Source organism: Amblyomma mixtum, chromosome 10 (assembly GCF_055824585.1).
Source record: "Amblyomma mixtum isolate Tamu chromosome 10, ASM5582458v1, whole genome shotgun sequence".
NCBI classification, from domain to species: domain Eukaryota; kingdom Metazoa; phylum Arthropoda; class Arachnida; order Ixodida; family Ixodidae; genus Amblyomma; species Amblyomma mixtum.
The window spans coordinates 81,144,967-81,217,055 of record NC_143021.1 but is presented as its reverse complement, the minus strand read 5'-3'; the positions used below and the strand labels follow the sequence as shown (position 1 = coordinate 81,217,055).

Genomic DNA, 72,089 nt, shown 5'->3' with positions numbered 1-72,089 from the left:
GAATGGCCTCCGAGTTTTGCGTGTTGTTCTGTATTAACATACCCAGAACGCGGATGGTTCAAGCTTTTTAAGGGAAGCCGGTGTTCTTCAAAACCTGTAATGTTCTGACCCTGTGCTTCTCTACTTAGAACGATACACCTCAGCCACTTTCTCAGTCCTGAGAAGGAGGCTGAGGTTTTTATGAGTAGTTGGGGGCTTCGAGATCCTTGGCAAGCCAAGGATGTCCACGGAGGTTAACCAACATTTAAAAGCTTCTGCAAACAGCCATTTCTAAAAAGTTTGTATTTAATCAGCCAGGTAATAAAAATAACTTTCAGGCCCTTTACACCACCGTTTTTATCAACTTGTTTTCACACTCTGCTCAAGCCAATTTTTCCATACCTTGTTCTTGGCGCATGATAGCCTTAGCTGCTTATGCGCCAATAAACCCAACACAACACAACACAAGAACTTGGGCTGAAAGTAGTTAAAAGTAGCCATTCCATTCAATCTCGAAGCCACATTTGTACCCAATAGAATAGAAGCGATATTATGAATATTAATATTATCAAAGAACAACAAGTGTTAGCATTTTTAATCAACGCACGAAACCGAATAAAGAGCACAAAATATTATAGTAATTTTTCTTGGTCTCAAAGGCACAGGTACCAAATAGGGTTTGTGGGGAGTTTAAAGGGCAACTGCAGCACTTCTTTGAGAATTTCGTGACTTTCAAGGATTCAAATCTATATAGGCTGTAGGTAAAGCGTGCCAAGTGTTTTTGCACTAGCATTTAAGATAGTGACGTAATCGACAATTGAATTTTGCGCTTCTTCTTAATGCACAGAAGAAATGCGGGGAACTCAACGTGACGTTATGGGAGGTATGATTTCAAATTACCGCTGTCGTCAACCACCCTGCCCTGACTCCTTAGAAGCTGCCAAACAACTCTCAGCAGGGTTCGCCTTCGTTGGCGTTGGTTTTTTTCCTTCAAAGCAGGCGTTTGTGCGTTGGAAATGTACCGATACCCTCGATGACGTCATCATGCGCCCCCCCCCCCCCCCCCACTTAACTTTGTGCGCTGCGGAGAAGCTTGAAGGGCGTCCGGATTTTAATCGGCGGTTACTTCACTATTTCAAGTGCTAGCCGAAAAAGACTTCGCATGCTTTGCTGTAAGTTTCACACATTCGACCCTCTTAAGCTCGTCGATTTCTAAAACCTATGCAGTACCCCTTAACGTACCAAAGCGACTCAGGCTATAAGAGACGCCGTAGTGAAGGGCTACAGAAATTTCGACCACCTGGGGTTCTTTAACCTGCGCCGAAATCGCACAATACATGGGCTTCTAGAATTTCGCCTCCATCGAAATTCGACCGCCGCGGCCGGGATCGAACCCGCGCCTTTCGGGTCAGCAGCCGAACGCCATAACCACTGAGCCACCGCGGCTGCCAGATGCGTTGCAAATAGATGAATTGTCAAATGCTCTGTGCGTGTATGTAGTACACGCGATCTTGAAGGAGTAATTTTGTCACGTTCTAGCCAATAACCCAGTAAGACATTGAAGCTGTTTTAGCCTTGAAGCCGTAGATCGAGCTTCATTCGTGTAATCACCAGAAAGCAGTCGAGTTTCATTTTACACGACAGCGTATAGAGCTCGTTCGATCGAAAATGAAAGGTTCAAGGCGTTAGGTAAAGCCAGGGTCACCGTGTCTGAAGTTTTCACCTTCATTTGACCTAGAGATAAAGCAAAGGAAAGGAAGGGTGCATATAACTGGCCCCCTGGAACAGTTCGCAAGTCGTCTGGTGGTTTACATAAGCGCTACTCCACCACCGCGCATGTTTGGTCGGTTTTGCACTTGCTGTTCATATCCGCTCAAAAAAGTGTACAAGTAGTGTGATGAAAGCATGTTTCTGAAAACATAATAAACTGAAATGAAAACCGAAACTCGCCGAGAAATGCGGAAATCAAATCATGCTTGTTGGACAAAGAGCGGGCGTTGATATGGATTACCGAAACAGGGTTATGCGGATTACACGGTATAATGATGTCAGAAGGCAAAGTGCACTCTTGATACATGATTTCGAACAGAAGAGGTCAGTAGAAATCATCAGCCGCGCAATCTGCTCCACATCCTGTCGCATCTGGTGAACTTATTCGTCCATCAGATTCTTTCGCGTTTTTTATTTTTCAAATCGCCAAACCGCTTCTTTTGATTAGATTTGCTTAGTAGGCACCTAAATGCTCATTTGAATTTTCTCTGCGCACCGACTGGACACATTCGTGAGGGGCTTTTAAGGGGATTCCTTAAGGAAGGTGCTGACACCTTCAATTTCCTCACTGTGCGCTTTTCTTTGGATTACCTGTATAGCCTCTCCAGACGGCAGATGACTCAGGTAGTTGCGGTGTATTTGTTTACTGTACCGTTGCATCGGCAACCTTTTTGTGGGGTTCCTTGACACCAGTGTTTTAAAACGTGTTAAGCGAATGTGCATTTCTTCTGCGGCAACAAACGTTCTTCTTTAAACTCCACACATCGACGCTGCGTGTGAAGGCATGGCTTCATGCTAAGGAGATGCTTGTGTCATGGACGGTGAATTGCCGCCTGTGCAGTACACAAGAGACAACTGACCATTGCTTTGTTCTGTGCACTGATGTTGTGTTCTTCTGGGAGGTATTACAACGAACAATTAAGAAAGAGATTGACATCACACCCTACAGTACCCGTTTCTTGCCCGCGGAGCAAAACTGTATTGTGCCATATGATCTATTTATGTTGGTGGGACTATTTAGTCTCTGGAACAGCCGTGTGATGGACCGCCACGCCCAACCGTCGCGGTCATCGAAATCTTTCTTCCGTGAGCAGTGCGCTTTGGAGCGCGGAGTATACGGTGCCCCGGAAGAGCTGCCTAATTGGCTCCCCTATCTGGTTGCATGTGTGTGCCAACCAAGCTTTTGATGTTTGGGAAGGACGGGACACGCAAGGTTATGATTGGCTCGTGTTACACATCGTGGTGTCCTATGGCATAAGCATACTCAGATTTACTTTTCGGCACCATTTCCGTGCAATAAAAAAAAAGCAAAAAAGAGCGTTTTTGGTTTATGGGTAGCGTTCCCATCACGCAATCCGAAAGTCCTTGGTTGGATTTCACCTAATTCACCCCAATTTACTTTTGCCCGAATTAATTTATTTTGCATGTACAAACGTCCTTAGGACGTTTTCAAAGAATGAGAGCACGCTAGTACTAATTTGCCTTTTTCACCGTGTCGGATCAGCGCGTTTACCGAGCAGCATACGAGTATACCGGACGTACCAGCTAATTTTAGCGAGGTTATTAAAATATGCCGCGGCACTCTACGCTGATGCGACCAAATGCACGTTGCTGGCTATTGTATGGAGCAAGTTACACAATTTTTGCATTGTGCTTAATTGCGTAATTATTTGAGATTAAATATCCAACATCGCAAGCAATGAAAATAGGCGAAAAATAACAACAAGAAAGTTGCAGAACGGTCTGCAAAACGTACAATTGAACAGTTTCAAACCTTCCATGTATTACGCATTAGCTCTTTTTTTCGTTCACGGTAGAGGACCGCGAAGTACAAAAAAAAAAAGAAATACAACTTGCAATGTCCGCTTGCACGCCTCTATTGCAGTGCTCTCAAACGCTCCGCGTAGGAATGAACGGGTCATTTAGCCCGGTGCGCTGCCGCTTAAAGGGCAACTGCAGCACTTTTTTGAGAATTTCGCGGCATTCAATGATTCAAATTTATATAGGGTGTAGGTAGAGCATGCCAAGTATTTTTGTACTAGCATTTTAAATAATGACGTAAATGACGATTGAATTTTGGGCTTCTCCTCGGTGCACCGTAGGAGTGCAAAGAAATTCAGCGTGAGGTATGAATTCAAATTACAGTTGAGCCCACTTATAACGAACTTGATCGTCACGTGGCATTTGTTCGTTGTATCCAAAGTTCGTAGTAAGTGGACCACCTATAATACGGGCAAAAAGAGCAAGCGAGACGAAAGTTAACTTTATTTTTGAAAAAAGTCCGTGATGCATGTCTGCTTCTTGAAAGTTGATCGCATCACTGCCGTTTCTAATTTTTCCAGCGCGGTAATATGTTCATCGCCAAGGCCTCTGCTGCACACGAGATCCTTAAGCGACGCGATGTAACCGATCGCGGTTGAAGCGTTCACAGCAACCGGCGGTAGAGCAACATCCTCGTCATCGTCCTCGTCGGTCTCTGGGCAGTCAGGAAGGGTTCGCACTTCACGCACAATAACTTCGTCAGTGCATGGCTCCGCAATGTCGGCCTCGTCATCAGCAGAAACGAAATCGTCCCAGGCAACGTCAGGTCCGGCCAGCGGCGTGTCAACGACGCGTTGCCACAAGTCCTCGTGCGACCGGCCTTCCGGTAGGTGATCTATGGCGTCCTCGGTGCCTGGGCCCATAAAACCCGCCTTGCGGAAGCAATTTGCTATGCACTCCGCGGTGAGTTCCATCCACGCCGCTTTCAACATCTCCACGGCGACAAGCGAGCTGATGCGAACTGGCGTGGCAGCATCAATCGCGATCAACAAGCTTTGGATGACGCGCCGCCGGTAGCACACCTTGAACGCATGAATGATGCCCATATCCAGCGGCTGAATTCTGCAGGTTGCATTGGGAAGCAAGAAGAGCACTGTCACCGCACTCAAGGAAGGCTGCACATGGTGCGCCGCACAGTTATCCAGCACGATCAGGACCTTCCTGTTTTTTCGTGGCATCTCGCGGTCGAACTCGACAAGCCACCCGCAAAGGAGCGCCGGGGGACGCTTTGTGCGCTCTGTGTTCGCGTCGTGTCAGGGGAACACAAAGTGCGCGAAATTCACCTGCCGCGGGTTCACAGTCGAGCGAAGCCGCGCCAAACACCGCCGGCTCGGTCAACTACGGGGGCCCGACAGTTTCGCGTTCGGTCTAACCGAGTGTTGGGGCCACAGCAGTTCGTTCTATGTGAGACACTGTGCCATTGCCCCAATATATATTTTGACGGTAGCACCGCCCTCGTTCGTACTAAGCGAGCGTTCGTTATATCTGCGGCTGTTATAAGTGGGCTCGACTGTACCGCAGTCGTCTGCCACACCCAGACCTGACTCAGACGCTGCCAAACAACTCTCGGCAGGGTTTGCCTTCGGTGGCGTTGGTTTTTTTCCTTCAAAGTAGGCGTTTGTGCATTGGAAACGTACCCATACCTTCGATGACGTCATCATGTCCCCCCCTCCCCCCCCCCACACACATTGGCATTGTGCGCTGCGGAGAAGCTTCAAGGGCTTCCAGATTTTAACCGGCGATTACTTAACTATTTCAAGTGCTAGCCCAAAAAGACTTGGCATGCTTTACGTGCAAGTTTCACACATTCGACCGTCTTAAGCTCGTTGATTTCTAAAACATATGCAATTTCCCTCTAAAGGCGACAGGGCAGCGACGCAGGGGCATGGTTCCCTCGCGCCGGTTTATGACATCGATAAGCGGAAGCAGCCGTTGTCGTATGCGCTGGGGTAAATCGCAGAGCCAGTGCCTGGATCTCAGCCCTGTCACCTTATCAGCGGCAGCACACTCGGCCAATTGAGCTGTTCCTTCTGCATGGTGTTTGACAATTGCTTTTAATGGCCGGGACTAGGTTTATGCAGTAATTTAAGTAACTGATCAAGCTTTAATTTTCTAACGCAGTCGTGATATTTCTGGCAGTACACTAGAGTGAACATTATGGCTCGTTTTTCTATTATGGTCAGAGTAGCCGACGCAGTTGGTGATGCAGGAAATTTAACGAGGCTAGTTAGCGAATCTACTTACTACTGCCTTCACCACAATACTGTTGAAATAAGTGGAGAAGCCAACTTTACAATAACCTTACGGCTGTTTTGCGTTTCAGCGTGCGCATACGGGCAAAGTAGAGGGTGGGTCTCAACATGTAATGAATCCGGCCCATGCCCCTGAGAAAAATAAGCCACTGAAACAGTTGAGTCGAGTAAAGATTTGAAAGGAGGGGAAATTAGCACAAGGGTGGGTAGCACGAAACTTGTAGTAGTTGTGGCACGGTGATGCAGCCACTGAAGCGGGGTGGACTGCGGGCATTATGAGCATTCCACGCGAAAGGAGACACGGCAGTTGTTATACTTCTTAGATTTTGCCGAAAAAATTCATATCAGTTCAAACAAGTCCAAACAGAAGTGCATACGCCCACTTTTCCAGAAAAAAAAATTTCTCAAAATGTCATGCTCCAACCAAAGTATAAGAAATCAGCTTAATCTGGGTGTTATTAGAAAATTAGTGTTCTGGAAGTGTTCCGTGCCAAAAAAAAATTACCTCGGGGCAAATAACGGTATTTCATGCCCTGTCGTACCAAAAACGACAAACCGCGCCAACAAGAAAAAAATTTTTTTCCACTTTTTTATATGAGAAACTAATTAAACGAGTTCACGGTTTTGCTCTTTTCTTTTTGTCCTATGCCGTTAATCACAACGCACTTTTTGGCCTTCAGAGAAGTCATTTTCGCAGAAATCGAGATATTGTAATCAAATTAAAAAAAAAGCCGATCTTGAGTGTTCGATCTCGACATAGGTTGAGCGCTGAGAAATGATACCAGGACGCACCTTCAAATGCTGATTCCACAAACGATGAATCCACAATGGTCGGCGTGAAACACTCGGACAATGCGTTTGAATACCACACACTAGAATAGAAGAATGGAACCGACAGCCACCTCACCTAACAAATAGCATCGACTTGAAAGACCTAATTGAGTCTTGACGAACTGCTTAATGCTTTTGCCGCTTCGAGCAGTAATTGCGGGTTTTCGCAATTAAAAATTTACCCTTTTCTGGATTTCTGTTATGACTGATGCATTCCATTTACTCTTTAGCAATGTTCGTTCATTATCGCTACCCTTGACTCTTTCATTATTATGTTCTGTATACTATTTTTGTCACTCTTGCTCCTATTGCCAGGGCCCGCCTGGAGGCCTGCAATATTCTGTAAATAAATAAATAAATAAATAAATAAATACATAAATAAACAAATACCTGTCGCGAGCTAGCCTCCATCCTACGAGAAGTTTGCTATATGTAAGGAGAACTCGTATGACACACTCGAAACGATGTACGTTGAACGATTGCGTCACAATTTTATACGAAGATTGGTTTTAAGGAGAATTTAAGGCGATGGCGCATGTGGATGTAATTTGGGAGGACCATGAAAGATTTGAAGAAAGGTAAACCGTATTTGTAATAAGACACATGAAACAGTAAGTCATCATGGATATGGTATGTGCAGTTAGAAATATTGCACTTGCGGCTGAATAAGAGGACTTAACACTCCGATACGTTAAGGGTCATTAACCTTGTGCTGCACTAGTCGTTAATAAGCTGAAGATTTGATTGGAGCGCCATGTGGTCATCAGTAATGTTAACAGGGTGATAGTTAATGCAGTCATCCGCGAAAATGCGCATGCATAAAGATATATTATTTAGTGAAACATTTATATCAATAAGGAGCAATAAAGGGCCGAACACGCTCCCCTGCGGTAAACTAGATGTGACCGAGGAAAGAGTAGAAGAAAGACTGTTAACAGATATTAACTGTTGGCGAAGCGAAAAGGAGTTAATAAGCCGAGATAAGGTCCATGAGTCCAGGTGAAGGGATGATAATTTTGAAATCATGCGCCAGTGTGCTACGTGGTCGAAAGCTTTGGCGAAGACAGTGATCATACAGTCAGTTTGCAGGTTATTGTTCACATTAAAATACTGATTACTGCAGATTATTCTTCATACAGACGCAGAATATTAAAGACTGTTAACAGATATGAACTGTTGGCGAAGCGAAAGGAAGTTAGTAAGCCGTGATAAGGACAACGAGTCTAGTTGAAGGGAAATAATGCGGCAGTGCGCTACGTGGTCGAAACATTTTTGAAGTCAATGAATATACAGCCACTTTACAGGTTATTCGTCATGTTAAAATGCAGAATATTGCAGATTATTGTTCGAATAAAAATGCAGAGCGCAGCGCAGACGCGCAGCGCACTGTCGCACTCGGTCACCTTCCGAACAAATGTTCCCTGAATATTTGAGGCCCATATAATGAAGCTGGTTAACCATCGGCGGCAGTACCATTGGTCCGAAAGCACACTTTCCCTTCACATAGCATTTTCGCACAACACCACGCTCCGGCAGCCACAACTCGGCGTGTCACAGTGCTGCACTGAACTTCTTGCACAGATAAGCGCATGAAACCCAGCACCTAAGCCTCTACCTTTAGCCCAAACTGGAAGACATAAACTTTGGCACATTTACAAAGGAACTCCCACTTTCAGCTCGATCAGGTCACAAAAGCTAAGTATGTAAAAGAACGGTCCATGCTCTCCTGTGAAGGTACTACTCGGCACTCGTGGCCTCTCCTCGCTTCTCTTTATCATTTCCGTTCTGAAGCCGCCGCGGTGGCTCGACTGCTGACCCGAAAGATCCCTGCCGCAGCGGCTGAATTTCGATGGAGGCGAAATTCTGGAGGCCCGTGTACTGTGCGATGTCAGTGCACGTTAAAAAACCCCAGGTGGTCGAAATTTCTGGAAACCTTCATTACGGCCTCTCTCATAGCCTGAGTCGCTTTGGAACGTTAAACCCTATAAACCAAACCATCATTTTGTTTTGTTTGTTCATTATATTAACTACTGAATTAGTGTAATAATGTAATCTTTTAATCAAAATTGATTTATTTACTCTGATTATACCTTCTTTTATCTCAATCAACCATTTTGGTTTTTAAATACGGCGCCCTGGCTACTTTCCCTTCCACTTACTATATCCCCGTCGCGCCTATTCAACGGCTGGACTGGGATTGATTATCTAATAAACCAATCAATTAGTTAATTATTCTACTTCTAATACAACTTTTCATTCCAATTAATTCTCACTCATCAAATATATTTCAATTAATTTCAAACATTATTTTCACGCCTTTGCCTACTTTTCACTATTTTGCAGTCCACGGCTGTTTTCACGTCCATCCACAATATAGACGTCCGAGCTGTTTCGACGTTTTTTCGACATTTTTAGCTCTAATTAATTTAGAAATCATGCTATTGACATAATTGTTTTTACGCAGCATCCTCGCATCGTCCTCTATCGATCACAACCAATCGTTTGATGCTACCTCTTCTGAGAACGTCACAACTGCTGTGAACATGTTGTGCTGACACGTTTTGTAGGCAGGTTTTGGTGACACGAACCCGACGACAAAGCCTAGAAATGATTTCGTATTAATAATGACCCAGTGTTTCGCCTGATACACCTCAATCACTTTCTCATTTCTGAGAGAAAGTCTGAGGTTTTTATTTGATTGGTTGGGAGCCTCGACATCCTTGACCAGCCAAGGATGGACGCTGAAGCTAAGTGGCCTTCTTTAAAGCTTTACCATTAGCCACTTCTAAATTTCTTTCCTTCTCTTATTACTAGTAGTACAAATTTTATAGGCCCTCTACACCACCGATCGCTTTCACATTCTTATAAAACTTCGCAGAAAACTTTTCCTATACCTTGTTCTTGGCGCATGATGGCCTTCTGCCTCTGTGCCATTAAACACAGCACAACACTCAGGTCTTGCAGCGTCAACCAGGAGCGAGGGTTTCATCCCGCGGCTAACGGACGCACCCTGCCCACAGCTGGTCGGCAAGCGCCCGTTCCGCGGTGATTTTGGCCATACTCTGCGCGGTTGACAGCAACGACTAATCGGGCGGGAACCATTTGGAGTAGGAAAGGGTATAAAACAGATTTAAATGTCTTGTAAAATTCCCCTGAAGCGCTGTCAGGTCCCGTGGTTTTCGAAAGTGACAATCTATCAAATGCATTTTCCAATTCACGCAAGGGTGAAGGAACCGGCGTAATCATTGACACCCAGTGTGCTACATCGATATCATCAGCACGGCTTGTTATGGCAGCTGAAAGAGACGTTTATTGATTTGTAAACTCGGCAACTAATGCATGTGTACTTGTGACAAGGCCATCACCGTAGTAGAGCGCAGAAACTCGCTTGGCAGCCAAATGGCCACGCTGATCAAGCAAGACCTGTCTAGTTGGCTCCTCAGAGTGCGAAATACGATTGCTGCGGGATCGTGAAAGCGTTCCACATAAAACTTTTGGAAGTGTCAGTTTACAGTGCAACTTTCCTCTGTGCACAAGCCTGTAGGCTCGCATTCAAATTGGTACAAATTATAGGGGCTCTGAAGCAATCATTTCTCCTCGCCATGCTTAATAAGACCTCGTGGAGCAAGTCTCAAACGCTAAGCCAAGCATTTCTTGCTTACACATATCCAAAGGTGCAAAGAATGAGACTCTCTTGTTCAAGCAAGACTCCATAGCTGTCCTCATTTGCTGCTTAAAGTCATCCTCGTTTAACAACGAAGAACTGAGCCTCCATAGTGCCCACTCGGGCTGAAACTTGGGGCTGGCGCATTCTCCAACCCACGCAATGACCATGGCATGATCGGAGAGAGCAACAGGTATGACATCGCACGAAATGCGCTTTTAAGGAGATCTGCAGGAATGTAAATCCGATCCAGACATGAATGTGAGGGTCATCTAATTTATATAAGAGTGGAGGAAAATCCGGTATCAATTAGGCCTGCGCTTTCTGAGGTAGCTAATAAAATACCACGGTTCTTATTGGCGTTTTCGCTAAGGCCTGTACGGTCGCGTTGGTCACAAACGTAGTTAAGTCACCCATACCGATCACAATCTAGAAGATTTGTAATATCCCGAAGAAGACTGCAAACACCCCTCCTAACGCACAACTTAACACCGCCACTTCTTTTAAGATTACTTTAAATCTGTGTTCACTCTTGATGATGGCACCATTCCTCTGCGAGAATCCCCGGTTAGCGACAACGGCAATACCCTCGAATGAAAGAGGACGCGCGAACTTGCACGAGGGCGCCACGAATCAGTGCGTCAGCGAAGCAGGAGCCCGCATGCTAACCCATTCCCCTCTGTATCAGTCACATTGATCACCCGACATTTTTGCTAGCGAGAATGGTGAAGTATGGTCAGGATTCTGGCTCATGCGCCCCTAGTTCACAAAGATACCACCACGCGCCCCATGAAGTTTAGCTCCTGTTCCTCCTCTTAAAATTACTCCTCCCTCTTTTGGGAGAGAGACACCAATAACATCCGCCAATTGTAGACGTTGTGCGTCTTCCCCTCACGCCCAGATATTCGGGGTACCGTCTGTTATTCTCTGTGCTTCTTTTTTATGCGAAGCATATTAACGTAGGTTTTGGGCCTTGGCGCAACGCCCGGCGGTGGCCACCATTGACCTTCAAGTGACCTTCAAGTAGGTAACGTGACATGATGTCACGTGATGACGTCACACCGGCTGCAGATGGGGCCTCATATCGCGCCGTCGGTCGCCTCCCGGCGCTGGCCACCATTCACCTTGAAGTGAGATCACATGATGTGACGTCACGTGATGACGTGACACCGGCTGCAGATGGGGCCTCATATCGCGCCGTCGGACGTCGCCCGGCAGAGGCCTCCACGCTTCGGCTCGCGCCGTCGCGCGCGACGCGGCGGCGGCGCCACCATCGCTGCATCACGTGATATGTGACGTCACGCCAGGGATGAGGCGGCGCGCGCCCGCCGTCGCGTCAGTCTCTGTGCCCGCAACCGCGCCAGCGTCTTTGCGCCGGGCGTGTATGCGGTCAAGATGCCTCCAAACGCTAAGGACATGCTTCGCATCCACTGGGCTTAACCTTGATAAGCCTCCATTTTTTTTTTAATTTCTCACCCAGCGTTTTCAAGGCGCGCTAACTGTGCTACCCCTATTAGCCCCATTCTTTGCTGGCGAACCCGGACTGCATCGAACGCGGCGTACGCGCGCCGTTTTCTTGCGACTTTAAGCGCTGCTTTGTTAAACGTTCTGCAAGTCTGCATACCACACAACAAATGGCTAAATGTTTCATAAGGCACGCAAGAGTTCGAGACAACGAAAATGCTATTAGCGGCTGATAAAGACATGCTTTTTGGTGCGATATCCTGGCAGTGGCGTCGTAAAAACCTGGCAGTTGTCATTAAAGGGCAACTCCGGCGATTTTTCAGCCATTTTAAGTTAATGGCTGTTTTGTGTTCCCAAGAACCTCCTGTAATATGTACAATACAAGGTTTTCAAAAGCAAACGTAAAATAATTTTTGAACAGCAAAACACGCAAAACTCGAAACCGAAACCGCAAAACCGAAACCGGGGAGGTGCCTTCGTGCAGTATTGACTGTGACGTCAAGAGCGGGTTCGCCGCGCTGTGAAGTGCCCGAAGATATCATAACTACCCTGACCCACGCTGTCGACATGACTGAAAGCGCGGAGGACAGCTTTTCCGAGACCAGCGAGTCTTTAGAAGACTACTCATTCGACGATTTTGGACTGGAAGAGTCGCCTTTTAGGTATGATCCACCGCCGCGCGAGCCAGCCGATTGACATCACAGGCCGCGTCACCTGCAGCACGGAGACGGTCTGAACTCGGAGAAGTGATTACTTGAGTCATTTCTCGTGCATGCATTTGAGACAGAGTCGTAAGAACAAAATTTAATGAGATGCTCCCACCGACACCTGTTCGTGTGGCCAGTGCCGGCCGACCCAGCCTGATGAAGGAATCTGCTGCCGGAAAGTTGCCGCGGTGCACAACGTCCTTACAGGGGCATGCATCACCAACAGTCCTCTCTGCGAAGCTTTATTTCGATGGCGAGCTTTTGGAAGTGAGTTCACGCCAGCTACAGTTCTACAATCCAACATACCGCTTCTTCTTGACGGCCGCGCTTTATTCAGCTGGCCGCTGCAATAGACGGCTGTACTAGAATAACGTTGGCAAAGAATATGCCTTCAAGCGCCAGTTGAACGAAGCCTTAGCGACTCCAAAGCTCTATTTGAAGTACACGCTGTCTTCATAGCAATCTGGCGCGAAATGTTCCGAGCACAAGCGAAAATGCTTCCTCGGAGGCCAGTTTACACGCCGGACAGCTCTCACCAACTTATCGCGAAGGTTCTTATCGCTAGGAAGCCTACGCTAGATCGCGCCCGTTGTCAGAGATCAAGAATTTGTGCACCTTACAGCACAACAGAAGTTGCCCTGACCCATCACTCTGGCGTACACATCACATCAGGCACGTTGAGATGGCGCGAAATTGCACAGGTGGTCGAAATAATTCCGGAGAGCTCCACTACGCACCTCTTCCTTCTTTCACTCCTCCCTTACGTCGCGGTTCGGGTGTCCATTACTACGTTATTTACATTCCTCAAAACCAATTTTCAGTGTTCCCCTGCACTGCTAGCGCCAACGCGCGCCCAACCAGCTTGACACGCCGCCCCGCCAGTGACGTCACAGAACAGGGTGGCCTGTAGAAGTTGCTCGATCAGTAGGTGCCGCTCGCGTCGAGGAGCGGTTGTCTTCAAAATTCGCTTGCGGAAAAACTACGCCGGTTTCAGGTGCGAAATTTTACATGAGTCATCAGACTATCATAAAGAATACAGACTTAAAATTTCATTTCAATCGATGCACAGCGAAAAATCGCCGGAGTTGCCCTTTAACAACATCATGTGTGAGGAATGAGGCAAATGTGCATACATGGAACGAGAGAAGCTGTATCACGAAGAATTAAAAGCGTGGACTACCGTTAGGTGGAGAGTGAATCGAATGAAAAATGGAAGAAATTTGACAGTCACTGCAAACATATTGCTTTGAGTCGTGGGAAATTGAGATAGCCCAAACGCTCAGTTCAAGAGTCCTAATTTGCGTTTAGTACACGTTCTATACAGTACGGATGATTTTTTGTATTTACGGATTAGACTTCGAGGTCAAAATTTTTTCTAGGAGAAGAGATAGTACAGAGCGCTGAACTTCCAACTTTTATTTGAACAGAACTATACCCGCACTTATATACGCAAGCCAGGTAAAATCCCACCAGGGGGAGGAATCAAGTGAATGTGAAGCCCCGGATGATACGCGACAGCGGAACAAAAGGGTCGCCGATCTGCCGTAGCTGCACCAAATATCGCATAATCTGAAGAAAATTGGTAGAAAAGCAGGCGTAGACACAGTCTTTTCAGCCCCTCTGCTCCTGTCAAGCCTGTGCAACAAAGTTAATAAAAAGAAAAAGAACAGTAGCTGTACAACTAGGCACCGAGATTCGATTGTGCCTTGTGTGAAGGGTGTTGTATACTCCATACCTTTAGCTTGCGGTAAGGCTTACATAGGCCAAACAGGAAGATGCTGAAATCAAAGGTTAATGGAACATAAGAACGATCTAACTGGGGCGCCATTGAGGAACCTGCCTGCCCATTTCCGCGTATGTGACAGAAAAAAGAAATGCATTCCTCATTTTAAGAAAGCAACCGTCTTGAAAAAAACATAAAAACCAACTAACGTGCGAAATCATCGAAGCTGCCTACGTCTCAGGGCTCAAGGAAGGTTCCGTAAGCACCCCTTCTATCTCATTATCTGAAAAAGAAATCACCTTTCTCTCTGGTTTTACCTGACTTTACCAGGTTTTTTAGGGGCACACTTAACATGCTGCATTTTCGTTCTAGCCGTGTTAATTGTTGGCGCCCACCCTTCGTATCGCTTACCTTTTTACCGTGTTCTCGCCTTCTCATGTTTTTTAGCAAAATTCGCGCCCTCAACTCTGTTTTTCGATCAAAATTTTTGGATGGGCTTGTCGGTTTTTCCATTTTTCCATTTGCGCACACTCAACCCTGTTTTTACATTGTTTTGTTTTTCCGCTTGTCATTCGTGCTTCATTTCATAGAACTCATTGTACAGTGCGATTGTAGTTATCTTTTTGATGCACTGGACATCGTGTGGGTCCAAGTTCGATCGCGCGCCTTGATTACTCCCCCTGGTGGGATTTTGCCTGGCATGTGTATATATAAGTGCGGGTTCAGTTCTGTTCAAATAAAAGTTGGAAGTTGAGCGCTCTGTACTGTCTTCTCCTTCCTGTGTTGTGTTCGCGCTGCTGATACATATGGATCGCAACCAACTAGCCCGACAGATGGTGTTATTCAAGGACAAATTTATGCAGATCAGAACGTTTTCAGAAGCAGCTGAGCATTGTCATATCAGCGAATCGGAAGCAGGTGTGTTAAGCTTGAAGCCAGGTTACAGCTTGGACACCTCTAGGCAGAGAGAAAAGAATGCCTATCTACAGCAGGACAGCTGTCTCAACAAGCTGTGCCCAACATGCAGTGGATGGCAGAACAGTACTAGGACCTGACGTTGTGGAGACCGGACACATAGAGCAGTACTTGCGGCTAATTTACGGCATTCCATGCCACCTCAATCATCATGCTAGTTTCGTTTCTTCGCAACGGACAAAAAATAAAATCTGCATAGCGCCGCTTACGAACGGCAGTTCCTGTTAAGTAGACCGTTTTCACACAGCACGTGTTTCCTGCACTCAGACTGTATTATGGGGACAGCCTGCTCTGCGAGTAAATGACTGAATGATTCCATTTTCGTGTATCCGTTTTAGTGCAATTTTTTGTTGTATATAGTTTGTTCTTTGCGCTTACATAGTAATTGCGCCTGCTTTCACGCAGTTTTCTTTGACACTCTTCATTGCCTTTGTGTGTGGATGCGTGCGTACCCGCGCATGCGTGTGTTGCGTGCTTGTATGCGTGCGTGCGGGCAGGCAAGCGGGCGGGCGGGCGGGCGTGCGCGCGTTCGGAATGGTAGAGTTCAATTCATGCAGTGGCGCAAAAACGCGGTGCTCCCACCACGGTCGTCAGTACAGCATGAGACACCCCTCCACTGACCTTTTCAATCCCCTTCGTCAACCCACCGTTTGTCAACCCCCTCTATCTTTCTTGGCGCTTCACATAATCGCCCTTTCCTCCCTCTTCGTCATCAATTTAATGTTGCGAATCATGGGTCTTGTTGTCATAGGCTTTTTGAAAAGAACTCTGTCATAGAGTTGTGTCCGAAGGGTACGGCGAAATTCAAGCATGTTTTGGTTGAAGATGATCCCCAATTCTTGCTCAATCATGTTCAAATCAGCGACAGCAGCGTCGGCATAACGCACTCAAAGGCATGCGGTTCGCGGGCGGTGCGGGGTTCGGTCCGCAGCGAAGCCGGGTACCCACTGGTTTCCAATGGGTGCCAGTTTTCTCGTGGCCTGGTGCTCGGTTTCATTGAGGAGAAGCGCTTGAAAAATGGTCTTTCACCTAACCTTGCGTAAAAGAAAACACTTTGTTCCATGGCGCCCTTTGGTGCAAGGTTGCCCTTGAACCATTGAAACGCATCATCGAAAAAAGAAAACATTCCTAAGAAATGGACGTCCAACTTTCTTCACTCGATGTATCATCTAAAATAAATAAAAAAGCAACGAAAACAATTCTATGCCTTGGACAAGGACACACCAGGGGCAAAAACGCGCGTGTAATTTGTATGTAAAAGGCGTCAGCGAAACCTTGGCCAGTATTCTCAGAAAGGAAAGGAGGAAACTACACACAAGCTGGCCACCGTTATTTGACGCCTCTTACACCGCTCCAAGGACCCCTCGTTCTAAAGGAAACGCCGAAGGCGTGGTATGCAGAATCCCCTGCTTCGAGTGCTTGGCGTCTTATGTTGGGGAAACAGACATAAGCAGCAAAAACCTTATGTCAGACAAATGAACAGAGATCGAAGTGGGGTGGCCGAGCACTTCGTGGCATGTGACCACAGGATTAGCTTTGGAAGCGCCATTGTGCTAGAGACTGACTAAAACTTGTGCAGGAGCCTCCTACTTGAGTCATGGCACTAACAAAAAACGCGGGAGAATAATAATCGCTCCCTGGGAACAGCTCCTACTTATACCCACGGTTTAGGCTCTTTAACCCGGCGGTCGACCATATGTGGGCTTAAAAAGGCTCTGCAGCCCGCCCGCAGTCACACGAAGAGAAGTAGTAGTAGTGGTTTACTTCAACAAATGTAAAAAGGATTCTAAAAATGTTGCCGGCCGCGGCAATTGCTATCTAATGTCGCATAAATTCACAGAGAGAGGATAGTGGCAAAGCACGGGGAGAGCTTTATGCGCTACTTCCAAAATACAAAGTGTAACAAGTTCGCGCAGCTCAAATGCGAGTGTCTAGACACTATTGCACATAAATACAACGCGCTTAATCCACTGCATATTCAAGGTTGCGTCCACGTAGAGTCCTGTCGCTAAAGAATCGCGCGAGGGGCACATTGTTCAAGTGGCAGGGGTGGTGCGCCCAGCCACCGCCTTGAAAGAGAAACCGAGTCAGTTTTGAAACGTCGTGCTATCCTACAAAAACTTGTTTGGTTGGCAATCATTTATCACTTAAACTGAAATTATAATCAACAACATTTAACCAGGATTTGACTCTGGATTGCTGTTTTGGGTCAAAGCCCAGTTTCCTGCCGACCAAACGGCAAACCTGTCACAATACTTCACAATATGACGTTATATGAAGTCTTCTGTATCGCTTCATTGTCTACATACACTCTTGACATTATTGCCGAAATTAGTAGCCATTGCGGTAGTGGTAAAGCCCTTATCGGTTGCGAACGATCGAATCATCGGAGGCACTTTACCAACCTAGAAGAAATGCCGTAAACTACGCAGATACGATTTGCTACATTAGGCGAATTACCTACTGCGCACAATTGGTCAGTGAAACAAGCATGAAACGCAGCACCACGTTTGCCGCCTAGAGTGCTGCAGTACTTACAACATTCCCTTCAACGCATCCGTGCTGCACTTTCACCACATGGCCAAAACTTTCGAAGAGCTGACTGCTGTTGAGGAGCGCTAGAATGTAGTGATTAATATACGATTTTAATATCTGCAGGGCCCATTGCGAGAACCATGTAGAAGTATTGTTGAGTGAGCTCCAGTATGAGCGTCCAGGAATTACGTATTTACCTACCTAAACACAAATACCGCGAAGTTTGTTTCCTTTGTTTTGTTAAAACACACGGAATTCCACTATCACTCATGCTCGTATGGTAACAGTATGCGCTTGCTATCATAAATGTACCTGTCAAGCAAAAGAGTCTCCTTATAGCCTCTTCTATATTTCCCATAGAGTAGGCGTGCGTTTTTGTAGCAGCCCCAATCCGAGGGGGGCACTTTTGATAAAAGCGCGGACTCATACGGCATGACTCCACAAAGCAACCAACCAAAGCTGAGATGCGCGCCATCCCAAACACGCCGAGAGAGGGCGCCACGCGTTTGTTGCCAATGCTGAGGATGCATGATAAATAGGAAAAGAGCGTAGGAAAACTTTCGCTCCATTAAAATGTAAAATACTTTATATTTCTTCAAAGAACCTTATACACGAGAGCTCACCGGTATATTGTAAATTAGGGCAGCAGTGAGTGATGAAGTGAAGTATAGTGGGATATTTTCCACGATCTCGTCGTAGGCTTCACCCCATCATATCTCATTGCCCACAGTAAAAGCAATATTTACGGCAGACTGATGAAACTCTACGGGAAAAAAAAATTAAGAAGTATTTAACACCTAAGCGAGGAAGCTCATCTCTAACTGTTATGCGTGACGAGATACTGATTTCTATTTTAAATCACCCTTCACTTACGCGCCGCCGGCTATAGCGAGATGGTGCGACCGGTTTTCGAAGGCGCATGGGCGGGAATCGAGGGGAAATCGCTGACAGCCAACTTTCAGCTCCCAAGCGCACTTGTTGCTACCGAAAAACGGAAGCTGATCTTGGCGCTGCTTTCGCGAACATTCCCGATTCTAAGACGCATGCAGCCAATGATAGCTAGAAGCATGCTGCGCGTAGAACCTTTCTTTCTGCAGTCATGGCAAAGTAAGCGCCACTTTTTACATCCTGTTAAATCGTCCTTCCTGCCAACGGGGTTACGCAGACAGGAGCGTATGGCGACATACATTACTATGACAGTTCGTACTCATCAAGCTGCGCTCACCCTGTATTTACCACGCCATAGTGGAGCCACTTATTGGAGACTGCGGCGCTGGCGCACCCCACCGGCATGGCGGTCGGACAGTTGGTGATGCTGGCGTCATGAACGATGGCTGCTGTGTTTATTCGTGGTGCTCGTAACATGTATCGTGGTCTCTACAGTACAGGTGCAGTAGTTTGCAGTTTAAATTTGTTGTATTTGCAGTTTATAAATGACAAAGACATTTAGGTGTTTACGTTTTTTTTTATTTTGGAAAAGGGAAAAGGTTGCGACATGCAGCCGAAAGCGAGCGACCTTATGCGCTCAGTATTGCGATGCTTCGGCTACTTAACGTGATGCCCTCATGGCAGGTTTGCTTTATTCTTTTTTTATTTTGAATAGGGCATCGTCTGTGAATGCACTCTGGGAAAGAGGGCGTGCTGGAAGCTCCTCTCCTACACGTCTCAAGGCCTAATAACAGATGCATGCACCCCAAGAAGGCAAAATTATTTATCGCGGAATGTTTGGTCCCGAGTCCAGACGCAATTAACCTTCGCGTGCGGTGTTACCAAGGGCAAGAGTAAAAATCCTGACGTCGATATGCGATTTCTCGCGAAGATGAACATTCGGCACGCACCTTGGAAGTCTTAACGAGAACTTCGACTCATGCTATTGTCTTTTTCTCCGGCAGCCCTTAACCGAGGCAGAGTCCACTAGGCATCCAAATAAAGTACAGTACGCCTTCCAGGCGGCCACAAGGTTGTGAGAAAATGAACGTCTCCTTGGTTTGCAGGACATAAAGGCTGGCCGTAATGGCGAGACATTCAGGACGGCTTAACAGTAACTACCCTGCTTGCTTTACGTCTCCACTGAATTGTCCTGGGCAACAAGATAAGCCCGGAAACACTCGAGACAACAGTGCGCCTGCCCGATAGGAATGCATACTTGAGTGCCAGTGGAGCTCTGATGACCCTCGGAAACGCCGAGCCCACAAGACCCGGCACACGGCAGCACAAGGTTCGCCGCGCCTATCTGGACTCGTAATATGTTTAGGCCCTTTTGAAAATACACGCTAAGGCGGGGCAACGTCCCTAATAGCCGGTGGGAGGAGCAGCCAGCACGCCGTGTATCCAAGAATGCGGACGGGGTGGGCGCGTTGCATACACGGAACAGGAGCAGCAGGGGGTGACAGTCGGGTGGAGTTCACTAGGAAGAGGACGCCTCGTCGGAGGACGCCGACTGGCGGCCGCCCTTCTTGTGCGTCTGGGCCTTCTTCAGCGTCTTCACGTCCAGGTCGCCGTAGTAGTTTTCACTGCACACAGAGAGGAAGCACCCCGTTAGCGACGACGCCAGCCTCGCAAAACAGGCAGCGGCGAAGATGTAAACGGACGACAAACGGCCTGTGTTCGTAGATTAGCCCGTTCTAACCACAAAGGGGCCAGTCTCACTGAAACCAGAGCCGCTAATATAAAGGACCAAAACATGACATACGGTTGTCGCTGCCATCGGCCGCTTTGAAAAGCAAATTTCGAACAAGGTCCGATTTTTTTTTTGCTGATCTCGGAGGCTAGACTACACCGCCATTCACTCCCGAAAGGTGACCTTGTCTGCTATGTAGGTCAGGAGTGTGAACCGAGTGCCAGGGGGAAAAAAACGAACCTTTAATAGTTACATTAATTTTTCCTTGAAAATCAATACGTATTTTGCAGCCGAAGAAATGCCAGCATAGCGGCAGAACGCCAAAATAGGTTTTATGCTGAGAACATTAGTTTTGTCGACTTGTCCTCAACGTCTTTTTAAAGTTGCGCTCCCAATTGGACCTACTCCGTTGCAATTGACTTTTCAGAAGCAAATTCTTCCCTCCAAAGGTTTTCTGCCGTGTAAGTATTGGAACCAAAAGGAGCGACAAATGAGGAAATAACGATACCCCGACGACGTTATTTAAGCTTGGCTCTCAACGCCATCCTATCAATTGAAATTAAAGTGCGTTTCTAAAGGATCCGCTCAATTTTCCGTATGTAATGGTGTGCGGAAAATTGTGAATCCGTCCGTTTAAACAGCTTTCGCCCCGTAACATGAGGTCGTGAGCTTTGTGCAACGAATTCGTGGGAGTGTTCAGTGCATTGCTTTTCCGAAATTACAAAAAGAGGGCGGTCTAACACCGGCTGGTACACGCGACTTTTTAATGCTTTGAAACAAATATCACAAGGCGATACCAGCGACCGCCTACTTGGGTGAACTTGTGAAGGGCTGTTTAATAAACGACAGTTCATATTAGATAAAGTGGTGTACACTATACAGTATGCAACAGACGTAATTACAGATAATTACGCCCGAAAACTTGTTGCTTTGCGGACACACGCTTAGAAATCGAAGACAACTGCGGAACAGACAAAGTGAACACGACACAGCGCTACTTCCAGGTAACGAATGAAGAACTTCTGTCCAGCATGCAACGCGTTAAGCTACCCTAGCATACGCCGCAGTCCTGTCACTTATTTTCCATCGTTAGTTGTCTTCGGGTCTCTTCGTCCTGTATCTTGCACTTCGTTTAGCTCTGTCTAAACGAGTCCTGCTCGCTTTTCTCTAGGTGTGCATATTTTGAAGTGAAATCAAATTCGCCCTGTGCACGTTATTTGCCTGCGGTCTTCCCACTTGCGTCGGCATTGATGCTTTCTAAGCGGAGACAGAGAACTGTGAGCAAAAGGAGCGCACAGAAAACACAACTGCATTATGCAGTCTCCGTAAGATGCACGGGCCACGCACTTGTTCTTACGTTCTACCGGTCAGCAGCTGTTTCGTAGCCCGCGAATTATGAACAACCTCTCAACTCCGACACCCACGAAGTCAGGCAGGTAGGCCTAAGACATATAGGCTGGGCGCAGAAAATGCAGGGCACACATCTTCAAAGCGAGCAGCCGTGCTCCTCGAAGGCGACCTGACCGGCATCGCAAATGGGAGCCACCGTGGCCGAGAAAAACGAAAGCGAAAGAGGCTGGTGAAAACAAGAAATACTGGCCCGGGGATAACCCGCCCGACAAGTGTCCTTTCTTCGTACGTATATATCCTGGCGGTGTCTCGCGTGTGACGTAATGGCGTAACGGGTTCGAAGCGGTCTCCCGTTGCCGCCGCCGGCTGTTGGCACGGGACCAGGCAGACTATGCGAGAGAATCCGCTCTCTCCTGGAACACGCCCAAGAAATGTCTTCGACTTGTTGCAGCGCGTGCCACAGATTACGCGCTTGATCAGAGAGCGCTCTGCCTTCCGCACAGACTCCCCCCCCCCCCCTATTTGCTGCTTCTCAAGTCCGTTGCGCAACCGATGGGCTCTATCGACAAGGCCACGCAAGCGTCCTCATCCTCTTGCGCGCCGTCGCGGAATGTCTGGTCGAAATCGAAGCCAGTTTCTGAGAGCCTCGGGACGCGCAGTGCACGCTAAGCGGCTCTCCCGTCTTGAAACCCGAAGGTGAACTCGTGGCGGTAAAACCGACCGAAGGCCCTTCGTTCCGAGAAATGCGAGTGGCTGCTAAACCAGTCGCGCACGTCTCATCGCAGGATGGCTTACGGGAAGAATTCTGCCCATGTTGGGGCCGTTCTGGAGCTGCCATCTTAGATTCGTGTGTCTTTACAGCCAGACGCTCATTCACGGCGTCCATTCAGTGTGCCCGCTTCGAGCAACCAGACGTTTATGCCAAGAAAAATGGCGCGTACGGAGGTAGTGCAATGATTGAGGCACCAACGCTGAGGCTGTTCGCGTATGCAAAGCCGCGGTCATGATCGTTTCCCTCTCTGATCTTTAATGCGGTTTTCCACCAGCTCGCTGGCAGTTTCTGAAGTGAGGAAGGAGGTTTTGGAAATGTTACCACGCAGAAAGATGGCGAAATGAGCAAGTATGCATTTGCAGGATTAGGTCATTCTCCACCTTTCGGCGCATAGTTCCCATTCCAGTGCGTTCACAACCGGCGAAAAAAAAATATTCTCACCTACATTCCACGGTTGAGAAGCACCCGCGCCAAGAGTGAAATCCTGTAAGCACTACAGGCGAAACAACTTCGACTAAATTCCGTTTCGCACATTTTTCGTCAACCTACACAACGTTCCTATTCGCTTCAGATTGCCGGATTGCTGGCGGAATGCTTTCGCGACGGGATTAATTGGTTCGAGAATGATCTGGACCGCGGAATAACCTACCACGCTGGACGATGCACGCAACCGCGAGCCACTGCAATTTAAATTTTCGGCCCATTTTTCAAGCCAAAAATTCACCTGATTTCGTAGGCCTGATCTGCTTGTTGTTACAGCTATGTGAGATTATGCTATGAGATTTTTGATTCCTCCAAAATAACAAGGAGAATTGTTACGTGCGTCCCGCTTCCTTCGGTTCGCGGGTGAGCAGTTGAGAGAAGCACAGCAAGAATCAGCATTTGCTGTTATTAATAATCGGCCCCCAAATATACGATGGGTGAAAGCAGTCAACCGGATTCTGTGCAGAAAGCCTTCTACTTGGTGGAAATACAGCACACGGCAGTGAAGTTGCGGCAACGTCGACGTAGTTCGTATCTCGTGCCTTCTGTTGTCCGCGTAGACCACATTGTTCTGCGCCGACACGCGCTTCCAACAAGGTCGGCACCGATTCACATGGTCGGTTTGAGCAGCGCCGAAGGGCAAAGACGAAGTTGCTCGCCATATATGCAACTCATGAGATTCGCCATAAACCGAGATTGCATAGGGACGTTTTTTCCACGTACTGGTTCGAATATTTGGCCCCACTTCACTGTTTCCTGAACCTTGTGTCTCCTACCTCGCTGTGTTCCTGGTTGTCATCGTTGAAGCATCAATGTGCGTAAGGTAACAGACAGTTTGCCCATAAATGGGCAAAACGCCACTGACTAAAACCGGTCGTCTATGCACGACCTCTGCCTGCCAGCGTAGGCATGAACTGTTTTACTGACAGGCATTAGCGAGCATGCTCAACGGTCAGTTTTCGCACGAGGCCATGGCAGAACTCAGCGGCCCACGTAAGACGTCGTATAAGGGTAAAAAAACAACGCGACAGCGAAACCCGGTTCCCGCACAAGATTGTTTCGGCACACGGGACGAGGCGCGGTGACAGTGGAAGCATGCCTTCAACAGACGCTACAGACGCGTTACTCACCATCCCTGGACGTTCTCGGGGTCGTCGCACTGGAGCGAGTCGACATTGAAGACGGTGCCCAGGCTGCATCCATATGGCCTGGCCTGTCCCTCGATGCAGACGTAGAACTTGCGGCAGTCAGTGGGGTGGGCGTGGCGCGTGAACACTCCGGGCTGGTCCACCTCGGCGGGGTCTGGGCACACGAATCCCTCGGCGACCTCACGCTGGTCGCAGCGGTCCACAAGGTCGGCCCACACGCACACGCGCTGGTCGTTGTCGTAGGCCAGCCCCGGCGGGCATTCGTACCGCGAGCTCTCGCCGTTCCAGCAGGAGAAAAACACGCGGCAGTTGTGGTTGTCGGGGAAGATTCCGTACAGGCGTGGGCAGTTGGGCGTGCTGATCGGCGGCTCTGCGCACCAGAAAAGCCCAACCTAGCTATAGAAGACGTTCTCATTGAGATGCCGAGGCAGCCTGCACTATAAGCTCCGACCGCAGAGTTTGCGCGGCAGTTACCAGGTGCAAGCTTTTGATATGACGATAAGGTGGAAGTGTAGTGACGGAATGTTCTTTGGTAGTGTGCGCTTGAAAAATACATTGGTTCCTTTCCTTTGCTTTCCTGAAAGTTTGGTTCTCTCTTATCTGCGTTTATAACCCGCTCCAAAGCAATAAGCGGCAGCTAGTTGACCGAGCTACTCTGTACTCACTCCGGTTTTCTGTAGCTGTCTGCAGCACACGCATGCTCAACAGCCCTCGACAGGCTTGCGTAGAGCGCTCCGGCAGGGCGCCGCAGTAAAATAGACAAAACTATATTAAAATTAGATAAAGCACTTGATGGTTAACAGTGCACGTGACCCCACTTATGCCCACGCGTTGTCTTGGAGCTATGGCGCGATGTCGCTGCATTTGCAAACCTCCGTACATTCAGTCAGTGGGAGTCCGAGTAGTACGTTTTTTCCCCAGCGTGAGTGACATTTTACTTGAGTTAAGAAGTATCAACGAAATGTGCAATATGGCTGCTCAGTTCCAGATCGGAGCTATCTGTATGCCCCTTACCGAGGTCCGTGCGGTCACCGCAGTTGACGGAGAAAGGGTAAGCGCAGTTCTCCCTCAGCGGGTCGACGTCATCGAAGACGAGTCCGTTGCCGCATGTCTTGAGGGAGGCCGTGCCGTTACTGCAGGCGTAGTATTTATCGCAGCTCTTGTGGTGAGGGTAGAAGCCGAACTGGTCCGGGCACTGGAAGTCATCGGCTTTCTGGCCAGCCGCTGCAGGGGCAAGAGAAGAAGGCGGCGCGATAAGAACGCATGGCACCGCATCAAGGCATACGCAAGTCTCGGTGAATGCTGTCAAGGGTTGGACGAAAATTTGTCTAGTAAGGCATAGATTAGAGAAAAAAATGAATTGCAGAGACTGAACAAGTCCGCAGCGGAAATCCGTATTGGTTCCGAAACGTCATTCTTCATTGCTTGACTTGGTCAGTGGCTGCAATTAATTTTTTTCTTTAAGGTTCAGTGAGCAGCGCACTCATTCTCTCCACTGCCTCTGACAGTTATTCACTGCCGTTGCTGTTCTACATTGCGCGCTCTTTTCCAGTTACTCGTTATAAAACTGGTCGCACCAACTGTCTGCCCGCCGTAACCTCAAACACTTAAGGCGTATTAGAGCATTATCTGCGCAAACTACCCATTAATATTATCTTCCCGTGTCTACAGCATGCCGAGAATTTCTCACGAGAGGACGAAAATTCCTGGTCGACTGTGGAAAAAGAATGATGCCCAATAGCTAGTGAAAACATTACAGGTTTTTTTTTTCTCACAAAGGCCAGAGAAATACTAGGGGCTCGTTCACCTGACGTTTCGCCCTGACGAAGAAGCCTGGGAAATCACAAAGATCTGAGCGCATGCCACCACGACGTACAGTTATATGATGACGAGTCGGTGCATTCTTTTTAACTTGGCACAGTGATGCGCGGAGGGTGGGATCGGCACTCCAACGGCCGTCCAGAATAGAGAAGGGACAGGTACTGCGAGGTGTGTAAGTTACTTCCTGATTTTCATGAGATAAGGTCTGTTAGGAGTTTGATGGTCGGACGATGCTCCGTACTATTGTGTGCGGGCGGAGTGTACATGATGCGTTCGGTATCTGTTCAGGTGCAGAGAACAAGTGATTTAGTAGTTTTGACGAATTAGTTTTCGCTTAGATGCAAGAAGTAACCCATCAAGGGGAACTAACTGCGTTGCCGCACTTGCACTTACTCCTCATTTTGTTTTTTTTTGCACACCAACAAAGTTGTTTTGTAAACCACCGGACGGTTTCTAGTCATACCCCTTTTCTTTACGATCACTTTTCAGTCCTCAGCTGTTTTGTTGTCCATAACAAAAGTGAAAACAAACTCGTCGCGGCAACATGAATGCCAACGCATGCGGTGCCTCGCGCCGATATCGCGCACAATGCCGAAAAGCCCAGTTATCCAGCGTGGCGTTGACAAAGGAAAAGCGAACATAAACCGCGCCGCAAACGATCCGGAACGCACGCCCGCTTTTCTGCGTGTTTATTTTGCGCCGCTCGCGTCGCGGATCTATTTTAAGCTGCAACAACGCCAATGTAGGCCCAAGCTCGCAGGATCGGAAGAAATACGCTGCTCGTGAGATTTCGTAACCCTATTGGCTTCAGCGCTGAAATACACCCTGGCGCACTCGCTCTGTCGCCCAGGAAAAGTGCCTTCGAAACGTGGTTGAGAGAGAGGGAAGCCGGCGCTCAGAGTGTGCGTACAAGCCCGTTTCCGTCTTGGGGCAAACCAGCTCACCACCCAGGCTGAAGGCAGCTCGCACGAGACGGTGCAACACCGTCTGCGTACAAGGGTCATTCATTCCACGCGAAACGTCTCAGACCACAAAGCGACCACCGCCGACTGTTTTGAAAGAAATCGTGCGCTTTGGCGATTATGTGAATAGAGTTTCAACCAAGTCTCGAAAAAAATTTTTGTTCTCTTGAGCGCTATTTCAAGTATCCGCGAGGAAGCAAAAGTTGGTTGGAGCCCAAAAATTTAAATCAAACGTGAAGCAGGGTACAATGATAAATCATTTAGAATATTTCACTTCATCTCTTCTTTCATCAGACTTCATTCACGAAGCCATGCGACAACCTTCCTCGTTTTCTTGGTTCAATAAAAAAAAGCGAAAAATATGACGTTTTAAGAATTTTTTTTTTACATATCCTGAACGTCGCTAACGTTTCAGCCATAGTGATCTTTTCCTGACTTCAGCGGCTAACTGGAGCTTATGCCAAAAAAAAAATTACAATTGGTAAACAGAGTTCATAAATTCTTCAAAAAGCCTTTAAGCGCCAATAAAGCATTCAGTGCAAGTGAGCGCTGGTGTTCTGTCTTGTCCCTGCTTTTTGCGCGATGGAACGTCATGCGAATCACCCACCAGCCCGAACAATCACGCTTCTAAAGAGAATACATTTCTAGAAAATTACCTTGAAAGCTCGCAAAAAGTGACTTTTTCCTTAGATTCTGACACACTAATTATCAAGGTCCTCCAGATAAAAATACGTGAGATGGATCATAATACAACGAAGCTCACTGCTTGTAGTCAGGAGGTTTTAATTAGAGAAAATTTAGTTTGAGGCGAGAAAAAAAAGGTTTGGTTTGGTTTATGGGGTTTAACGTGCGAATGCGACTCAGGCTGTGAGAGACGCCGTAGTGAAGGGCTGCGGAAATTTCGACTAAAAAGGAATTTGAAGCCTGCGACCAAACTCCTGGGTAGATACTGCAGAATTATTTTCACTGCAGAACACGTACTATCGGGGTCAATACGAATTTTGTTTTTTCGCACAGTACCCACTAATAATAAGAGCAATTTTGCGATGTGTATGCCATTTGCGGCTTGCATGGCGGTGCAACGTGCGCAAATAAAACCGCAAAAGACGAGCTGAAGACAAGGACGCACACACACACACACACACACACACACACACACACACACACACACACACACACACACACACACACACACACACACACACACACACACACACACACACACACACACACACACACACACACACACACACACACACACACACACACACAAATCTAGCTCCACTGGCCTACACAACTAAGAACTGATCTCCGTTCGCTGCTTCTTTACAGTGTGGAGACAATGGCAGAAAAGCAAGGAGAAAGATGAAGATGGAAATGAAAGCACCGAGGATCTCTGCCTGTGCGCACCTTGCCGACAGGGGACAGCTATATGCTCACGCGCGCCACGAACAGCAACCTATTCACGGACCGAATAACGTTCACTCAGCCAAAAGACTAACGCGGCGCATACCTTCCAATCGAGTCGCAAAGTTGAAAAGCTTGGTTTGGTTTATTGGGGTTTAACGTCCCAAAGGGACTGTGAGGCTACGAGAGACGCCGTAGTGAAGGGTTCCGGAAATTTCGACCACCCGGGGTTTTTTAACGGGCACTGACATCGCACAGCACACGGGCCTCCAGAATTTTGCCTCCATCGAAATTCAGCCGCCGCAGCCGGGATAAAAGTTGAAAAGTAAACCCAGATCGTTAGCGAAGCGACAAGCACATCGCACAATATGCGCACACAGAGAACGTACACGTACTTCAAAGCACCCACGCTCACGGCAATCCGTCGAACTCGTCTCACGCCTCACGCTGAGATGCAGGAGAAGCGATCCTGGGCGTACGAAAATATGACGCAGCTGCCACGCGATGAAGCTCTTCTATTTCTGGCTTCGTCCTTTTATAGCATACCGCAGATACTTTGCTGGTAGCGGGAACTCTTCAGTTCTCACCGGAGATGCGGTCACCGCATCACGGCACAATCCTCGCTCTCGTAAGCAACCTCGCACTCACTCATACTTCTGCCTTCTTTGGACATAAAACGAGGCCTAATAAAAAATGCTTCCTTTACGGCATTCTCCGCCTTAAATGCCCAGTAAGTGATTCCCGCAGATGAGCATGATGAAAGAAAGGGAACAACCGAGCACACATCGCACTTCAGCTATCTTCGTTGCTTAGATCGGCTGCTTCGACGGCGGCAGTCGCGCCTTCTTGCATCAAGTCACACAGCTATGAAGGATGCCTTGCTGAACGGCGCGCACTCTGGCTCACGTGAAGCGAAGACCTGCGATTTCAATGAAGCTTTTCATGACTCACCTAGGCTCAAAGTTGCTATTCTGGGCTTGACAAGGTCTAGGGCCCCAATGCACAGAATGCATTGAAAACGTAAATATATAAACACATAAAATGCAAATACGTACAGATACTATGTACGGGTAAAATTTGGTTACGCTATGACAAGTGTAATGTTTTGGAGTAACATACAGATCTTAAATGATACACAAAATTATAAAAGTGAATAACAAAGGAAAATTAAATAACTTGAGACCATTAAGAGGTGGACAATCCACGGTATAAAAAAACACGAATACAGAAATGTGCATACCACGGGATTACAATGGTCACAGTGATAAGAAAAAAGTTAACCAGCAACATCTACAGGGAAAAAAGTGGTTTGCGGACAAACGGCTGGTGCTGTTAAACTGATGATTAAGCATTGATGGCAGGTTGTGTTTCACGGGCTATAGTTTGTAATTGGTGCGGAATGGGCCCCGAATTAGCCACAAATAAATGCTGTGTGTACAGGCATCACTGCAGTTAGCTCGCAAGGACGAAATAAATTCTCTGAAAGGGCTGACGATAAACAAAATGAGAGCAACAGACGTAATTCACACGTTTTTCTCATGAGAGCAATATTCTTATGCAGAAAATATTGTTCTGTATAGAAGAAAAGTAGGAAGTGTTAAACAGGTTGCGCAGAAACTTTTTTTTTGTAACATGTGGACCTTTTAACGTCACCTATGATTGCCATTAGGAACATCAATTTGCAATAACAGAACGGAACGACCTCGAATGCAGGCACCGGGCTGCCGGTTGCCCAAGGGCGTCTCCTCGAATAACGTTCCAAACGCAGAAAACCAGTGCCGAAACAAAAACAGGATCCCATCGGCGACACATCAGGTATGGAAGTGGTTCTCCCTATCCTGTAGAGTGCGAAAGCACTTCGCGAGGCGGCGTTATTAAACCGTTGCGAACTGTGGAGTAGCGATATCTCCCCGTCCGTCCTCTGTTTTTCTCTGGGGCGGTGTTGGGGAGAAGGAAATACGGAGGAGCGAGCACGGGAAAGCTTTCATCAAAGGCTGGCGTTAATTTGCGAAGCTTGATGCAGCTGGTCGTTGCTGCGCGTTGATGTAAACGTGACTGATCTTTGGTGAGTAGACTCGCCTTGCCACAGCTCAGATCTCGCCATGTTCTGCGACAAGAGAATTTCTTCACGGCGAGAGCAGTTTTTCCGGACCCCACTGTGAGCCTATCTTCAGTGTAACCCGACCACACATCTGGCGCGAAGCTCTAGCCTCTAGCGCGTCCTAAGATAGGCTCCAGCTAGGGAGAAGCAGATGGCTCAGACAATGCACAACCAAGGAGAGTCCGATAGTGGAGCCTGAATAGCGCGCCGCAAAATCTGTCGCCCGCCCCGGCGCCAGAGCTACCAGGCAGCTCAATAAAAACAAAATAGTGTGTGCCAAAACCATCACGCGGCCGATCAGAGACAAGACGAGCAGGTGGTCCGACTGCATATCTGTTAGTGCCATGGCCGACGAAGAAGCACTCGACCGCCGTCGCGCAAAACAGCGTGCAAGTTGTCGTCTCCACAGAGTAGAATGCTGCCAAGAGGCATCAAACTGACCATGAGCGTCACATAACCACTGCCCTTGGAAGAACGGCGAAAAGTGTGTTGTGCGCTCCCCTGAAACCGTGGCGGCGGCTTGCGCTTCCTTCTCTGCACAACTGCACAAGCCAGCAAGGTTGTGCGCTTCATACGGGGATATCTGCAGCCGTAAGTGAACGACTCGCCAGAGGTTGCGGCAGACTTTCAACACACAAGCGACGCATGAGCACTTCGCAGAAGAGATGCGCGACTTTGGCCAGCTCGTTTCGGACGCAGCAAATCCGGCGGCAAACAGAAAGACGTGTACAGAATTACCCTTTCACACTCCCAGCGTTGTACGAGACAGAACTGATTAGTACGCACTTTAGCGACCAGAAGGCCGTACGTGGCTGTGCTCTGTGAAATACAATAACGAAAAGGAAATAATTCTAAAATATTGCGTGTGTTTTGCGCCTTCTTACTACAGTATAGCGCGCCCGTTTATGCTGTAGCGGTTGTGCGGTCTGTAGGCAAGAAAACCAAAGCAGCGCAGCACGCTGTAAACAGACTCTCGCCGGAAATTTATGCGCGAAGCAACGAAGCAAGTCATGTTTGTACAAATGGCGCAAGCCATTTGATAATGACGATAACTAAGTTTTATGACGAAAAGCGTTAATACTGAGCTAGGACAGTAACAGACGGCAGGATCGCTGATCTATAGTCCCGTCCAAGCGCCCATGGACGTCATATACTATGACAACCACCTGCCCCAAAGCTATAGCCTCGTTGAACGATAATCACAATGGCAGCATATAGGCTCACCGCCTGAAGGCTGTTTCACAAGCCGCCGCGCTGGCTGAGGGGCTTAGGCGCTCGGCCGCTGACCCGAAGGAAGCGGGTTCGATCCCGTCCGCGGCGGTCGCATTTCGATGGAGGCGAAATTCTAGAGGCCCTTGTACTGTGCGATGCCAGTGCACGTTAAAGAACCCCAGGTGGTCGAAATTTCCGGAGCCCTTCACTTACGGCGTCTCTCACAGCCTGAGTTGCTTTGGGACGTTAAACACCAATAAACCAACCAACCAACAAGCAAATGACTGGGCGAATTTTGTGACAAGCGCCAAGGCGATGGATTTCCAACTACCAGTAGTTTCTTCGCTCTGGCCACCGCGGAGCCGACAGTGGCGATCTTTTTCGCTCGCATCGACTGCTAAGCACAATTTCGCGAGCTGAAATCTCGGCGAGCTCACTCTGGCTGTGTTAGTCGAAGAGGAGCTTACCGTGACATTAGCCTCGTGCCGATCTCGCCAGAGGGCAAAACCATAAGCAACTATGACAGCTCAACCCGCTGCCGGTTTGTAGTGTCTCACTCCTTTCCCTGCGATTAACAGTCGGCCCCTTCCTGGTTCCCTGAATGGGTGTTCCAGTAAGGCACATTTTATGTCAGCCTGGTCCCCGGGAAACTGGCACTAGGTAACGATCGAAAGAAGGTAGATGCAGCCAGTGGACGCATTCGTCCCGTTTACGCGGCGGCAGTATGCATCCAGAAGCTGGGTAGCACTCCCTGGCTGCGGCGGAGAATGCATCCGGCAGCGGCTGCGGTCACTCGCCGCCCCGCGTCAGGCTGAGTTCCCCTTTGGGAAATGCGAAACTCGCACGACTTCCGAGCGCGGACGAGGCCATTTCCGGGAGCACTGCGCGGCGCTGCCCTTCTTCGATCTTGCTTCGCCAAAGTAAGCACGTTCGCTGCATGCTACGGGCCGCCCCGGCTAACTAAGCATGAGGTTCTGAATCGCTCCCACCTGTTTTAATATGTTCTTTTTGTTACGTGCAGTTGTCCTCTTCCCTCGATTTTTTCTCGCGAGCGCTGCCGTCTCCTTTTTTTTTCATGTCGCGAAGCGCAGGAGTAGACCTCTCCCTGTTTGCAAACCATGTGACGTCAGTGAGCGCGCCGAAAGAAAACCGGATTGGTTGGTCTTTCGTGTCCGGTCTCCATACCGCGTGGAATGGCGTAAGCTGTCCGAGGATTTCTACCTGAAATTCTATATTTCGATAAGTCACAAGAACGCGTGCGTTCGTGAATACCAGGACTTCAAGATAAGTCACAAGAAAAAGCATCTCAAGTGGGCCGTAAACGTGCAGTCCAGAGATACTTCGTGTGGATATAGAACAAGCCTGGTCCGCACACTGCGCACTCACTGAAATCTTAAAACCGCTTGAAGCGCAGGGACTTGCAATGGAATGGCATGTTGGCAAGGTGGTCATTTCAGAACTCGGCACCGGGTACTGCTTTATAAAGGCTGCTTCATAAAAACGACTATCGAGCGCTATGAAGTTGTGAGGGAAGCAGCAGCGTACAAACGAGCCCTGTGCTTGGTTGGTCGATTTCTCTCTCAGGTAAGCATATTTCTAGTTCTCACGCATAAAACAAAGTTCAGTGCGGAGCATCGTATGCAATGCATATCTGCAGAACCAGTGCATGCAAGATAGCGTGCAGAGTACACTATTATTGAGCAGCGCACTTAACTGACGCAAGCATCGGTTATGATTCCGGTGCGATTCATTTGGGAGGGCAGTAAAGAAAACTAAGTGCTCGTTTAGTAACGCAGTATTAGGTGAGGGAAAGAGCATGGCTTGTAATCTGCCTACAATTATGTGTGCGCTGCAGATCCTGACAGCACTTGAGGTCTCTGTCACTGTGCCCGGCTCCAAAACCCACAGTGGGCTGTTTGTCGCTATTCGTAAAACGAACGAATGAATGTGGGTCTTTAGTCTTTACCGATCGATAGGGCATTTCACCGCACAACTGCACAGATTAAAAAAAAACTGCGAATTGTTACTACACACTGCCAGCAGCGGAATGTTTTGCCAAACAAGTCAAGCCACGCCCGTCGTCCCTCCTCCGCTTCGTCATCCGTGACGCAGGCCGGGAGAGGTCATTTCCCGGAAAGTTTTGCCTGGCGCGGAGGCCTTCCAAAAGACAGCGTTCTGGGTCAATTCCTGGCTCCTTCGTTTCTTTCGGTTCCAACTCTTTCGGCGTTGCTTTCTAATTTGCCCAGTGAACTTCGATAGGACGCATTTACTGGAGATATTTCGTTATTCTTGTCTTTCTTCTAGCGTTCTTGCATTTTCTCTGCGTTTGTTTAAAAACAAACATTTGAACCAAATGGGCACAACGACGCGTATTGAAGACATCCTCTTGCTTGATTTCATTTGTTTCGGGGATTTCGGTAGCTTCGCGCTCTCTTACCCTATCGCCATGGCGCGGATGCAATGTGCAATATGCAATTGGATGCAATATGCAGCCAATGGTGAGGTCCATCGAAGCGCTCTGTCAACAGCAGGTGACAGGACCTGGCCACTGGCTGCGACATGCAGCCAATCGGGAGGGCCGCTCGCCAACCAGCCAATTGCCGGGTCGCTTCCCACAGACACTTGAAAGCCGCTGATATGTATGAGTAACCACTGACATATGGCCGGCAGGACTGAAGAGCGCACACAGGACCAGCACACAGAGAAGAAGCGACAAGACACGAGTGCTGACTAGCAACTGAATGGTTTATTGGAATAACATGTATATATATGTGCAAAATAACAATCTGAAAACCAAGTGCCCATGTTTCGCAGGAAAGATCACTGCCATCGGGCAGCTTTGTCCAGATAAGCGATTTCGCGGGGATGAACGATAACCGAAGTGGTGCTTACGCACGTATCAGAATTCTTGTGGATGTGGTAGGCTTCTTTTAATTCTCTTGTTAATTTTTCGCTGTGCTTGTACTAAGCTGAAGCATTATTGAACAAAGGCATGCAAGGAGAGTGGAAAGGTGGGTAGCTTGTGGCTGCATTCCTTATGGTGTAGTGCTAGGTTCGAGGAGGGCGCCTTCCCTAAGGAGCTTTCATGTTCACGTACCCTAATGTTCAGACAGCTTCCTGTTTGACCGATATAATTCTTGCCAGATGTGAATGGAACTCTGTACACCACCCGTTTTGCGCACGGAAGAAATGATACTTCACGTTTTACCAGGAATTTTCCATTGTCTGCACGGCTTTTCTCGTCATCTATTTTTCTGTTTACTTTAGCACAAATGCTGCCTAGCTGAATGGGTGCAGAAAACATAACTTCCACTCCATACCTATGTCCAACTTGTCGTAGGCGATGCGACATACCATGGAAATACGGTATGACCACGATATTTTTCTTTTCCCTTTGACCGGTTGTTTCAGATGCCTGTCCTCGTCCTGTGTGCGCTGTTCAATCCTGCCATGCACCAACTAGCTCAACTCTCCGTTCTTCTACAAAGGACCGAATGGAAGCCAAATGGACAGCCCAAAAATGGACAGCGAAAATGGACAGCTCACAGAATACGGCCCCAGAGCTCGAGAGGGAGATGTGGATGGAGTCCTTTGATTAGACTTCAGGTCGTTGGACAGTTTCAGCTGTACAAAACGTTACCAAACTACAGCTTACACCTACAATGAACACTTATTTCAGCGAATAATAGGCAGTGCTAAACGCATGAACAAGTTGGCTACTACTAAAACGCGATATGGTTAGTTTTTGCGGTCTTTAAAGAAAATGAAAGCCTGTTTCCGCAAGGTGATTTTAATGAATGTAAATATGTTGTTGATGCAATTCTATTCAGCAAATTGTTCCACAACTGTGTAGCTACAAAGGAAATTAATTCGCAGTTCGTACTTATGGTTTGGTTTATGGGGGTTTAACGTCCCAAAGCGACTTACGTTATGAGGAACGCCGTAGTGAAGGGCTCCGGGAATTTTGACCACCTGGGGTTATTTAATGACCACTGACAGCGAACAGTACACGGGCCTCTAGAATTTCGCCTCCATCGAAATTCAACCACCGCGGCCGGGGTCGAATCCGCCTCTTTTGGGTCAGCAGCCGAGCGCCATAACCACTGAGCTACCTCGGCGGGCTATTTGTTCCTATGTTTCGTGCGGTAGAAGTTTTCGTATACTGTTGTTCGCAATGAGTACTTGCTGGTGTTGTTTTTTATTACTGAAGGACAAACAAATGCCTCGTGAATGAGCTTGCAAAGTATTATCAGTGCACGTACTCAATACAGTTGTTGAAATGTAGTATATCAGGTACAGGATAAGCGAAATGTATTAATTCTTGCGAGTCAAGAAAAGACTTTTCATTGCAAGCAATGCTAAAATTTCAACTTTGCCACTGAAATGAACGAGGAGATCCTTTAGGGGCTTATAAGTGACCCCACTTTCCAGTTTAACGCCAACAGCGAAAAGATGAACCGCCTGCGGCCATGAATGGAAAGTCAAGCGGCGACGAGAAAACGACTGTTAGGCCACTCGGTTCGTGTCACGCGCCGAGGTAAGACGTAGACAGCGAGCTTATAACAAGACCACGCGTGCCCTCCCGGTTACGTTCGTGGATGGCGCGTTTCGCGCGCAGGGCAGCGTACGCGTGCGAGCTTTCGACAGACGCAGGCAGCAGTGCATCGATTAACCGACGTCCGTCCCCGATTAGCGCAGCCACGTGAGGAGGGAGCGCGTGTTAGTTTCCCGTTCCACTTGGAGTCCTACGCCAGCTACCGCTGCTTCCTGCTCGCGCGGCACGAGCTGACGCGCGCCGCTGTCCTGAATAATTCATCGCCTCGCAGGCAGGGAGCGAATGTCGGCCAGGCGCCCGCACGAGACGCGGGCACCCGTCGTGTGACCCGCTGCGACACGGTGACGACCGGTCTTCCGCTGCTACCGCGCGGGAGAGAGAAGAAGTACGCCGGAGACACGAATACGCGGCCCATTTGGCTTTGAGCGGGACCCGTATTTTACGCAGCCTTCGATCTGCACCGTTTGGGCGCGCAGCATGGGCCGCAGGAATTCGCGCTGAGCGAACCGGGACAAGAATCCGAGAACCGGCCGATGTCCCCCTCGCACGGGCCGCCGCCACGGTGCTGCGGCGCAGTGGTCTCGCGAGGTGGCGACCTCCGGCGCGCAGCCACCGAGGAGAGGTTCTCGCAAAATGCGCTCCTACCTTCTTCTCGTTCTCGGCAGAAACGCGTCGCCCAAATGCGTCTGGCCATCTTAGACTACACCCATCGCGCCTCTCGTGTGCAACCTAAAACACTGAAACGCTCCTGTATCCAGTTTTACGGATCGGGTGGAGTGCACTGAAAGTGCATGCAATTCAGTGAACACCTGCAATGTAGACCTGGCATGTGATGCATTTGGCATCGACGTATGCGTTGAAAAAAATAAGCACGGAAGACGAGCTATCGCTAGACGCAAGGAAGTCTGCAGAGCAGTGTCGTCGCAAGGTCGGAAGCACAGTCGGCGAGCGATCGACTCTGGCCTCGCGAACCGCTTTACCTGTTTTCTTGGAATGCTATACCGTCTGCTCCAAGAGTTGGGTGAAAAGGACGAAATTATTGTCTGCCCTGATCCGTCACATGTGTGTGGACTATGCCGAGGGCACCGAAATAAACTGGCCAGCTGAGCGAAATTTGCCACTTATCTTTCGCCATGCGGTGCGGAATGCGTCTACCCTGGCGCTCTCTCTTAGCTATGGTGAGACGACCCCGCCGAGCTTGGCACGACCACGTCGTGACACCTCAAAGAACAAGTGCGAGGGTAGATAGAGCATAGAAGCGAACAGGGGTGGGCGGTTAACGTTGCCGCACGATGATTAACCTTTACCTTGGACGGAAAGTGCCTGACGCAGGCAAGTCTAATGAAAGGGCAACTTGGTTAATCATCTTGAAACATGCACGTTACTGGGTCCGTCTTTACTTTCTTTCCTTTATAGCTGGAATGACCAGGCGGTACCTTCAGTAATTAAGTATATTCAGTACTGAATTACGGAGCCATGACTGCAACTTTTCATTTCTTGAACAGCGCCAGGAGTGCAGTTTCTTTTGCCTCATATCTGGCGCATTATTCTCGGAATGCGCAACTGCGAACATTTCCGCGCCTTCCTCCCCTCCTTTTTTGTACGCGCCCTCAGAGCCTCAGCCTACAGTGCTCGGATCGCGGAAGTCTCTAAGCTGATGCGTCAGAACATATCTGCACTTGAAGCCTGCCTCTGCGACGACAGAGCGTTCGGGCCGCACAGGAATGCTCTCATGCAGTCGACTACAAGCGCTGTACAGACGCTTAGCCACGAACGACTACCATCGCCAGCGATGCTTGACCGCGTCCAGAACCACGCCCCCTGCATATGAGTAGCCGACCCGCTTTGAATTGAGGAACGAGGAAGGAATGTACCGTAATATATTGCAAATCACGGAAGCTGCTTAGCTAACGTCGACAGTGTCGGTGGCAAGACTTGCATTAGTCGTAACGTGTTGCTAGCCGGAGCCAAGGCAAAGATCTCAACCGCGGCTTTGGGTTTGTCGCCTTCGAGAGAAGAGTTTGAAGGCTGCTTCTTTCTGTAAATCCTTACCACTTTCACATGGATCAACGTTTCAAACAGAACAAACTTATTGGTAGTCGTGTACGTGGCCACAAAACAAGCATGCACTTCAGTAGTAGCAGATTTGCAGCGTTCAACTGAGCAGTATTATTGTTTAGTCCTAAGATAAACCATCCTGTGGATACAAGAAAGTTTCATCTTTCGGTGTGCGGCTCAAAACAAGCTTTCCACAGTTTTACAGCGAGGCTTTTCTCTCCCATGCGGCAGAATTTCCAAAGGTAGAGCGAAGTTCCGTGCCCTCTGGTTCACAAGTCTGCAATATTCTACCTTTACCTGTAGAGCATGGAAGTCACGACAACGCTTCCTGCCTGGAAAGGACAGTGTTCCGCTGAACAGAAAAAGGCTCGCACACCGCAGAATACTTGGTAACTAAATGAATAGCCAAATGCGCTAAGCTGCAAAGTTTCTGTCACTTTAGCTGTTAAGAGCATATCTCCTCGAACCTAAACCCTCGGCTTTCACTCTCTGCTTGCGGAGTCTCTTTCGATTCGGGGTAAGTTTAGGGAGTTATTTTTGTTTTCGCAGTACTCATTACATATGGGGAAGGTCGTGGTACTTATAACCGAGAAAGTACGGTGCGCCATGTTTGGTGATGCATCGCTCATCAGTGCCAAAACAAGAATGGAAAGGTAGGGTTGCCCTGCCTTAACCAAGATAAGCCGCGCTTGTCGCACGTTCTATTTCTTGTTTTGTGAACGGCCCAGTGCGTTCCTGACAGTGAGATTTTGTTATTCAAGTGCGAATGGTGCGGAGACCTTCAATTGCCCCTAAAGGGCTGCTCCGCATAACTTTCCCCGCTTTTCCCATCAAGGTGGATAGGTCGAGACGAGTGGTTCACACCAAGCACTTTATCGAGGCTCCAGACAAACGAGCCTTCGGGCGCGCTCTTTCGCTTACTCAGCGAGGCAGGGAGAGCACAGTTTATTCAGACTAGCTAGTCTGCTTTCGCTTCTTGGGTGAAATGCTCGCCTTATCGCTTCTACCACGGGGAGCACCTTCCGCGAAGCGCCTCCGGCCACGCCTTTTGAAGAGCGCGCGAACCCCGGCGCCGAACGGTCCTTCGTGTCGACGTCCTTGACTGCCCCCCCAAATCGCCTCTCCACGAAAAGAAACATCCCCAGGAAAAGTCCTCCGACAGTCGGAATGCGATAACGCACGCCCGTTGTTGTCGCGGAAACGTAATGGTTCCTCATTACAAGTAATTCGGGACAGCAAACGGCCAGTGCAACTAAGCCTAGTGACCTGTCACGTTCTGTTCTGCAGCCATTCGGTCATTTTCTTTCTTTCTTTCTTTCTTTCTTCCTTTCTTTCTTTCTTTCTTTCTTTCTTCCTTTCTTTCTTTCTTTCTTTCTTTCTTCCTTCCTTTCTTCCCTTCTTTCTCTCTTTCTTTCTCTTTTTTTCTCTCTTTCTCTCTCTCTCTCTTTCTTTCTCTCTCTCTTCCTTTCTCTATCTCTTTCTTCCTTTCTTTCCTTCTTTCTTTCTTTCCTTCGTTCTTTCTTTCTTTCGTTCCTTCTTTCTTTCGTTCCTTCTTTCTTTCTTTCTTTCTTTCTTTATTTATTTATTTACTTCTCTTCTATCTCCTTCTTTCTTTCTTACGTCACAGATGATGTCAACCTACTATTTTTGAATGCTGAAAGCCAGGTAACAGCCGAAGGAGTATTTGCGCCGAATTCCTGGTAACGTTTCTGGTTCTTGCCCATTGCCCCGAAGCGGCGGTCCAGCCGAACTGGCCGCTGTCCCGGGAACTCGCGTCCGGTTGTTGCGCGCGAATCGCTTTCAGTGGCGCCTTCGGTGTGGCCGAAATCTCAGGCCGCGCACGCATTACGGGGTGCATTAACATTCTTTACTTGAAGACGAAAATCAGTGGAGGAAACATTGCGCGCAACTAGGGCGGCCAATTTTCTTTCACTGGGAAGGGGCGCTGAGCCGGAACGCCGTACGAACGAGCATCGAGACAAAAGCGCTGCTTCTAAACGAACCACACGAAAAGAGGGCTCAAAATATATATGCAAAGGACTGCAGAAGGGAGAGTTCAGGCGCCAACCTTCTGGCTGAAAGGCACAATACAGTCCTTCGAGAAAAGGCGGCGGTCGCCGCCGCGCTCAAGAGTTGCGGACAGTGGTTAGCCTCACAGCAGGGGGTGAAGTTTGCGTTCCAGCAGTTTTGTTAACACAACCGTTAACAACAGTAGAGCAAAAACACGACGTAAGAGCCTTCCAAATGCTGGCGCCGGCTCAAGCCACTTTACGCGCACTGCACCTTACAGAAAAGAGGCCCCGTTTTGCGCCGCGTCCTTGTCCGCGCCGGCAGCAATGCGTACGTAGTGGGCCTCACTCAAATTTTCCTTTCGTTTGATTTGTGAGGTCCGCATCGGGCGAAAATAATGATCAACGACGGGATGCTGAGCTGCCTCAAGCATCTCAAGCCACTGCAGTCTTAGGTATCAATGAAAGAGTAAGGAAAGCTAGCAGGCCGAAGGGGAGCGTAAGGGAAGACCATTGGCACGCAGAAGCTAACACCACACCGAGCTACGAGAGTCTTCTTCCATCACAAGTGACTTTGCGTAGCCACACAACCAAGTGGACTCAAAAGTAAAGATGCCTAGCGGCTCACCACCACTCCGTGGTCCCGTTCCCACGCGCCAGATCGACGCCAACCGCGCAGTTGGTAAGAAAAGCAAATCGTATCGCTTGACACGCCTCGCTTTCTATGCCCGTTTATGCCGATTATATATGAGACCCTCGGAGCGCTAGAGGGAAAGACGCAGTATTTAGGTCTGCAGTCCCAAAGAAGTTAAGAAAAGGTCTCCGCCTATGCCCTCGTTACCTCCATTCAGTTTATATCTGTTGACTCTGAGCGGCCTGATAGCCAGGCTGTTGCCTGGTCGTCTATGTATCCGAGTTGTGGTTTCAAACAGTATCGTGAAGAATGCGCTCCAAAATACGCTTATGTTCTGTCACTGAGATGCCCAGGCTATACTCGAAGCGGTGTTCACCTCATTGCATTAGCGCACCAAACGAGCCGCTAGTATTTGTTCCACTTGAGAGGCCGCCGTGGTGGCCAGTGGTTATGGCACTCGGCTGCTGACCCAAAAGACGCGGGTTCGATCCCGGCCGCGGTGACCGAATCGCGATGCAGGCGGAATTCTAGAAGCCCGTGTACTGGGCGATGTCAGTGTGCTTCAAAGAACCCCATGTGGTCGTAATTTGCGGAGCCCTTCACTACGGCGCCCCTCATAGCCTGAGTCGTTTTGGGGCGTTAAGCTCCCATACACTGGACTAAACTGTTCCACCTGAAAGTACTGACAGTCAGAGAAGAAAAGCTATTTGCTTCTACGCGGCAGCGCTGAGCGTCCCGCTCAGGGGTAGCTCCGGCCTGTCAAGAAAAGCAGGTGACCCACCTACCACACATGTCACGTAATCTTATGACGTCATCACAACCTGCTCACTGTGGCAGGCGGCAACCTGCGCATCAGATTGTAAGCATACTGCCCATCCTGGCAGCTGGTAGTTAAATTAATGACTGGTTGCTAGAGGTAGCTCGGAAGTGCGACCTGGGTCTTAAAAGCCCCATTGCTGGCTGTTTTGAACAGCCACCTGCCGAGGTAGCGGCGCATCGCTCAACCGCTGTACCACTGCGCCAAAAGCGGTATGAGAACTCCCAGTGATCTATGAATGTAAAGTAGAGAATACTAATTCTGCACATATGGAAATGTAGGCCGAATCTAGGCAACAGAAACGGAGTACTTGCGAGGGAGGCGTCTGTTGCTATCCCACTGCATTCTTAAAGGTGAGTTAATAATTATGTGGCCCTGAAAGAAAGATCAATGTCCGTGTCTGACAGGTGAGACCTAAATAGAACACCAGGCCGCTGAAGGGACGCATGAACGCTATCGTGCCATACCTTTGGGCGGAGCTCAATTGGTGAGTCGAGTTTTTTTTTTTTTTACGTGCTCAGAACATGAGAGCTAGCCACACGCAAGCTACACTATGCCAAGTCGGAGAACACATTTTATTGTTTTTATGCACTTTCATGGCTGTGTACTGTATGGGTGAACAGCGTCAGCGCTCTGAAATGTTCGGGTGAGGCGAGAACTCAACTCTAAAAAACAATCGCAGTTGAGAGCTGCCGCCGCGGTGGCCCAGTGGTTACGGCGCTAGGCTGCTGACCCGAAAGACGCGGGTTCGATCCCGGACGCGGCGGTTCAATTTCGATGGAGGCAATATTCTAGTGGCAATATTCTACTGTGCGATGTCAGTGCACGTTAAAGAACGCCAGGTGGTCGAAATTTCCCGAGCCCTTCACTACGGCCTCCTTGAGTTGCTTTGGGGCGTTGAACCCCATAAACTATAAACCATAAACCACCTGACAGCTGTCGCTGATTTGCCGGCGCCTTAGCTACCGTCAGCTAGGCTGCCCCGATTTCCGAGGTAACGGGCGCGAGGCAGTAAGGCACCGCCAGCACGCGACAGTCCCCGAGAATTCTACGTTTGGTTCGCTGACATCAGCTCAACTCCAGACTACCCTGCCGCTTCTTTCTTGCTTAGGCTGATCGCTGCCATGAATAGGAGTATAGGAAGGATTCCATTTTTCTGTATGTTAAGAATAGCTGCACGCCAACCTCGCTTGCCAAAGAAAAAGCGCAGCACTCGAAATCGGCCCTGCGATTATCATGAAAACAAGAGAACCCTTGCAGCAGCTCTTTTGGAGGTCGGGGCGATGGGCCTTGTAATAGCCGGACAGTGAAGAAAAGATGGAAGAAAGAAGCCATAGAGCTGCGTTCGAGGAAGAAAAATACAGCCAACCAACAACGGTACCCGACGGTTTCACTGTCACGGCCATTGCGCACCAGTTGCGATGGCTGCTCGTCCCGAGCTCGGCTATTACACGCCGGTGGCCCAGCATTGTGTACCGAGACCCATCTGTGGGCAGTGCGCGATGGCGGCCAACGGCTGCCGGCAACGACGGCAGAACCGGCCAAGCGTGCCTGCGCCAGGGTTCGGAACAAGAAAAAAAAAAACCCTTTGCGCAAAGCTTGCCGCCGTTTAGACTTGCCATTGCTCCTAACGGCCGTCTTGCCTTTGCCTCTGCACGAATCGTTACTTCGATCGACTTGAGTGTGCCGAAGTAAAAAAGAAGGCAGCAAACTGCCTTACGTCTTTTATTTCACACACTTGGCCCTTTCACAATATACATGTATAGAAAGAGTCTAACAATGATGTATGATGTATGTAACTATGATGTATGTAGCTTGTAACAATGATGTATGTAACTAGAAAGAATGCAACGTCTTGCGGCACGATTCATTTACAACCGTTACAGGCGCCTAGACTCTCCTTCCGCCGTGTTGAAACTCGCAGACTTAGAACCACTGGCAGATAGAAGGACCAAAGCCCGTCTCAACTTCCTTCATTCATTATATTTTTCTCGACTTGGTATCCGACCTGAAAATTAGATCGTTAATGATTCTACACGAGCCTCGCGCCATAAGCATGCCCTTAGCCTGAAACCTATTTTTGCACGCACAAATACCTACAAGTTTTCTTTTTTTCCGAGAACAGTTTCTCAATGGAATGCTCTAGCGGAGTTCTCCGTTGCTTTGTAATCATTCTTGATTTTCACTGCTGGTTTAGTAGCTGTACTCTAACCGCGTTTTCAATTGTACTTTTGCGTTGCTTGTTTTCTGGTATTTATATCGCTCGGTACTATCGCACCTGTTTTGCTTTTCCCTCCTGCATGTATTTCCCTCTCCTGCTTGGACATACAGCATGTCCGCAGTATTCAATAAATAAATAAATATACTGCTGCGCATACGTCTTCCATTAAAGAGCCAGTGGAAACTTTGAGCAAGCGCCACACGACCCGCTGCCAGGAGCGCATGGCGCATCCAAGAAGTAGTGTAAATTGTTTCCGAAAAAGAATGCCATCAACAACTGCGATTAGATGTGCTATGCCTGCTAGACAGAAGGTAATGGGACGAGCACGTAAGAAAGATGCACACTTGCACGAGTCACACCACTGATGAATATCTGTCAGTTTGGCGCTCTTCCTCCAAAAGCACGTTGGCACCGGCATACAGCAGCGAATTACAACGCTCGTGGAGACATCGCTCGACTGAGCACCTCATTAGCAAAGCTCATCCGTGGGAAAAGTAATGCTCCCTGAGGCATTCCTGGAAAAGGAACATGAAAGGGCGCGGTAAGTGCGCATGTTGGCCTGCTTATGGGTATCGTTTCAATGCAGGACAATGGCAAAGAGTGCAAAAGCGAAGGCAAGTATGCCGATCCACCCACCCTGAGGACAAGTCCACATCTGCAGAAAACGCGTGAGCTGTTAGCAATCGGACGCAAGGAAAAAATAGAACACGTGTAAATGGGCCACTCTGCTTCTTCGGTCGAGCTGCAGGTCACTCTACTTAAGATGAACATGCCGACGTCAACTAACTGCATCACTGTTTCTGCAGGGGCCGACTGCACAGACACCGTGCCGTACACTCGACCATGCACCGCTCTAACAAACGCTGAACCCTGCGATCGGCGACGACCTTTGGCGCAAATCTCTTGCCGGGATCGAATGCTAACGACGCCGACTGCTATCGAAGGCGCGCCAGGCGCGGCCGGCCCTTGAAACACTCCCCGCTGGGCGCTCCCACCTGGCCATAAATCGAAGTGCGCACTACCGCCGCTGGGTGCGCCATAAATAGACACTGCCACCAGTTGCTTCCCCGCCGCGGTGGCAGACTCTCGGGGGTCACGCGGAGGGGCGAGTGATAACTGGGCCAGCGGCTACTGCCCGCCAGTTCCATGCAGCGCTTCGGAGGCCGCGGACTGTCGTGATCGAGGCGTGCAGTTTTCTACGGCGGTAGAAAACTGCAGCGTTTCTGGTTACACCCACGAAGGTGAGCAATGGTGGTGGCAACCCCCGTTGCAGGCTCATCCGCACTAACTCTGCATGGTGACGACGCGACAATAGGATGGAGGGCGCATAGCTTGAAAACGAAACCGGTCTCGCAGGCGGGGTTAAGAGCCTTTCCGCGCACGCTTCGGGCAGACGCTGCAGCGGCGATTCGCCCTGGCTATGGAGGCCTGCGCCGGCGGCAAAAGAAACGGTTCGAGGCGCTTACTCATTTCTGTCACTGCCCCCTGCCAAACCGTTCGTCCTGGTTCTTAGCTCGACACGGATGGGGGCCAGTGCATCGAATGGAGGCCTCCATGTATGACAAAAGATGTTTCATGCACGCGGTCATGTGCTTCCAGCAGGAAATTATGAGTGGCGTCACGGCCCCATGGTGCAGTGAAGCCGAAAATCAATAACCAACCGTGCTGCCTTTCCGGGATACCGGTCTCATCTGTTTAGGGGATTCAGATTCGGAAATTAGATAACGACTGACTAGTAGAAAGGGAATATACAGTTGTCTCGAGTACTGTAGGGAAGGAAGGGCAAGTGAAAAGTCAGTGCTGCCGTGAAATTTGACATCAAAAAAAAGGGGAAGCTATCGTATTGTACTGAGAGATGCGCCCCATTTCTGTGCCTGGAACATTTCGCATCCGTTAACTTCCGTTTTTCTTGTTTTGAAGAGGACACAAGAAATCCAATGCGAAATGTCGTTCTCATTTCAAGCGATCCCCTCATTATTCCATTCTTCTTTTCTGTAATGCATTACGATGCGAATGAATCCAACATGAAATGGTAATTCATCTATTGTGCATGAAGGTAAGCAGGTGTAACCGATTGACAGCTGCGACGCAGGCCAGAATTGGGAAAAAATGCTGTTACTTGTGATGCAATTCTGCTTAGCAGGCAGAGGCACTTCTGTGCTTGCTGTACTGTCCCGCCACATCCTCTCCCTCGTTTACCCTTTAGTTCTTTTCTGCTTTTCAAATGATACTGCCACTATTCCAACTGAACACTATGTGTTTCCTTATGTGCATGACTTGGTCCTATTTCCGATGGCTCCGCTCCATCGACGAGGCTTAAATAACATATAAATGAATGAATCATTGGTCCACGAACAGGCCAGCAGAAAATGGGCGACGCACTGTGCACGTAGCACTCCACTGCCTGGAGAGATTCTGAGCATGCAATGAAGGTGCCTGCATTCGAGTTCTCTGTGAGCGCTTCTCGCTCGATGCCCCAAACACCCATTAGTGCTCCCGAAGCATTACTGCTCCAGCCGAAGCTCGTCGGAGGGCGCTCTTTTGAAAGGGCAGTCGACAGAAAGAAACAAAATGCAGCTAAAAATGCTTCGCACAATTTTAATTTATGGGCAGACGCAATGCGCGATGGAAGACACCTTTCACTTCGCAGCATGCCTGCGCAGACGTCCTTCAGCTGTGCAAAGCCGCCCAGGTCAGATGAAGAGCCCATTAATGGTACGGCAACGTTGTCTTTGCCTTTCGTTCACGATACAAATTGCTACTCTAGCAGGCTACACTACCGTTCATCTTGACGCACGTGTACATAAAGAATTCGTGGACGTGGACACTGCTGCGCATGTTCCCCCCTCTGGCGTTCATCAGCAATTCGTGCCCTCAACCTGCGTGCTCTGCAGCTCTCGTTTCCCAGCTAAGATTTCCGTTTCATTTTGGCTCGCATTCCCCTTCGAAAGTGATATTTCTCCACTGAAGGAGTGCGTCGACGTTATGAAGCTGGGCTGTGCGAACGTCCCGATGGGAAACCTTGCCTCTGATGTCGCCACAAATGACCGCTATCAAGCCCGCGCGCGGGTATACTGGTTGCCACACAACCTTGCAGCGAAAAGGCCCTCATGAAGGTTCGAGCGCGAATTGGCCGGGGACCTCGCAGCGCCAGTGAGCCAGACACCGACCGGGCCAAGTCCCTTCAGCGTCGCTCGCTCCTGACGCTCGTGACCCAGCTTCGAACGGCTGCCTTGTGAGCTGGCTGGCCCCCTGGCGGAAACGTGCCGGCTGACGAGATCGGCGCTGACCCCGAAGGAGAAAGCGGTCGGCGAGGTCTCGTTCCCCTCCTGACGGCGCTGACAAGGGGCCACGAAACGAGACCTGCTGTCGGTGCCCGCTCTGCAGCGGCTACCGGCCGCCGTACAGCTGCGGGGCTAAAAACGGGGCGGCCGGCTACTCACCCCGTCGCGTGCATTGTTCACTGCGGCTGCCCTTCCACATTCCAGTGGGCTGAGCGCAACCTGTCTGCGAAGTAGGCACCGCATCCGCTCTTCCCTCCACCTCAGTCTGGGGGAGAAAGTTTCATAAGATGAACTGAACTCTGGTGCGGGTTCGCATTTACATGAACCTGATTTACATTGACGACCTTCCTAGATGCATTTCTCATTCATCTTGCGTTATCTTGCGTTATTTATCGCAAGATAACTAACCAATCTGATTCTAATAATCTTCAAGACGATCGTAGAAGCATAACTAACTGACGCGATACATAGTTCACGCGACTAAACATTAATAAATGTGCAACAATGATTCTTTCGCGCCGCACTGACATTACACGTACTTACTTCACGACACTTCCCTTGAGCCCGTCAACTCGTACAAATACCTGGATGTTCATATCTCACGTAACTTATCATGGCACACACACACATCGAACACGTCACTAATAACGCTAACCGGGTTCGTGGATATTTGGCCCGCAATTTCTCTGCGGCGCCTCAGCCGATAAAGGTAACCCTCTGCAAAACACGAGTGCAGCGAAAACTGGAATATGCATCCGCAGTGTGGGCTCCCAGTCAAATCACACTGATGAACACACTAGAATCCATTAAAAATCGCGCAGCACGTTCCATTTTATCGAACTATTGCCGTTACGCCGGAGTTACTTCCATGAAAAACACATTTACCTTACCGTACCTTTGTTCGCGCCGTAAATGTTTTCGGGTATGTCTTATCCACAGACTCTATCACCATAACCCTCTAATAAAGGATCACCTTTTCGCTCGCCCTTCCTACATTTCATTCCGGTCGGATCACATATTCAAAGTTGGTTCTCCTTCCACTGGAACGACTTTGCTCCCTCCATCGCTGCCATTTTTGAGGTCAATTTCAAGACCTTTGTATTTTCTGCCGTTTGTTAACCTATATTTGTATAACTATGCACTGTTTTCATTACTTATCACTCCTTTCTGTAATGCCTTCGAGCCTAGAAAATGTGTGAAATAAATAAATAAAAATAAGTCTATCATCACTTTGGCTATCGTCAGCTCCGAGTGGCATTAGGAAAATGATCGGTGCAGCTGTAGGCAGCAAATTGGGAACAGAGAAAGAACGCTTCACAGGCGACCTTGAGTCATGAACCAGCGCTCAAATGACAGGGCTCTCGCGCTTCCCGAAAGACTCGATTCTTTCGTGTATTCGAATACACGAGCGACACTGCTGCCCTGGGCAGGGCAGACACTCTATTACGCGCTCTAACTCGCTGTTAAGTTTCATGAATCAGCCGATATTTCGGAAAACAGTTCATCATAAACTCGTTCACGGTTTAATGACACCTCGGCCAGCGTCTGTTAGATAGGCGGTGGTTGCGAAATCGACGGAGTGAACAAAAACCACGCCTTTTCTTTCTACAGACGCAAACAGCCAAGACCGCAGGCGGAACTCGGGACCTAATGGTGAATGCCATTTTGCCGGCAGCAGGGTTTAGGAAAAGAATGAAGAATTAATAAATGGTTTTCCAATCTACCGGATGGTGATGATGATGATGTTTTAATGACGTAAGAGCAGCTCTGACCAGACCCGTTTTTTGTCTATTCAAGGTTGCGTCAGAGACCAATTTGTCCCCAGAAAAGCCGAGTAGAAGGCCAGGGGAAAGTTAGAACCCACTGGAAACCAGTGGCTGCCCGGAGGAACTTGGAATGGAAAGTCTACCTACAGTGAAGTTCCCCGCGCTCTCACGGTATTCGACCTCGAACTGCCTTTAAACCAATTTTGCGTTTTTTTTATATACACAGAAAGCCGCGTTCTTAGATTCCGGCAGTCGGACCTCATTGCCGGGAGAACCGACCAACTTCCAGAGGGTGGGGGGGGGGGGGGGGGGGGGGGATAAACTTTGAAGCTTACTCACCTTCGCGATCATTCCCATTCTGAACTCAGTAAAGACTGAATCGGTTATGTGCGTTTTTTTTTTAATTGCGAAAAGCGCCCATTGTCTTCTTTTTGTGTCATTTCTACAGCGAACACTTACTGCCCTGGAATAGACTGCTGAAACTTGGTAACGCACCCACAGGCAAAAAAAAATAAATCTCACATATGCAACAAAAAAGTACAGAGATGAAGTTCCCAAATGAGGAAACAAAACGAAACTGGCGAGACCGTCGCTCCTAAGGGGTCACCACCATCCCCGTCGGCAGCGCCCAGTTCGGTAAAGCGAATCGACACTTGCGAAGGGAGGGGCGGACACCGGCACCCCACTGAACGAACACGTCGACGATGCAGCCCCGTATCGCGCTGCAGTTGCAGGCAGCCTCTCTTATCCCTGATTCTGTCGAACCACTAAGAAAGGCACAACCGAAGGCCGTTGTTGATGTCACTGGGAAGCAGCGAGAGTTGACAGCGCGCTGCTAAGCGGTGAAGACAGAGGTGTGCTTTATTATGCGGTTGACCTGTGCAGGTCCACACTACTGAGCAAACGGGCACATGCTTTTTTGATGTGGGAGGGAGGAAAAGAACAAAAAAAAGGTAGCCCTGCACGGACCGCCTCCTATGGCACAATAACCTTAATCAATTTTAAGTTAAATAATCAGGTACGAGACGCATCAAAATTTTGCACAAAAGGAAAAAAAAAGAATCTACTCCAGCGAAACCTGCCATGGGAGGTGCATACATCTCTGCAGTACGCCAGGAGTAATAATGCATCACAGAAACACAAGATCGTCTGCTCTCAACAGCAGCCACAAAGTCTAGTAATCTCAAATAGGGTGGTGTCGAAAAAATGGAGTCAGCCAGTGCATAGTGCTACTGGGAAGATCATGCTGGTGTGATCCCAAATTCAAGCCGTGAAGATTACGCAAACATCGGAGTATGCGAACGGTACGCTACCTCCGTGAACAACGTAGCAACCACGGTGAAGCCATCAAAAACATTCGGAAAACCGGGTTCACAGCGCCTTGCGGCTCCGTTCGAGCAGTGCGCAGGGATGTCGCTGGGGGCCAGACTACACCCTGTGAGGAGCCATCTAGCTTGCACCAACGAGCCAACGCCTCCTTTGGGACTAAGGCAGACCAGAGGGAGCCACGCGTCAGGGGTCGCGCACAAGCGGTGACGGGTGCGAATATTCGAAACTTTCGAATCTCGAATCGAGTGGTTGTCGACACTCGGCTCGAAACGTGAGAGGCCAGACGCACCTTGTATGTCGAAGAATTTCGAATAGCGCACCGCCCACAAGTAAGTTTTCTAGCGTGACGCTGAAATCGCCTTTGTCGGGTCAAGATCCAGCGACAGCTTAAACTGCCGGCGCTCATCGCTGCTATCAGCGCTGTAGTCAACTTCGCGAGATGAAAGCACGTCGCGATATGTGGTACTGTAGACCTTCGATCGGCGCGAATACGACGTAGCAAATGAAAAAGTGGATACTTTGGCTCAGGGAGAATTAGCGCAACACGGGTGAAGGAGCTGCAGTGCCGAGTCGACGGCAGACTATTCGGATTCCAGTGAACGAATCACTTTTCTCACTTCGAAGCTTTGATGGAAGCCAGGGTAGCGAAGTGCAAACGCGCGGGGTGCGTGAATAATCCTCATAATTGTGTAGTGCAGGACAAAATCCTCCTCGACTGACCTCCGGTGCCAGCTGCGGCTACCTCCCCCCCCCCTCCCCCCCCCCCCTCCCTCTTGTAGGCTTACCATGTCTTGGAATTAAGAAGGGACTACCGAATATCTTCTCTTCGCACTGCATCTCCATTTACACTCCTATATTTTCAGCTCCGACATCGTTAACAAGCATTTCATCCCTAACCGACGTTGCTCTCAGGCTTCGTTTCAACGTTACTCCTACAGCTTACATTTGGATAGATCGATGTGCTCTCCCGAATTTAATCTCCAATGCTGCAGTTAGCTTCCAAGTCACCGCCCAATATACACCGGCCGGCAAACAGAAATAAAAAAGAAACATTACATAATTTCTTCGTCGAATCATGCGCAAAATCCAAGTTCCTCAACAACTGGTGGGACGATTTTTTCCTTCCTTGCATTCATTTTGAGGAGGCGCCCTAACCGCCCCGTCTCGCACAGTTTCCTGTATACCATTACGAGATGATCAAGCGCTTTCGCGGCTGGCATTTTTGATGTCTGGACCCGCGTCCTCAGCATAAAATTGGACACAAGAGCACCGGAGAAGAAGGAAAGAGCAAAACAACACTTCTGGAATTTAAATAGCACTGCATACGGTGCTCGCGCTCCAGAAGAAAATGGAACAGCTGCCCCTCAGAGTGCCATCACAGAAACACACGAAAATAGCACTGGCCTCGAAACGACGCAGGTAAGCATGGAAAATCGACCTACTGGGTGCTAACGGTGTCATACGTCTCATGGTTCATCCCTAAGGAAGTACTTCAGAGGCACGTTGTGTTTTTATAATATGACTCGGCCTCAGTTTGAGCTGTTTTTACAGCTCCCTGAGCAAAGGTGACTTTAAAATGCAAAATGCACTGAAGCGTTCCTGGCCTTTGCTGCACTTCGTGGTTATTCGCATTCAGGCTACCTCCTAGGGACAAGGAAAAAGAAGGGAGGACACATGGGTGAAAACATCGGCAACGAGGGCACAGGGTCAGTTTCGGTCGCCCTTGTGTTGTTCGGGGTGCATATTAAAACTGTTAACAAGAAAAACCTCCGGAGTGCTTCTGCTAAGAATATTAATAAACGCAGGTAGCAATCGTAAAACTCTCGCTTAATAAGGCGTGTTTGATCATAAACCGCAGCGCCTGCAGGAAACGGCGACAGAAGGTAAGTCGACCAGTCGTCATAGAAATTAGCGGCCTTTCCGGGGTGTGGCCACTCCCTTAGCGAGACCTCACAGCCGCTACACGGGCAGCCGCGACAAGCACTGCTTGGCCTCACAGTTCACCGATTATCGGGCACAGTGCGGACGTGAAACAATGAAGCCAGCAGCCGCACGCACGATATGCGGCTGGCTGCCAACGCCGGTTCCGGCTGACACGCACTGCGGACCAGTGGGATGTGTGCGCAGCTTGACCAGCAAGGCTGCGGCAGTGACAGGACACGGGCTGCCAGGAGGGCGTGTAACGGGCGCGCCCCTCGAATGCGGCCATTCGGACCCCTCAACCGACAGCTGTTGCGAGCACGCGGGTGATGGGTGCGCAGGGGATTAATCGCTGCATTCGCCCACTGGCCAGGCTTGGTGCGATCTGATTGTAGCGGAAGCCTTCTCGCGAATAGTCATAGAGACGACGCATTTTGGGAAAAAGAGATGATGGCCGAGAGCGGAGAATGGCTCTGGGGCGATAGACTTGTGCGAACCCGGCAACAACAATCTTTCCTGCTCTCGTGTTCCTAACCGCTACAGGCAGCATTTCTGCGAAAGACCACGGTGCTCACAAGTACCCGTTTCTTCAAGCAGTGGGTGACGCAAACAGGTGGTCAGGACAACCTCCTAACGCAGCACGAAGGCGATGCGAGCCTCCTCGGTTTGTCCGCTGCTTATGCGCCTGTGTTTTACCCCGTGAGGACCTGCAAGCGCAGTTTAACTGTTGCTTCTTTGGAAGCTCCATTTTTTTAACCACCGATTTCTTGATACAGTATCCTGTGCCTTTATTACGGGCAGCTTCCACGTATGGCATCAGTGCAGCAATTCCAGCGCGGCAGTAAAATGAACAAAGAAAACCTTGCAGGAAACTTAAGCTCCCCCTTTAGGGGTACGACGCTAAAGCGTTAATATGACCTGTCAGCGGTTCCTCTTGCACATGCAGGCAAGAAAACTCTTTCCTTCTTCACAATCATTGTGTAAAAGGACTACGTGACATACATTGAAAGTCACGCTTTAACAAAGCGTGCAAGATTTTGCATGCGTGGCCTCTTCCCGCTCCCACTTTATCGTTCTGTCTACTTTGGGCTCATTGGTCGCGATGTTTTAAGTTTATGGTTAATGGCTTATGGGGTTTTAACGTCCCAAAGCGACTCAGGCTAGGTGGGACGCCGTAGTGAAGGGCTCCGGAAATTTGGACTACAAGAAGTTCTTTAACCTGCACTGACATCGCACAGTACACCGGCCTCTAGAATTTCGCCCCGATCAAAACTCGGCCGCCGCGGCCGGAATCGAACCCGCGTCTTTCGGGTCAGCAACCGAGCGCCGTAACCACTGAGCCACCACGGTGGGGCTGATGTTTTAAATCGAGTGCGTAAAATGCGAATTTCTCCTTGAACCAAAACATTTTTCTATTTATTACATACCGAATCTCTACCTGTCAACATGTGGCTCGATAGGAAAAACATTTTTGTGTCTTCTGTAAACTACCGCTTGTGCAATGTGCCTGAAACAATTGAACATTGTTTTATAGAATGCAAAGACGAGATTTTGTTTAGGAATGTGTTGCAGAGGACGCTGCAGAGAGATTTTCTTCTAAATTTCTACAGTGCGCGCTACCTTGTTGTTTCCCAAACTGGTTCCAAATGCCATGATATGATTCTTCTGATTGGACTTCACAGCCTTTGAAAAACGCAAATGCAAGACCGCAACGCTGAACCTATTGTTTCGCCCAGAATTCATTTTAATCGAATGTTGCTGCAGATAACGGACATTTACAAAGAACTGGACTTTTTACCGGACTGGTTTCCTCTCCTGATGCGCTGCATATCCTTGTCGGCCTTATAGTACTGTTATGTTTTCTATCATGTTTGCGCCGCGTAGCGCCTACCTAGCTGCTCTGCAAATAGTTTTTTTGTATATACACAGACTCATATATGTATATAAATCCTTTGTGTACATAACCATGTAGAATAAATACCCTGAAAGAGAAAAAAATGCCTGCGTGGCCTAGCGGCAGCGTTTCTGACTAGCAACCTAAATGTCATGGGTTCTACTGACTTCCCCAGTTTTTACATTTTACTGCAATTGATTTTCTTTACATACTGGCATGTCCTAATGACGGTACCGTCCTGTTGTGACATTCGAAACACCAGTTTTGCAACGCTTTAATTCCTTTTGAAGTCCGCGGCTCAGAGTAGGACGTAGCCACCTTTCTCACCAATACGGATTTTGCGCTCATAACTATCACAACACCGCCGCCGGATTTTCTCCAAAGTGTGAGCCTTACCCCATCGCGTACAGGAACCGTTTGGAAATACAGCCCCAATTCATGTTCTTCTTACGAATGTCAGGTGAGCACTATCCGAAGATACGAGCATTGAGGGAAGGTAAATGTGAGCCCTGCCACAATACCGAACGCCAGATAACGGGAAATTTAGCCCCGCGCGGTCCTCGGCAGAGGCGGCAACATTGGAAGGACATCCCTAAAGTGAGGACTGATATGGTCGTGATCAAAGGCTCATTTCACGAGAAAAAAACTCACAGTGCAGGTGATTATTTCTGCGTCAAATACACTAAGTAAAGAAAGCAATTGAAGGTGCTAAAAAGGGGACATACTAAAATAGCGATAAACAAATGTTTGTTAGCCAAAACGTGAAAAAGAGGCAGAAGACAGTCGTGGGGCTCCTGCACACTCACGCTCTCGCAGAAGCGTAAAAAAATGCTAGCCTTCTAATTAGCCTTCCGAGTCGTGCCGCCGTACGATGTGTGTAGAAATGACAGCTTTTCTGCTTTTGTCAAGGGGCCTGCCGGGAAGCGACATTGCTCTGGATGAGGTGAGAGCCCCAAAGATATGCACATTTTCGTCTTCACGACATTCCGGGCACCTCCAACGTGGCCGTGTTAGGCACATTATTTTTGTACGTCCAGTCTAATTCTCTATAGGGACTTTAACGAGGATAAACTTTTGGAGCCACTCTGGCAGCTGTAAATCATAGGTAATAAATGCTGATGTCCAAAGTAAGATGGATGTCGCGATGAAATTCAGTTCGCAAGTCCGATAGTGCAACGGGATCGAGCTAGCTTGCTGAGCGATCAAATTCATCTCGTGTCAAGTGCACTTAGGCAATGCAGGCCAGCGCATGCGTGGAGACAGCGAGAGAAATATTTATGCAGAGACAAGCCAGCAAGAAACGACGAACCTCGCTACTGGTCATGTCTACGATGTCGGATGGTAGAAAGCAGAGAATTCTTTCAGACAATTTCGCAACGAAAGGCCCCTCCGCACAACACCTTCTATGCTTCGAGAATCGGTTCGATGTTAATGCAGCGGGTATAATCTAAAATGGCTTAAAATGAATGTAAAACTTGGGCATACGTATTTGCGATAAAAAAAAGCACTCAGATATATCTCAATTAAGAGAGCGCTGTGTAACCCGTTTGATTGAATGCACTGCACAGTGCTTGATAACGGCTCTTTCATACGCTCAAGGTTGAAGCAGATCCCTCTGAAGATGTCTGGTCCAAATGAAAGCTTTAGATCAGCCTTTCAATCTTTAGACACGCACAATGCTAGAGGCGTGCGTCCTTTTCGATGCAGTATACGCCAGGAAATCTAGTGCAGGCACAGGAACAGATGTATGCTCTTCAGAGCTGCCACAGATTGAATCTATAGTGCAGCTGGGTTATGATATGAGGTCAAACACTCAAGGAGCTACGACAATCATCTTCGGCCTGAATGAGTTCGCTGAACACTGTACACTCAAACTAAAAAAAAAACAAATGCACACACACACACACAAAAGAAACCGGTGCACTCCTCTTTCAGGGCAGGACGCGTAACGTTACTGGGTCCTTTCAGCGGTCTGGGGTCTTCCTTGCATATCACTATGCAAACACGAACACAGTCGTTTATTAATTTTATTTTTTTTAAATTTTTGACTTCATTTTTCACAAGACGCACAAGGCCTCCCTTTAACCAAGTCGAACGTATGTTACCCGCAGCCGAGGGGTGGCGCAGCCGGCTCACGACCGAAGTGGCAGCGGTTAGAGTTAGTTCTAGTCCCCGATATACCATTTTTCTTTTCAGCGCAATTGCTTCTCTTCCTTCAGATCCACTGCGTAACGGTGCTGAACTGACGTCGCGACCCTGCAGACTAATGAGGAAAACATCGGTGGAAAATAAATTGCTTATTTGTCTACTAATGAGGAATTATGCTGTGACGTCATAATTGTTGTAGCCTGTGATCGTTGTGGAATGTTTCAATTAGCGGCGCGAGGTCATGTGGTTTTGACGTCACGATCCTCTCGACCAATCCCGCCTTTCTCGACATGCGCCACAACGGCGCCAGCTATATCACTGAACGGGACCCTCAACGCCGCCGTGTTAAAAAAAAATCAGTCACGAACATTCACTAATGCCGATCCCATCCCAATGCAGCGTCCGCATGCCGAGCTGTTAGGCTCTGGTTGCGGTCAGGCCGGACAAACGAGGCTTTGCCGCATCACCAACTAGGCGGAACATGGTGAAACCGGTTCGGTTGAGCTCGCAGGAAATTCACGCTCTGCAGAACACAAAAGCCTTCAAGGCTGACGTCGTCTCGCATCCCGAGTCCTTGACTGCCAGATGCATCCTCGGGATCAAGCACACCAGCAAGGGACCAGAAGACATACAGCCACACAGCCGTGCGACTAGTTGCATAAGGCGGGCTACCAGGCGTCTCCTGGCGGTATCCCGTCCCTCTGAGAGACGCCTGGGTTGCCATCGAACATTTACCACAGTCATCCTTCAGACAGCGAATATTGCCCGGTCGGGCGTGACTCGGCATGTCTCCGCACAGTATTTCAGACCACTTGATGAGCTCGGCAAGAAGCGCGCCCCTCCCCCACACTGCAATGGCCAAGGGATTTTGGGGGGCAGCTTTACATTTTTACCTCAACTAGGCAGAAATGTCAGCAATGCAAACAGCATACCAGTGCGAGAACGACTGAAACAGCTCGAGCTCGCATTCCAGTTAGCACACAGATGCGGCCTTTGGGAAAGCAGGCCCGCGCAGCACTTTCTTGAGATGCCACTATCCGCAGCCGTGGCAATGGCGCCGACTCACCGTACGAGGCCGCCGCGAGGAGAGCGCAGAGGAGCGAGAGCAGCATGGCAGCAGGTCACCGGGCGTCTGAGCGTAAGTGAACTGGGCGCCGCAGCGTTGGCCGCCTTTTCATACCGGTTCACTTTCCGACTTAGCCTCAAAACCAGGACGCCTCGAGGGGCCGGTCACGTTCGCCCCCACACGCTCGTTTTTCCCGCTCCCCAGGAATGCCAACCGGCGCCCAAAGCAGCAGCCAGCGTTGTCGCAGCGACGCGGCGGCAGAGGCAGCAGCAGCGCGATCAGGCCCCGCGATAGCGCGTCGGCGGACGCCTACGGCCTTTGGCCAACGGAACACGCATTCGCCCCCCTCGTCAAATGCCGCCGCCACCACCTTGGGGACACGTGCTGGCGCGGATGCGCGGAAACGTGCAACTGCGCCGCGTGGGGCGTGAAAGCGCCGCTGCGACGATGACGCATCGCCTGGAGATGCGGGACGGTGTCTGCCAGAGAAAGGCCTAACGGCCGAACGAACTACGCGCGATTGCACCGGCTCATTTCAAGTCACCTTACAAGTGCTCCGGACAGTCTCAGCGCTTATCCGTTCAACCTCGGGCTGAGCGCCGCCGCGCAGTCCGCTACATAACACTGCCCTGACACCACCTCTGGCGCCCCGCCGTGCTGTGGAATTCGCACGGAATCGCGGGAGGCTAGCGTTCTCGCTGAGGACGGCAAACAAGATTTTTACCGGTCAGCCTCTTCTGCTCGACCGGTTATGATTTCCCCTTAGCGGAGCGGTAGGCATGAACGCAGTTAGTCGTTTTGGGCGGTGTGTGTTAAGGCTGCTCTTACTGGGCCTTCTCGGCGCAGCAGTCAGCGGGCGAATTAGCTCCAGAGAAGTGACGGCTCTCGAGGTGTAACTGGAATGAATGAAATATAATGCAGTGCAACATTACTATCCGCTACGACCCCTGTCGGAGCTGGGGAAATGCAACTGCTTATGGTACGGGAGACGATGGAATGGTCCTTGTTTTCTTTTAGCTCAGTAGCATTGCGCCCAATGCGCAAATGGCTGCAACACGGGTCTCTTTCGGTAAGCCCTGCTGCAGGCGTCACCCCCTTGAAGGGCCCGCATGCTCTATGCACGAAGACTACCGCCTTCCGTCCATATGAGTATGGTTGGGTCAAGTTTATTAAGCTTTGCGCACTATGGAAGCAAATATTAGATGCCTAAAGACAGTGTGCTTTCCGCATACACCTTTTCTCTCTGCCCGCTGCTAGTGGCTAGCCGTCTCTTCAAAATATCGACTTCCGACGACTGCAGGCGCGCGGTGTTTCACCACTGTTTCAAGCTGCCAATATGGCAGCTTCTTCTGTAGGCTTGCGGCATCATCTATTCGTATTGCGAAAAAAGGTATAGAGTTATTATTAGTTTCGTTGGCTAGTTCTTGCGGCTCCTGCGTTCGAGACTGCGCCAGAGTCCATTGGCCATGGTCAATAATCGAAAACTTCTAGAGTGTGGGGTGGACCATGGGAAGTGACCACCCCTTCTCATTGTTCGCTGGCGTGATTATGACGCCAGACGGCTCCGGAAGGTCAGTCTCGGCTGTAATGACAGCCGTAATGATAGGTCGGTGGGACTCGATACGAGGCACGCATCCATGGCGGTCTGGCCTCAACTTCTCTGTTGACAGTGCCAATATGTGAGACCTTGCGCACCTGAAAGGAAAACTGCAGTTTTATTTTCGACGTGTATCTGATTTTTTACCCTGACTATTACTTCTTATACATTCTGGTAGAACCTTTGTCTCCTGCTGTTTTCGAGCCACTGGCGAAAAACACGAGAAGTCCTTCACCCCAGCGTCACCGAGAACCACCGTAACAACGACACAGCACAGCATTCACTCGTCTCACCAAGTACCAGTGCCAACAACTAGCGATAACAGAACACTCAGGTGGCGATAAGCTGGCAAGGGCGAGCGAACCTAGGCGCTCACCATGTTTTAGTGCACTAAGACATAGCAGCCCGGGTTTCGGTCAGAACACCGCAGAGTAAGTGAAAATCCTTCCGTTTAGTCGAGGGTGAAATTGACTTGCATGAAGTCCATGATGCAAATTCGTAACATGCTGAGGAACTTGTAGCTAAGACTCTCCAGCAGAGAGAATCCAGTGACGAAGAAAAGACGGAATCGGACGCACGCTATTCCAAAACGTTCCACGGGGGCCGAGGAAAAAAATAGTTATTGGACAATCAAGAGGAAACCGAAATGCCTACTACATGTAGACGGTCAGAATACCTAAGAAAGGTGATTGTTTCCTGGTAAACTATCGGCCAATATCCTTAATTTTTACGTGATATAAATTTATTGGGCACATTATTAGTAATAGCTTGAAATATTATTAAATCGACAATCCATTCCATTCAAATTTGAGATCGGCTTTCATAAAGGATATTAAAAAGTAACCAAATTTTATAGCTATCGTTCATTCGCTTTCACTCACCCTAGGAAGCTATGGCCATGTTTATCAATATTCTTAGGATTGAGGAAAGCTTTTGACAAAGTTCCTCAGGATAAATTTTTTCTAAATTAAATCTCTAGGTCTTTCTTACATATTACTTTTCTTGATTTCTGACTATTCAACTAACCGTAAGCAGTATGTTTCGATTGATGAAGAATCGGACGCTCTTGTCAATTGCGGAGTGCTTAACATACCGAACGATTGTGGACAAAGGCATTTTTGAAGGGCAAGCAGCTTATAACTCATTTTTTTTCAAGTTTTGCAAAATTTTCACTATAGCAATCAACATATCCGTAGATCTCCCGTCGGCAGGGTTGAATATTTTTACTATTAACATTTTTGCTGGCACCAAAAGCCCTCCTCATCGGTTTCCCCTGGCAGTCTTCACTGCTTGATGCGGCTTATGGAAACACTGTAGAAGAAAGATTTTGGTACACGTAATCAGAATGGACCAGTAGCTTCCACATCTTCGTAGTAATAATCGAAATTTCTGTTTAAGAATTTTGGACTTGAGCGTGTACGCGTGTACCTTTATAATTTCTAGTGTATATAAATGACATTGTTGACAGAGTTGTTCCCGGCGTAGAGTTTCGCTTGTTTGCAGATCATGGCGTTCTGTATCGTGAGGTTGCATGTTCTAGTCACCAAACGTCCTTTGCGCGTAACTTAAAAATCTCTTTTTGATCACAGGTGTCACCTTGGCCAATCACCATTGGATGGAGCCTACAGCTATAAATGCCTAGGTATAAGATTAATTAACAATCTTTTCCGGAAATCAGATGCAGAACACATCTGCTCGTCCGCCTTCCACAAGCTATGTTTTTTGCGGAAACAGCTGTTCAAAGCCTCCGCTGAGGTCAAACTCCTCGCCTATAATTTAGTAATCAGGCCTAACGTTCAGGATGCATTCGTAGTGTGGCAGCGATGAACAAAAACTAATGTAAAAAACTTCAAAGAATTCAAAATAAAGCTATAAAATTTATTTCTTTAAATTCTTACCGTTCCATTCTCCGTATGGGCCGCCGCCGCGGTGGCTCAGCGGTTATGGTGCTCGGCTGCTGTCCCGAAAGACGCGGGTTCGATCCCGGCAGCGGCGGCTAGAATTTCTTTGGAGGAGAAATTCTAGAGGCCCGTGTACTGTGCGATGTCAGTGCACGTTAAGGAACCCCAGGTGGTCGAAATTTCCGGAGCCCTCCACTACGGCGTCTCTCTAGCCTTAGTCGCTTTGGGACGTTAAACCCCATAAACCAACCATCTCCGTCTGGGCCAATGAAATCTAACAGTATCCAAAGTGAGGCATGAAACAAAAATATTCCTCGAGATCTCCTTTCCTTCCTTATAGATAACAAATTGGCGCTTGATACTGTACTCTATGTATCATTTTAGCGACACGCCTCACACGTTACCACCATCGCGGTTGGCTTACTTCATACTTCGCTCGATCTCACATTAAAATTTTCCTTCTTCACGCGTGCCATAAGAGAGTGGAATTCGCCTACACAATGATTGACAGCGCAGGTGATGCTGCATGTTTTTTTTAGTTGTTCATTTTATTTGTTTCTCAACGGTTTGGATATGTAATATGAGCTGCAGTACGAAATAAATAAATAAATCTCAAGCGGTCGCAATTCAACGGGTCTAAATACAGTTATTTAAAACAAAGGGTACGAAAACCACTTTATTTATTTAAGAGCACTGTAGTGCTTAACTGAGGGCCATTACAGGAGAGGTTTCTATCAAAAATTAACCAAAAACAAGAATTTCAGGCACTGACAATACAGGATAATAAAAAAAGATGGCCCAAGCAACAACGTGGAAACCGCCAGTATTAAAAAAAACATGAGTGAGAGCACTAATACAGGTAGAATAAATTCTTTCTTGGTGCACATACTCTAAAAAACGTTCAAAGGCTGTATTGTGGCACTGTGGTCCCAATGCGTACTGTTCCAGAGGAGGGTGAATATACAGTAGTGAACGAGAACATACGGTATATTCAATTTTTTTCGCACAAATTCAAATTATCCCCAATATAGAAGGGGAAGTTTCTATTTCTGAATATATTATGAGGCAATAATGTACTCTTCCATCTGGAGTTTTTGGGGGCGTAACTGTTTGCTTTCAGTTCGTTTTCTATTTTTGTTCTTTCATGGGCGCTTCTCATAGCGTTCATTTTCCGTGTGCTCTTTATTATTATTAACTTGCCGTGAATTTCAGGTGACATATGCTGCGGCTACATGTATTATTGCATATTTTAATTAGCAATGGGCGGAGTGTGAGGTTCACATAACGGCATTCGGACTCTTTAAATAGCAGTTATCCGCGGCAGCAACTTAGGGATAAACGCCAACATATTTCACTGGATTTCGGAGTAGCGCATTCTTCGACTCTTTGACTACACAAGTTTTGAAGAGATATAGGTTCAGAGCCGGTCTGGTTGCTCGATATTTGTAGAAGACACGTCAGAAGGATCAACTAAGTTGTTGAGAAAAAGAGTGTTCACGCGAGCCGAAGAAACTCTATACTGACTGTTATCGACATTTCAGAAGCTTTGACCCTGTTATGAGGCTCTACAGTAACTCCATGGACTGTGAGAAGTCATGTGCCATGCGCTGAAGTAACCGACAGGAGCCCAGCTCAAACTCTGCACTTCTGTGAAAAGAAATGGGTTTCCAGGGTGATCACGAATGAAAGAGGGTGATTTAACCATATGAATACAAGTTCTTTTCGTGTGGTAATGGAGGAATTGCGTTGTATACGTCGCCGCAAAAGCAATTCATTTGGACCTCCTTGTGAGCTTACCACATTAAGCCACAGAGGTGAGAACGTAATTGAACAGGGCTGATTCTCCGAACAGGGCTGTCTCCTTGAGTGTATTCAAGGTACCATGAGCGAAGACGTTGATCAGGGATACTTGAAAAGGTTAAGGTCCCATTGGCAAACAAGAATCTCGGATTTCAATATGTGTTTCAAAGGAATTACCTGAAGCACTTTTCTGCGCTTGAGAAAGATTGGTTGAAGAAGAAGACAGTGGTCCTTACGGAGTGGTCAAACAATTCTACCGACATTATTAATATTTAATATAATCGGATGAGGTTCTTGCACCCTCTGGGCGGCAATAAAACCAGCAGCAAATAACAAAGTCGAGAAGCTGTTGCAAGAGTGGGAGCCTGGGCTAGACGTTCATTGAGAGCTTCCTGAATCCCATGCTTCTGCGTGATCAAGCAGTGATCGCAGGAAAAGGCTTGCGTGTGAAGTTTTGATGCATTATGTTATTTTCAAAGGTATTCTTGAAATTGTTGCCTTATTTTGTAACAAAAAGCGTACAGTCGCAGACACTTTCATGCTGTGCAGAAAACATTTGTTGAATAAATTTGCTGTGGGAACAAATTTTCGCTTAAGATAATGATAAGCGTTGGTTGATATTGTGCAAAAAGTCTGATATTTTCCTTTTACCAACCTCATGCGCAAATTTTAGTGCGCTAAAGGAACCTCAACTCGCAGAAACTGAAATATAATATCTTTTTGTTCACTACTGTATACTTTGTTGATTTTTACTTGATTCTTTCTTACAAAAAACAAACAATTTCAGTCGCTGTTCTCCTCGTAGTGCTTCTAACAGCTTCAGATCGCAACATTTCAGCATGTTTGATACATAATCGTTTCTTCGATAACACGAAAAGGAAAACGCACTGCAGTTTTCTGAATTTTTTCGAATTTGTCTCGTAAGTACAGTTTTTGGGGCTTCTAAATGAAGGAGGCGTACTCTAAAACCGGGCGAATAAATGTCTTGTAGGCAATTAGCTTGAAATTCAGTGGTGCATGCTGTATTTTTTTCTCAAATGGCACACTTTTCGATACGATTTAGAAAAGACCTCTCCCACATCGGTGCCCCAGTACAGACCGTGCTGAACAATTACTCCTAAACACTTAAAGCTGCGCATATTCGGCAAAGTGTTCTCACTAAATTTGTTGTCGAAGAAAAGCCGTTTTTGTTCTCGTGATATGAGCAAACGTCGGTTTTGAGCAATTTCCACCCCTCACTTAAGCACCAGTCACATAAGCCTTGCAGGCATCGATTGATTTTGCTTTGATCTCGTGTGTCGGCCACTCCGGCGTAAATGAAACTATCGCCCGCGATAAGTTGTTTCTAACATGTGACTGAAGAACACCGGGAACATCATTGATATAAATCAAATACCGTAACAGTCCCAACACTGACCCTTGTGGAACCCCAGACAAAACTTCTAGGGAAATCTACATGCAGTTCCCAAACGGCTGGATTGTACAGGACCACTCAAATAGGCTGCAGTCCAGTTAAGAATCAATATCTGAATACCTGCATTCCAGAGTTTAAAAAGAATTTTACTATGTGGCACATCATAGAATGCCTTAGGAAAATCTGGGCAGATGACAGTCAATTTGTTCGCGGGCAACCAAAGCTAAACGAAAGCCATGAACTGTTTCAGTGAGTTGCGACACAATGGATCAACCACTTCGGAATCCATGCTGAAATACTTATTTAACTCAAGGAAAAGAACGATATGCTTTGCTCTTGCATTCTATATAACCTTAGAAATCACAGAAGTGTGCGAAAGTGGGTGATAATTGCTGACTTAAACTCGACTGCCGCATTTAAAAAGAGGAATCACAAGAGCGCTGCTCAAACCTGAAGTTGATTCTGAACGACGCATTGCTCTGCTAAAACCAGAACTCGAACAATCAAACAGCAGGCTTTCGTCTCCTGCTTTGATGAGGCTAGCAGCACCTACCAGGCCAAGAACCTATTGCGCGTGTGAAGAAGGTACTGAAAGGCTGCCGACTGCCTTGTAAAGATATAAAATTTCCAAAAATATTGAATGCCACATGATATAAATGGTGGTTGATTTGCGTAGCTGTAGGCCAAATGCGAGTTAGGTGTGCTAGCAGTACGGCTTTCTCTTAAGTTCCGCTGTACTGCTCTAGTGTTTAGGATGGTAGCTTTTAGATTAGCGACAATGGGTTCATGTTTATATTTGTGAAATCGGTTATTCTCCGAATTCATGCATCCCTGGGAGCAGTCCTACTACTCCTGTCGCAGTGGTGAGCGGTCCAGCGATGCACCACGGGCCTTCTATGGCAGCTGCTGACATCGGCGGCACATTGGTTGCTCTTTCCGAGCAGCCTGTCACGATTAATTGGACTACCGCCTAACATGGTGAGGAAATTGCAATATATATATATATATATATATATATATATATATATATATATATATATATATATATATATATAGCACAATAAGGTAAACGTACTTGGTTGCTAGAGGTAAAATGCGAAATTGAGAAACGCTTAATTTAGGTAAACATTTATTGGAAGTCAAGGTTTCGGACAGTGCCTGTCTTTTTCAAAGGACAGGCTCTGTCCGAAACGTCGACTCCCAATAAATATGCGAAATTGAGAAATGCTTCATTTACGTAAACATTTACTGGGAGTCGACGTTTCGGTCAGAGCCTGTCCTTTAAAAAGACAGGCACTCTCCGGAACCTTGACTTTCAATAAATGTTTACGTATATATATATATATATATATATATATATATATATGAGAGAAGCCAACAGCCACAGAAACCAAGGGAAAGGGGATATCTTCTCACTTTCTTTTTTTATTTATTAATTTTGCGCTGTTCGATTTGGAATATTACTGAATATGTTATCGCTTAAAGCGAATTGATTAGAAAAGCAGAAGAAAAAACAACCACATGCCGCTGGTGGGATCCGAACCCACGACCTCCGAATTACGCGTCCGGTGCTCTACCGCTGAGCTACGGCGACGGCTGTCAAATCTTCTGCTTTCGGGGCTATTTGTTTTTACAAATAACGTAACCTTGGGAGTGTTCACAAGCGCCACCCATGCTCTTAAGCGGCGGACGTAGCACGTCCTGAGTTACCGCTGATGTGACGTAGAGACGTCATGAAACGGAGAGAGTGGAAGCTGTGTGAGAACCCTCTTATGCTTCCTATGGCGTCAAGGCTGCCAGAACCGAGGCCCTCGCTAAGCAATTAAGCAATCAAGGGAAGAGAAATGAGGGGCTTGTTATTAATATGAGAGAAGCCAACAGCCACAGAAACCAAGGAAAAGAGGGGATATCTTTTTAATTTCTTTTTTTATTTATTAATTTTGTGCTGTTCGATTTCATTTATTTATTTATTTATTTATTCATACTGTTAACTCTCTGCATGAGGGGCATTACAGGGAGGGAAACATATACAGACACAAGTGCAATTCTCTTCGCTAAAAAAAGAAACACTCAAATGCACAGAATTACAGATTCGCACAGCAATCTTCCAGGAACGCGTTCACACCTATCACAAATTTGTCTACTCTGTTTGGTCCACAACGTCACTTGGTAGTTGATTCCAAATTTCTACAGCATCGGGAAAAAAGGAGTAACGATAGCCATCAGTACGTGTAATAATAGGCTGTAACACCTTACTGTGATTTTTCCGAGGGCAACGCTTCAGGGGAGGTGTAACATAGTGATGTTTATTAACTTTGACTATCATTCATTATGAGAAAAAAAAGTTTCAATTTCTGCTTTGTTCTTCTTACTTCTAGTGATTCTAACTGACACTCTTTTACTGAATATGTTATCGCTTAAAGCTAATTGATTAGAAAAGCAGAAGAAAAAACAACCACATGCCGCCGTTGGAATCCGAACCCACGACCTCCGAATTACGCGTCCGGTGCTCTACCGCTGAGCTACGGCGACGGCTGTCAAATCTTCTGCTTTCGGGGGTATTTGTGTTTACAAATAACCTAGCCTTTGACAGCCGTTTTCTTTAAGCGAAAACGTATTCAGTACTATTCTTCATTGATCAGTACCACGACATTAACAAATATAAAAAAATTCCCCTGTGTTCCTTGGTTTCTGTGGCTGTTGGCTTCTCTCATATGTATAACGAGCCTCTCATTCCCCTTGCCTTGTCTGCTTAACTGCTTAACGAGGGCCTTGGTTCTGGCAGCCTTGATGACATTGTAAGCATAAGAGTGTTCTCCCACAGCTTCCATCCTCGCCGTTCGATGACGTTCCATGTCACGCCAGCAGTTACTTAAGACGGACTACGTCCACCGCTTATGAACGTTGGTGGCGCTGATGAACACTCTCAAGTTTAGCCCTCTTAGCCCTGGTGGCGTCAAATGACACCACAGCACAAATATTCCGCTCGCGCCTCAGTAAAGGTTGAAAGGATGAAAATACTATTCATTTTAAATGGATAGTTCCTCCACGATCTCTGTTGCCAGCTGCATCGCTGTTCGTGCGTTTCCATTGAGCTGTTCTGTGTAAGGAAGCAGCACCATGGTAGCCGTGTGGTGAAGAAGCTGAGGTATAGAAAATTTGTAGATTTATATATTAATACCCATTCCTTCTTTCCCGCTCAGATTTTTGAATCTTTTGTGAAACGCCTATCCAAGGTCATATCCGCGCCGCAGATATTATTGAATGCGTAAGAGCTGCGCTACAATATGTTTTCAGCATGTGCGATTTTGACACCACCAGGGCTGAACGGTAGCCAGCGGTGGCCACTGAGTGAAGATAGTCAATCTTTCCAGGGGAAGTTCTGCTAGTCCTTGTGCAGAGGCGCCTATACTGATGAGTTTGTGGGACTGCTGGTATCAGTATTCCAGACCTCAAATAGACGAATTATTAAAATTTGCTTTTTGATGAATTGGAAAACGGTAGTTTTCGCTATCGCGTAGAAAGTGAATGCTTGGATCCAGCCTGGGAATGACAATACGGATGCCGGCGAACAGCAACCGGAGCAAAGGAACAGTGAGAATAAACGGATGCTTCACCTTGTGAGTATATCCCTTTTTCTTTTGCTGCTCTCCCCCTTCTGTGAGAATCGGCAGTGAGGTGCAAGAAGCGAGCGGTACATTCGCACTACAACTCGCGCACCGCCGCTCGTGCAGCACATGCTGCGCAACGCTAGGAGCAATGCACAGTGTTCGTCTACTTTTCCATGAGAATGCTTGTTCAGTATGCTCATAGGTAGCTTGCCCTTTCTCCCTGGCTGAGACATATCCTCATTTAATTTTGCTTCTCAATAACAGTAGGTGTTCAGTTCATATTGCGACGAGGCCTACAGGTGGATCCCAATCTATGCCTGAACCAAACCGCGCTACCAATTAAACAAGAACACAAATCGTCACTTTCGGAAAGAAACTCACATTGCTAACACACATTAACAACCTTACAAAGAAAGCTTCTCAAGCCCTCAATATGTTACAGGTGCTCTCATGGAAACGGTGGGGGTCCGATGGAGCATGGCTTTTGCGTGCTGGACTACGGGTGCGTACTGTATAGTTCGGCAAGAGCATCCTATCTGAAACGATTAGACCCTGCTGTTCAACTTGGTCTGTGCCTATTATCTGCTGCACACAGAATATCGCCAGTAGCCAGCCTTTACGTTAAATTTAATGAGCCCACCCTAGATGGTCGAAGAATCGCGCTTAAATGCAGATATGTCCTAAAAACCCGTTCTCTTCTAATACATCTCTGGCACTGCGTTATCACCAAGTACCCATCTAAAAGATTGTTCATTAGCAAACCACATTCTATCCGACCACTAATACTGTGCTTTCAAGACAGATGCGGAGAGTCAGATGCTCTACCTAACATTGCATCGAGACAAGACCATTTGCCACCATGATACAGCCTCCCCGCAGTATGTGACTTCACAACGAGACATTTAGACAAAAAGCAAATGTCAAACGAGCACATACTACAGGAATTGTTCGCACTACAAGAAAAATATGCACCTACACAGAATTTTACACTGATAGCTCCAAAACAGAAACACTTGTCGGAAGGGCAGTAATTCAAGGCAAAAGGGTCAAAATTATATGACTGCCACAGTGTGCATCGGTTTTTACTACCGAGTCTTACGCCATCTTCGTAGCTGTTGAGCAAAAGTGAAAGAGAACATCAAAAACAGCATTATCAACCCCGACTGCCTGAGTATGCTCAAAGCATTGCACTCTAGCATTTCTTGGAGCAGCAATCTTGGCCTCTGCATGGAGGGCGACGGTGCTCTTGTTAAAGCACAACCTTAGTTCACCAGTTTTTTAGCCTGTCGCCTACTTTCGCGGACTTGGATTGCAGAAGTATAAAATTCAATAAGTGCCAGAAAACATGCCTTAACTGATCCGTTCCACTGTTCCGTGACTTAAATATCAAGCTGTTCAGGGCTGCCGGAGATTATAAACTAGCCTCTGTGGCCATACACATTCTAAATCACAAGATTCCAATACGCTGTTCTGATTTTAGAATCCATCCTGTCAAACAAGGAATCGTTTCAACCGGTGCTTTAACCTTCCGATTATTCATAACGACGGCGGTAAAAGAACCATCGTCTGTGCTGCTGCCATAATTTGGAACAAGCTTCCAGTAGACTTGAAAACAGCACATATTTCTGTCGCCAAACTGAAAAATTTCTACGAATGTGACTAGTATGAGACGACATCATAAATGTTATTCTAAATGCCTTAATTTCACCTTATTCTTTATATTGCATTTGTAACTACTGCATAATTTCTGTTGGAAAAAGTTTATTCGTATACGACCAAATTTTAAATCGGTGTTATTCGATCCGCATTTCAATTTCACCTTTTTTTAATTGTGTCTACGTAAGTAGTGTATAATTTCCAGTGGAGGAAATGTATTCTGAGTTTGTTTCGCTATTTTTTGCTATACCTATCGATAGCATGGGCCCACGTCTAGCCGAGAAGGCTAAAGGCCTTGATGTTTGGCTTGTATATTTTTCTGACGGCATCCAGCAGGATAAAATTGATTTGAATTTAATTTTGGTGACCTGGAGTGGAGCAGAGGAAGGGAACGGAGACTAAAAATGATGTTCACAAGGGCAGCCATGCGGCCTACTCAAGGTATCACCTATGCCACGTGTGTGTCTCCTTTAGTCCGCGCCCTCTGCGCTGTTTTAAGAAGCTAAAGATGATGTCGTTCGTCGCTCCGTTCGTGTTATTAGTATACACAGGCACCGTAGTCAGTGTTTTCTTCTCCGGGTACTCCCCAAAGGGCGACGTCTACGACAAACATGCTATGGCGATTCCCCAAAGCAGCGGACACGACGGACACCGCATGCGCCTTCTCAGTGCCAACCAGATTCACGGAAAGAAAGAGAAAGGAAAAATGCAATAAACACTACTGCGCTCTTGAAGGAAAGGATCCAGTCTGTCCACCACGTCTGTCTCCCGCCAGTAATCGTTGCTGTCGGTTCACAGAGCGCCTCTTCTTGCGGTCTCCTCAGAGCACGTCGGTGATCCGTTTCGCCATTAGTTTTAAGGAGAGCCGACTTGCAAAACCATTTTGGCAGCAATACCGTGCAGTTTGGCAGCAGCGCAGCGTCGGGACCACATCACGTGTCTTATCTGCCTTTTACAGCCCGGAAAGGAGCGGAAACAAGTCCAGGAAGGGAGCGCTGCTTCAGCAACGCCAGTTGTCGACACCAACAGCGAGACCGGCAGAGGGCTACAAGCATCGGCTACGCAGCTATAAAGGACGGCGTAGCCAACGGCCCTCCGCAGTTTAGCAGCAGCGCACCGTCGGGACCACATCATGTGTCTTATCTGCCTTTTATGCGAAGCATACTAGCCGCACAACCGAGCTCTTCCTTGCTGCGCCGCGCGCGGCCGCGTAGCTACCACTTGACCTACATCGGCGCACCACGTGATATGACGTCGCAACAGCTGTGAAAGCTGGGGCTCAACTCGTGAGCTCGCTTGCGGACGCGCAGCCTCCGCCGGCGGTATGCTTCGCATCCTAGGCTTAACCATAAGCTAAGCCAGGCCATTTTTACAGCCCGGAAATGAGCTGAAAGAAGTCCGATAGAGAAAGAACGAATAAGAGACCCCAGACCCCAGCGGCCCAATCGGTTGTTGCGCATCTAGCGGTTGGTAAGAGCAACAGGCCCCGACTTCCTGTTTCGGTTTCACTGGCGTGAATTTCGAATCGCTTACGCGCCACCCAATCTATCCTTGCGCACGAAGCGCTTGGTGTAAAGAACTGGCACACACTTCTTGTTCCGGTTTCACTGGCGCAAATTTCTAATTGCTTACGCTTTACTCACGTTTGGCTGTGGCCGGAGGCGGACAGAATGTCTCGCTTAATCCCTTTTGCGAATTGTGTCGTACCGAAATTATTTGACTGTAAGTTGTACAGACAACAGAACTATAAAACAGGCAGCTTTGGACTCATAAATCAACAAGGGCTCTGTCTGTCTGGCGGGCTTGTCTCCTGTTCGGAGCAACTGGTAATTCAACATGCAGTATTTAATATACAGACGGAGTGTCGAGGAAACTGTTTATTCCAGGGCAATATAAAGAATGAGCAGATAAAGGCTGCACACAAACCGAGGCCAGCATGGTACAGAAAGGTTAGATAGAAATATAACCCCGTTCCTTAATAGAGGCAAATCTGAGAGTATTAACACAGAAGACAAAAGACAAGTAGTCACGGTAGACACTAGGCACGGCCAGTTTTGTAAGATTCGTGTGGCCAGGGTTCATGAAATCTTTTGCAGTGAAATGGTCACTGCAAACCCTATATGTGGCATACAGTAGGCTGGCCGGCTTGCTCAGAACGTAGTCTCTTCCGGTATATTGCTCCCATGCTGTCATCCTGCAATGGCGATGATGTACCTAGCGTAAGCGTAATTGCGTAAATAATATTCTTACACTTGGTACCACAAGATGTTTGTACCAGAGGCAGTTCATATAGCTACACTTTAAGGAATAAAGAAATTGTGGGGTCCGCAGCAAGCTTATGACAGGGACTGACCAAAAAGCATAACTTTGCTTTCTTGCGGGGGTCTGCCGATTGAAATAATACGTATCAGACAAAACCAATATTTATTGTAAGGAGGTACGGCGCGAACAAGGCAAAGGACGACGCAAGAAGACTACTCAGACGAGCCAATATTGTTGAGAGCCCTGCTTATGCATCCCTTTTTGCCGCTTTTCTTACGGCTTATCTAAAATAAAAAAAATGTTTAGTCGCTCCGCCACTGCAAGCATTCCAAAATAATGGCTACAATATTTACTAACCCGTAGTGGTAATAATTTACAATACTTTAAACCCAAATGAAGAAGCCGTTTTGCCCCAGCTTTCCTATTATGAAGCTAGCGCTATAAATGTGAATAAACGGTTTTTGTTTTCACCCGTACTGCGCAAATATTAAGCGCAAAGAACTCCAAGACATAAGAAAACTCAAAGCACAAGCACAAATACTTAGGAGTC

At 48.0% G+C, this 72,089-nt stretch overlaps 1 protein-coding gene and 1 pseudogene across 1 annotated transcript; both read right to left on the bottom strand.

The window, feature by feature from the left end:
* Nucleotides 1-3,937: 3,937 nt before the first annotated feature.
* On the bottom strand, nucleotides 3,938-4,645 carry LOC149326275 (uncharacterized; annotated as a pseudogene).
* A 14,521-nt stretch (nucleotides 4,646-19,166) lies between these two features.
* On the bottom strand, nucleotides 19,167-57,659 carry Gasp (Chitin binding Peritrophin-A domain-containing protein Gasp). Its single transcript, XM_089562544.1, has 4 exons — nucleotides 57,299-57,659; nucleotides 25,109-25,318; nucleotides 24,077-24,464; nucleotides 19,167-20,234 (listed from the first exon to the last, which is right to left on the bottom strand). The coding sequence occupies exons 1-4, from the start codon at nucleotides 57,342-57,344 to the stop codon at nucleotides 20,129-20,131; spliced, it is 750 nt and encodes a 249-aa protein (XP_089418670.1). The 5' UTR covers nucleotides 57,345-57,659; the 3' UTR covers nucleotides 19,167-20,128.
* Between the last annotated feature and the right edge of the window lie 14,430 nt (nucleotides 57,660-72,089).

What these genes read in the sequence shown, in the direction of transcription:
- Gasp (XM_089562544.1), bottom strand. Translation starts at nt 57,344, where the DNA reads ATGCTGCTCTCGCTCCTCTGCGCTCTCCTCGCGGCGGCCTCGTACG. An exon ending in CCTCGCGGCGGCCTCGTACG is followed by an intron (nt 25,319 to 57,298) that starts GTGAGTCGGCGC and finishes TTGCCCCTGCAG; the next exon opens with CGGCTGGCCAGAAAGCCGAT. An exon ending in CGGTGACCGCACGGACCTCG is followed by an intron (nt 24,465 to 25,108) that starts GTAAGGGGCATA and finishes TCTGGTGCGCAG; the next exon opens with AGCCGCCGATCAGCACGCCC.